The sequence below is a fragment of the Larus michahellis genome, chromosome Z (assembly GCF_964199755.1).
Source record: "Larus michahellis chromosome Z, bLarMic1.1, whole genome shotgun sequence".
NCBI classification, from domain to species: domain Eukaryota; kingdom Metazoa; phylum Chordata; class Aves; order Charadriiformes; family Laridae; genus Larus; species Larus michahellis.
In genome coordinates this window covers 64,190,494-64,262,582 of record NC_133930.1, presented here as the reverse complement: position 1 = coordinate 64,262,582, position 72,089 = coordinate 64,190,494, and the positions used below count along the sequence as shown (strand labels likewise).

Here is a 72,089-nt window from a genome sequence, read left to right as displayed (position 1 = left end):
GTGACATAACTCTTGATTGTGCTACATATGAGCCTCACACTCAGGTCCTACATAAGGGTCTAGCCTAGGTCTAACCAGATGAAAAGCATTCTCCTCTGTGTCATGTTGTTTGGTTTTAGGGCTTGTCATTGTCATCTATCACTAGAATAGAATTTTCCAGTTAAAACCCACTGCCCAAAATTTGCTGGTGGTTTCACAGTATCGGATGTCAGCAAAATGTCCCTGAAGACACCTAGAAGTCTTCTGACTGGGTGGAAGTCATCTTTGTATATTTTCTTAGACATGGAATTATCTCAGTAAAGATGGGGACTCTCTACCTGGATACATTTCTCTGTTGGAAAAAGTCCCAGCAGGCCCAGAGGTCATAGATCCAGTATGATTTTTCCCTCCTGAACCAGAAGAGGAAGGAAGGCGAGGGGAGCAGACAAAGTGAGATTTATTTCCCAGTGCAGTAACTGGTAGCTGCCTCCTGTTGTCTAACCCACATTTGGGCCCTCGACTAGAAAGAGACTGAACGCGCTGCTATTAACTCCCTGTCAGCCACCCTACTCTGCCAAAGGACACGAAGATCTAGATGCCACAATCTGATCCTCTGTCTGTAGACGTCAGAGGGCAGACTTCCAACGAGTGAATTAACACTCATCCAAGGTTTCAGGTGAGCAAAACTGTTCGAATAGCAATTTTGGCTGCGTGAAGCCCTGCAATTGCTCTTTTGAAAAAGGCATGCAGGACCTCATCTATAGGCACAGTTCCCTCAGGCTGTGCAAATCTGTCTGTGGAGTTTCAGGACTAGCATTTCTTGCTGGGGAGGAGAAAGAGACTGCTGCTTCCAGGGCAGAGACGGAGGTCTCCATCTCAGCTGCCCACATGGCTGCTTGCTTATGGTAGCCTAGCTCTTTGACCCTTTGCATGACTTGAGTTGCGAATCCAGTTGTTTCTTTTGCATGAGCAAATAAGGTGCAAATACGTGTCAGCTTGCATTGTTGTGTTGTATTCATTTCATCCATTGTTTCAGTGAAATTTGGCATATGCCCTTTCTGGAAATCAAATACACAGAAGCCTTTTGCAGCAGAGGGACAATGGGCTGGGAGAGCGAGATGCTGCCTGCCCAGGCTTGCATGGAGACCCTCCTTTCCCAGCTCGTCTGTTCTCCCCCACTCCCTATACTCACATGTTCAGGATTCACCATGTGATTAACTGCAACCTTCATACCAGTGGTTTTCACTAATACACAAAAGTATGCAATCAGGTCTGAATGCTGACAAAATGGTGTTATTAGGAGTGCAGGGTGGTGGTATGCCATGGAACAGCATTTCTCTTAGTAGCATTTCTCCCCCTCTGCTCCACTCCTGTGAGCCCCTACCTGGAGTACTGCATTCAGCTCTGGGGTCCCCAGCACAAGAAGGACATGAACCCGTTGGAGTGAGGCCAGAGAAGGCCACAAAGATGATGAAGGGCTGGACCGCCACTGCTATGAAGACAGGCTGAGAGAGTTGGGGGTTGTTCAGCCTGGGGAAGAGAAGGCTCTGGGAAGTTATTATTGTGCCCTTTGAATACTTAAAGGGGGCTTATAAGGAAGGTGCAAAGAAATGTTTTACTAGGGCCCGTAGTGACAGGACAAGGAGTGATGGTTTTAAACTGAGAGAAGGTAGACTTAGATTAGATATTAGGAAGAAATTCTTTACCGTGAGGGTGGTGAGACACTGGAACAGGTTGCCCAGAGAAGTTGTGGATGCCCCATCCCTGGAAGTGTTCAAGGCCAGGCTGGATGGGGCTTTGAGCAGCCTGGTCTAGTGAAGAATGTCCCTGGTCATGGCAGGGGGGTTGGACTAGATGATCTTTAGAGATCTCTTCCAACCCAAACCATTATGTGATTTGGTGACAAGAGCATGTGGATGAAGCTAATGGAAAAACCACACTCTCTTGCCCTCAGGGCAGCTTAATAAGGAAAAGTGTATTTTAATTCTTAGAACTCTCTGCATCATACTTGGGCAAGGCACTCACTTTGCACTATTTTTTTTCATGCAAATCTGAAGGTGTTTTCATTTTGTTGGTGTTAGTCCTTGTGGGAACACTGAGATCCTGTTGGTTGCGTCTCTGGCTGGTTCTGCTAATACAGTAGAGAAAGAAGGTCTCTGTTATCTTAATTTCTTCCCATTACAATGGTTTTAGATGTTCTTGAAATGATAAGTCTGTCTGAATTTTGACAGACAGTGTTCTGTGGTAGTTAAGGAGGTTCAGATTTAATTTGACAAAGATACTTAACTCCCTTCATGGACAGAAAGGCTAAATAATAAGATATTTCTATACTAGAAGTAAAGCCAGTTTGGGGTTAATTACTTGATGGTCTGCAATAACTGTACTGATTAGATCTTACTCCTCAGGAACATATTTTCATCATTTCTGTTTTTAAGGATACTTAGTTTTCCCTCAAGGAAAATTAGCTCAGTGAACCAGGGCATCTTTCTCAGGGAATGTCTTCAATTTCGCAGTGAACACTGAAAATAAAATGCTACACCATAACAGCACTGACCCAGGAGAAACTGGGAATGCGTATGATTCCATTTCTGAAAGCAAGTCAGATCCAGCAGCCATCACTCAATATTTTATTCCATCTATACTCAGGGTTGAGTGTTGCCTCCCTTTGGCATTTTCCCCTTCTTTCTGTAAATACTATGCTGAAAGGCCAAACTGCTACTAATGCCACAGAGGCAAATCCTCACAGTTACAGAGACACACATATCATACCAGGGTTCAAATACCAATTTAAGAAAAAAAAAGATTTTCCTGTAAAAAGTCCAGTATGGCATAACCAAATTCCACATTTTAGCTGTAACCTTCATGCTCCTAAGTCAAGAGTGAGATAAATTATCAGATTCTGTGTTGCGATATGATTTTGTCTCCCAATCTGATAGCAAATAAAGAGTACTGTACATCAAAGTACATTGTATAGTAAGGCTGCCACTGAATTGAATGAGGGCAAGCTGCCATGCTTTATTAATGTTGCTGCTGAAACTGAAATAGAAGTATAAAAGCCAGATTCTACCCTGTGTGCTCAGTCTACCCTGGCAAGCAACATGCCAGGAGGGTAGTTCAGCCTATGGGTTTTGCTTCTGGAAGAATATTTAAACTTCAGCACCTTCTTCTCCAGAGGAAATTGCAGTAGAATCATGAGGAGATAGCAGGATGGGAAGGCCTATTTTAGCTTTCCCACAGACAACGTTGTCCCTGGAGGTTGAAGACTGCAGATGACTTATGTGGCCGTTTTCTTCTGTATGTGTGTTTCACGTATTTTATTTAACACAATTAAGGAGGAATCAGAATTTGACTTCCAGGTAAGAACGCCGTGCATTCCAATTCTGGTGTGCAACATCTACTGCGCTGTAGCACAGCCTGGAAGTGTGTTTGTCACAGCCCCTGGCAGCCCTCAGACTTGGTATAGACAGCTATAGTCGCTGTGTTGCTTCCTATGTGTAAGATAAAGTTTGCCATGCAAATCCATAACATATTACAGTGACAGCTGTAGCTAAATAATGAGCAAAACCTGGTTTCTGCTTCCAATTACATTTGCACATCACTTCCTCTCTTTCCCAGGGTTTGTGAGGCTACAGCTGCAACAAGAGTCTGACCCCAAGATCTCCACTGTGGAAGATCTGCAGTGCTCTATGTTAGAGCAGAAATAGGTAATATTTCTGTTACTTCCTAGTTATAATTAGGAAGCATTTATACTAGGAAGCATCTATACTAAGAGGCATCTATACCAAACACTGTTTTACTACTTCAGCTGGCAAATGCATGGCATTTTATGTTTTTACAGTTTGCATGACCGACTTTCCAACTGAGAATTGTTTTTTCAAGTTAAGCACTACAGAGGCATTGATGAGCAACTGTAAAAAGTTTACAAAAATAAGATGTTAGTCTCCAAAAACTGCTTTAAATGCTTTGTGCATATGCTCAAGGTTATTAGTAAAAACATAGAGATGGGCCAAATCCTTGTCCCACTGAAATAAACTCCCATTACGCTCGTAAAAAGTGGTGCCGCCCCGTGACTTTTATCAGGACAACTTTATCAATATTTACGTGATAAAAATACACACCAGAGAAATTTTCAAGGCATGCAGAACTCCCTGCTTTCTTCCATTAGGCCACTTAGCCTAGCTGCCGTTTTAGTGATTCTTTCTAGATAGTGTTTAGCAAGATGAAAGCAGTAGTAAGTGCACCAAGAAGAATAAAAATAGCAAATGTACAACAGTATACCAGAAAAGCTACAAAGCCAGATCAGATGCTAGCTTGAAAATTCTTTGCAAATGTTACAAAACTTAAGTGAGGACCATGAAATGGAAAAATAGAAAACTGCGAAAATAGAAATCATCGCATTTTTATAGACAGAAAAGTTAAAGCAGGGTGCTTCCTGTTTTGTTTTGGATTTGTTGGTGGTTTTTTGTTTTTTCTTTTTTTTGGGGTTTTGTTTTTTTTTTTTTTTTTTGTAATGTTGCCTGGTAAGTTGTAAAGTTTTGAGAACATTTACTTTTTTGGCAATTACAACAGTGAATTGAGGAAAAAAGTTCTGTTTTGCTGTAGAACTTTGAAGCGTGTTTGATTTCCATGATTTTTAAGAAGAAATTATTAATAAGAGTTTTTTTTTCCTGTTATAATCTGTAAATTATTTGCCTGCTTATATCTTTTCAGCAAATGTCATGTCCTTTTTAAAGAGTGCAGTGATTGCAATTACATTTACCTTACTACGCAATCAAATGTATAGTACAGTGGTGGCTGTATTATGACTCATGAAGAACAGGAGCTATTTAAATCCACTTTTTTACATTATACAAAACGAAAAGAAATGTACTAATTGCTATTAAATCCAAACACTATCTAACACTCCTTTATCAGTCCAGTTCAGCATTACGTGCCCCTCATACTCTAATGCAAATGCTTAAATCTAGTATGAATCCAGTATGAATCCAGTACTTGCTGAGCGTAGAGGCATTGGTACCAGAGCGTAGGCACCACCACCTACAGGCAGCTCTCCTGCTTGTCTGGCAGCCCCATGAAAGGAGTAGCTGACAGTAGGCCAAAAGTCACCTTTGGACATCTGGACATCATTTCTGGCTACAAAAATAATAAACTTTCTGGAGCATTTGCATGTATAATAGACGTCATTCTTCCAGTACTTGAACTATGCCTCTTCGTCTTCTTTTTGCCAAAGAGTGGGAAGCACCCTGGTAGTTCAGTTTGCCTCAGAAATGGAAGTGCTGCTGAGCACTAAACAATGCGGCTTCATTCACACAAAAATCATATTCCATTAGTGAGTCGCATCCTTTATTAAACACAGATGGTAATTTTCCTAGGGGCAATACTAACACTGAGATTAAATCCTTACTCATATACAATCCCTTCTACATTATATTAATTATTGGCATTCATCGACAGTCTGGCTTCCTGACGGGGAATATTAAGCTCTTACAAGTAATGCTTCAGCTTAGGCACTTGACATCTCAGGAAGCTATTTTGTTCTCCCAAGAGTGTTTAAACAAAGGAAACTCAAGAAGGCTTAAGCAGAAGGTATCGTGCCAGTTCTCTGTAGTAGCTGCTGGGACTAAGTTGATAGGACCCTGCACACAGATGCCTAGCAACAGTACCCCCGTATATGCTACTGCTCTCATTAAGCTTGTCATTGGCTTAATTGCAACCCCTAAGCAAAATAACATTGGGTCCCAGAGAATTCAAGCATTTTCAAACAGCTACAGGTAATTAATTTGGCTGCATTAGAGTGACTTATACCAGGTGGACACTCTTATTTTAAGGCTTTGGTACAGCGTTAAGTAGATAAGACATTTTGCTAACACCAAGCCATTAGATTTATTAGTATTGTAAGATAAACAGATGGTCAATGCCCGCCCCACAGTGACACCTAGGCTGGCATAGTGCTGTTGCGATGTAAAAATAACAGGGATCTTTCGGGTAGGAAAGGTCAATATAATGCAATTATACACATCAGTAAAAATCATGCCATGTTACCCACTGTAGCGTAGTGACTTCAAGTGAAAAGGACTTGTTTTTCAAGACAGCAGATTTAGCAAGAGAGACTGTAGCGATACTTTTGAATTCAAAGCCAAGTTTCAATAGTTTTGAAACCTACCATTTCCTCGTATTTATGGAAAGAATGAACATGTTACAAGAATAACCCTTTTTGGAATGATAAAATGCTTCAACGTGAATGATGCTGAGCCAAGCACGTGGAAGGGTATAGCATAACTCTGCAGAAGTTAGGGTGGGATGCTGGCATACAACATACAAACACATGGTACGACCTTGTGAGCGTGAGTTTGGGATAGCTGTGAAAGGGGCAAATGGGTATGATGCGGTGTACCTAGGCAGCTAACTGGACACATGACCACCTAACGCTGTTTTTGTTAAAAATTGGCACTTTCAGTCTTTGCTCTCAACCTACCCAATGTTCTTCAGAAAGTGCACGCTGCATCTCCTTGTCCTGTACAGACAGTGTGGCAGGTAAGGAGGACTCAGTGGTGGGAGCCAGTGGCTAGTGTTTCCACCAGGAGAGAATTTCCTCATGGATTTGATAACAGTCTGTCTAGACAAGGTGGCATTGGGAACGGGCTGAATATGTATCTCTACCAACCCTACTTAACTGTCTTCTCTTCAAAGGGAGATGCTTGCATTTGGAACAGTTCTGGCAACCAGTCAGCCCCATAACACACAAGCAGTGTGTTGGCATCACAGGTAGCTGCAACACTCATCTCTGTCTTTTCCTGTGATGAGCCTCTTTGACAGCAGGTATCGTCCCTGAACTGACTCTCGACACCTCTGTATTTCTCTGTTGCCTAGTGCCAGCCGGATGGTCGATGCCTGCCATATATGCCACAAAAATTTTTCCCTTAGTAAAAAAAAAAAAAAGAAAACTTAACTATCAGTGATAGCACTTTTTATCCGTTGGTATACTTATTAATTGTGGTTGCAATACAGTTTATACGTTGGCCTGGTTTGATTGCTACCTTTAACTTACAATAAGGCCACAATTAGGGGTTAAATATTAAAAATATCCCTAGTTAACAGATAATGATTAAAAATCCATGTGTTTAGTCCCGCAGACACCTCTGCCTGGAAACTGTGCTTTGCTTCACAGAGTATGTCCAAGGGTGATACTAAGTGTTACACACAGCTCCTGGTGCCATACACCTCTCATGCTTTTTTGTATTCATCATAGGAATCCATGCATGGTATTTATCTATCATATGTGAGCAACAAAATTCTATCTTGTCCACCTAGGAGTATGAGGGTCATTAGCTAAGCAGTATGAATAATTAGGTGCTTTTTTGTTCAGCAAAAATTAATAACTGACTCCTCCCACTTATTTTTTATTGCTCTTCTCCCCTGCCTTCTCGCTGTTCTTGCCCCCTAATATGTTTGCTTAGTTTAGGTTGGAAATAAGCGTTATACAGGATTTGCTTGTGCCATGCACAGTGGGAACAGGAGAGGTGGAAGGACGCCTGCTTAGATGTTGGTTGGGGGAAGGCTTAGGTTGGTCAATGTCTGGATGTCAGCTGGACCTGCTCTAGTCTGTGTTTACTTACTGAAGAAAGGACAGTTCCAAAAAAATACACACTGACAGTTCAGCATCCCCAAGCATGCTGTAGCATGCTGTTTGAGACATTTTCTGTGAGGGGGAAGACCAGAAAATCAAGTCTGTGTCTCCCATATCCTAACTCACCGTCAGGCTGTGCCCTCTTTCACTGTGAATTGAATGCTGAAAATATGGGGTTTCTTTTGTTGCATAGAAAGTACTTGCTGAGATGGGCACATATTCGCAGAAGCCTCAGGGTGACTTAAGTGCCATATTTCGGTGAATAAACTCTGCTTGCGTGGACTGCACCCAGCTGAAGTTGTGCGGCGCTCTCAGTCTGTGCAGGCTCAGTTGCTCCGCTGCCTGTGAGGACACTGTCCCCTTCCACAGGAGCGTCCCATGATGGGGAGGTGGGCAGTGCTGGGGTGCTTCATTCTGGTTTCCCCAAGATCCAACCAGCAGATTTGAATCAGGACTGAGACCTTCCTCAGGCCTTTGCTAGGGGCTGACCTGGATGAATCCCAGACACATCGTGCTCCTCCACAGGAACTGTGAGACGGGCTTCTGCCCCAGAGAGACACCACTGCTCCCGGAGGAGCCCACAGATGGTGGTGTCCCTTACTCAGGTCAATTAGAAATTGGTTTAGCATTATTTCATGTGCATCTATAAATCTGTGTGTCCTGAGTGAGGAACACATTTTACCACTGCATCCCAGGAAAGGCGTTGCAGAATTAACAAGTCTCATGTAAAGTGTGGTGGCTTCTGAAATGCGTTTGCTCTTCTTTTACTCATTCCTTTTCTGTTCCCTCTCTTCTTTCTACCGCACCTTCTGCACACCTGGCTGTTAAAACCAGACACATGTAAGCGCAGATATGTTTAATGCTGTCTAGACAAGCACCCTATTAAGCTGGGCTGGGACAGCAGTTGCCATAGTGATGAACAAATAAAGTCTTGTAGCTGAAAACGAGGTAGTGGGAGATTAGTACTTTATTCACGATATAGTGGCGATGTCAGAGTAAATTTACAGTATGAGAAATGGCGACTCTGTGTTTACTATTAGCAGAAGAGCCATAAATAGAAAGTGATGCAGTTGGTTGAGGACTAGACCTTGCTATTTCACAATGAAGGTGAAAAACCTGACTTCTGAAATAACAGCCTCAAAACTGCTCCTGAATGCAAAGATGTCGACTAAGTTTGCAGTATTTCCGTTTCTGTTTGGTGTAAAGCATAACCTTGTATCATATGCTGCTTTTACTTTAACATTTGAAGTTTATGATGAAGTTTTAACTTAACAGGTGGTAGTTTTTCACTGTTAGAGGGGCCCATAAAGCCCTTTCCAGTTTTCACACCATTTTTGACTGAAACAGCAGTGCCAAGGAATTGCTGGGGCAGGCTCCAAGAGAAACCACGAGATTTTTCTCACTGTAACAAAGATTCAAGTGAAAAATCTTTCCCCTTTTCGCTCTATTGCATAACATGAAGACAAAAACACCTCTCATTGCTCATGGAAGAAGTTAAGCTACGGCGATCCGTTTGCGGGCTGCCAAGGGGCAGGGAAAGGCGCCCTGAAGCAGCAGCACATCCCGCCGGCTCCCCCTCCCCAGCCGCCCCTGTCGCGGTGGTGCCAGGGACACACACCGCTGCAGCCCCTCCATGGCTCACACCCCCCACCTCGCTCCACGCCTGGTGGCATGGGGTCCAGTATAAACCCTTCGTAGTTGTAAGGGAAGCCAAGCACGATGTGCACATGGCATGTTTCCTACGCAAATTGTTTTTATTTCCATCTGAAATTCCTGAAATATGCTTCACTGAAGAGAAAAATATTGCAACATAATTATGCTTGGAGGTAATAAAGCAAGGAAGCGGCATTTCAGATGATATTATGGCATGCTTATGAGTTCCTTTTCTCTTTATCCCTTTTGCATAATTTTTATATCAGACTGTTAGACGTAACTAAGCTGTATATTTTAATGCACATGTTAATGTACACAAGCCTGTAAGACACAGGGACAATATTTTTCTAATAGAACAAGTTGAAACAAATATTAAATCACCACATTTAGTCTCAGTCCCAAATTTTTCATCTATAGGGTGGAACTTTTCTCTGTTTCAGAGATGGGCAGATGTGGGCTCCCAGATTTCAGGAGCAAAAATACACATAGAAGCCCAGATGCCTTAAACTCCTCTAACTGAGGTGTATGCTTGACCACAGTGCTGCCTGTTTACTTCAAAGGGAGGTGAATAAGCTGACTGTTTCTGGAAGTTTCACTTCAAAAGGGGAATCATAGGGGTTATAAGTCCCCTGAAAATTCCAGGGAACAGACTGACAGTTACATAGATTGGCCTAGACCACTCAGTCATGATAATATTTGCAAATACTTTAGAACTAAAGGATTAAAAATTAGCTTAAGTAGTGAAGATGCGTGTTAGTACATATGGATAAAATACCAATGTCTTCCCAACCACAAATCTAGTTTTATTAATGTTTGGATGCTAACTGGTATGAAATGCCTACTATTAGAGACTACTCTTCCCACCCATTTCTCATGTTAGCTTTTGACTGGCATCAAAAGTTTGCTATTATTGGTGTACATTTAAGAAGGCTCGTAGGTAGAGTGAGATGTGTGGAAATTGCTATGGCTGATCGTAGCAAAGGCAGGGTTTTCTTCCCAGTATACCCTAAAACAGGTCCCTAAGGAGTACAACTTGTATCACTGAAAAAAACTTTTGGGACAGGATAACTGCGTCTGTAAAAACCTTTCTGTGGCCATGGCACAGTTGATGAGGTATGTATGCTTTCCTGGCTCCTTGCCAATGTAGTTACGTGGCTAAAACAACTTGCTGATGTGGCCCGTGCCTCGGAACTGGATACGTACAGAGAGAACTGAAACTTGTCACTCCTGCTCAGATACACTACTACAGGGTTGGGCAAACTTGGAAGTTAAGGACATTTTCCTCAGGAGTATGTTAAATATTGTCAGTGTTCCTACTGAACTATAAATACCCTGGTTAGTAACTTCATAATGTACGTGGGCATTTTGCTGTTACTGAGGATGTATCCATCCACTCTGCAAGAGCAAGCTTATTAAACACTGCAATATCTACCACCATTATTTCCAATAAATGCCACTGTTCAAGGATTAGCTCCATTGTTACAAATCGTAAACACTGGGGGGAGGACAAGAGGGGACATACAACACACACTTCCAGATTATGTATTTACAGTATATATCAAAACCTTATTTTCAAAGCCCTTGAGACTCTCTGATTTTCAAAGCTGTTCACAAGCTGATTTTGTGCAAAATGAGAAACAGCGTCTATGTAAAGGCCTCGGTTTTGACCTGTGCTTAGAATTTTCCAAACTCATAATAAAAATTGCTAGGTCCCTATGCATGCCCCTGATTTCGACATGTTACTAAATTCGAACAATTTTTGGCACAGTAGTAGTATTTTAGGTACACTTGGTTGGTGAATATATTTATATGAATATTTCTCAGTATATGAGCATTTACCAAAGTACTTCTGGTTTGTCAGTGACTTTGACTTACCTTCACTAGAATTTATAGTATTTTAAATACTATTTTTCTTTGGCTTCTAAGATTCATATTCTAATTTATTACAGCCTAAACTTTCTAAACTGATTTGAATCTTTTGTCAACAGAAGTGGAAATAGAAGCAATGCATTTTGATCAGCCTTTCATAATACAACTACAAAAGTTTCTACATAATTTCTACAAAGGTCCTACAAAGTCTTTTTTAAAAAACACTATTGGTAAAGGAATCATTGTTTTCCCCAGCCTATGCTATTTTCAGGTAGGTTTTGCATCTGCTTGGATAACCTATTTTGGAGATCAGTTTATTTTGCTCGCAGTTCTGTAAGAGAAAAGAAGAGCTCTCTCAGGTATGTAAAATGTAATGATTGCTGAAAGTCTCATCCCAAGTTATTGAAGTCAACAAGAATTCGGTCAGTTTAAATGAGTTTCAGACTAGGTCCAAGGTGAAACGTAAATGATTCACTAACTGAAGAGGTCCGCTGTTTTACTGAGTACTTTTAAGTGTACACCTGAGGAAGGAGCCGTGGTTCCTGTGTATTCCTACAGTACCAGCTGGTTTATCCCAGCACCAATAGTACTGCCAGAAATGGTATGCAATAAACTCTTAAGACAAGTTTTTCTGGGTTGTTTCATTTAGCACTGATCGGTTCTCAGAGGAGAGGAAAAGAAACAGTAATTTACTTCAGGGAAACACAAGTATAATATACACTTCCAAATATACAGGTGGCTTCATGTAAATCAATGATTATGGTAGAGACCTTGTATGCTTCCTAAAAACTCATGTGCCTTGTTTTACATAGAATGCTTTAGATATCTTTTCATTGACTTTTCTGGAAAAAGGCTATTCAATGTGTGATTTTTGCCCTTTACTCCAGTGCATAGCTGGAAATGTATTCAACCCTCTGTTCACCACCACCTCTTGGCCATTTGAGTCCAACCCTGACCCTCTTTCTTTTGGCATTCTGGAAAGGACAAATGAGAAAGAGAGTAGTGGAGAGACTGATACATTGTGAAAACTTCTCTTTCAGTTCCAGAAGCAAGGCAGGCCATGTAATAGCAGATGCCTCAGAAATAATACTCACCAGCTGTGGCATCCTTCCCGCTTTCTACAGGATGCTTTCCCACTCTTTCGTGCTTTTCTGTCCCACCCTTTAATATCTCTGTCAGCTGATAATAAGAAATAGAGAAAAAAATCAGTGTTCCAGTTTCTGAAACAGTTTAAGACAAGGAAGGAAGAGACAAATTGGGAGAAGGCGCAGAGGAAAATGGCAGAGAAACGAACCTCCAGGCTTATTGAGTCTAGCCATTCTCTGTGACAGGTGTCACAACACATAATCTCTCTTTCAGAAATGTATCAAATCCTGTATTAACTGTTGGTGATGCCCTTTACTCCCACCACTTCTGTGGAAGAGGTTGCTCCAGAAACTTGCGTTTGTTCCTGGAACATCTCTGGCTGCATCTTCTCCAGCTTGCTGTTTGCCACCCCATTGAGTGCCCGACCAGACCACCTGCGAGCAGCACTTCTCCACTGGGGTGAAAATGCTGTCCTTTGACTCAAATGGCCTCCTGTCTCCTGCTCTCTGTCTCTGCAACCTTAATCTCCAGTCTTGGCTCATTCTGAAGGTCAGCAGTGCCATTAGTATCTACTTACTCTTTGGAGTCACAACAGTGAGCTTTTCCAAAAACACATTTAATCTGTAGAAGCAACTCTGAAAATCGTCTTTCTCTTCCACCTGCTTAGAGGTGGCTCATGGTATCTGTTGTGGTTAACGATGGTTCTAGCACGATTCAAATTTTTATTTTTTATCTAGAGAAGCTCCAGGAAGATCAGTTATCTCTTCTGCCGTTAAAACTAGTGTCTGTCTCTTCTGCTGTGTGATGGGTTTGTTGTTGAACTCCGCAACCTTGGAACAATACAAATAACTGAAAGTCCTCAAATTGACTAAAAATGCTTCAGAAGCTTGCAGACAACATAGCCTTCAGATAACAAGAGTTATTATGAGCTCAGTAGTAAAATTTATGGCACATGCTGCAATATTGCTTGAAAAAATATTTTTTCATTTATCAGCTGATAGAAATGTGAGTTCTGCTGCTGCCACACTGGAATTGTGATTCTGACACTGTTGGTTTCCTTTGCCCGTTGTAAAATGTGTATGGTGTCTTAGGGCTGAGTAAACAACCAAATAAGAAGATGCAGCCAGCTCCTTCCCAGTGCTGCATAGGAAGAGGATGAGAGACAAGGGGCATGAGTTGAAATGAGTGGCCCAGGCTGGATTTAAGAAAAAACTTCTTCCCCCATGAGGACAGTCAAGCAGTGGCAGAGCCCGCCTGGAGCTTGCCCATCTGTCCTTGGAGGGTTTCAAGCCCGGCCCGGAGAAGGCCCTGTCTGACCTCAGTCACTGACCCTGCTTTGAGCAGGGGGATGGACTAGAGACCTCCTGAGGTCCCTTCCAGCCTGAATTATTTTGCAATTATATGATCTGAAATAAAAATAAACACAGAGTTCACACCAATTTTACAGCTTTGAGAGAATCTACCAGCAAACAGATCCCCTCTCCCTGCCAGGCAGGTAAGATTTAATTAGAGGTGCCTCACACTATGCCCTGACGGACATATTATGAAGGTGACAACCAGATATGAAGTAAAGCAGCTTGCATGGCATGATCATTCTGCTATGAACATACACACAGTCTGCTTGTGAATATTTCTCTTCTAGGAGACAAGTGCAAACACATCTCGATCATCATCCTGCAGGCAAGAAACACATAGGTAAGGAAAAGTTTCTGAAGGAATCAAAACTTGAAGAAATTTAGATATTGCAGAAATTCAGACTTGTGAATTATAACATGGAGGAAGAAATACAGGCCACTGTATCTAAGAAGTAGAGAAACACAGAAGTCCACTCCAGGCAAGAGGTGAGCTGCTGTGGTAAACACTATTTGAAGCCTTCAGTTCTTTTCAAACCTAATTAACAGCAAAATACATCACAGTCCAATGAGACAGAGCTGCAGAAGTGCACTAAGGTGACCATTTCTGGATAAGGCAGTCTCTTGGCTCATAAACAGAGTGAAGTATTTAAAGTCACCATGGTTACCTTCAAATTCAAGCTATAGTTATTATTCCAGTAAAATCCTGGGTCTGCAAACCACTCTGAGACAAGAATAATGAGCCCTTCATTAGTTGGGCAGATATACATCACTCTGCCTATCAGGTTGCATGACTTCCATTTTACATGGGGTGAATTTGAGCTGAGCAGCTTGCAGCTGAGCACCTGTCACTCTCAGGCAGCTGGAAAGAGAGACCTCGAGTTGTTTTGCTGGAGATGAGACTAAGGGCTTGATTGAAAGCCCCATTGAGTTCAGATGATGCTGAAGCAAGCTGCCAGATAAGAGTGTTGCCATAATGAAAGTACTGTAGGCAAAATCACCCAGTACTTTTCTCCCAGCCACATATTTAAATCCAGATTAAATGGGGAATGTGACGAGTTCATCTGTGACAGATCAGTCTGTACTTAATCAGTATGAACTGTGGTGTATTTTGCAAAAAACATGTTCTTGCGAGGTGTTGCCTTACACGGTTACAACCTGTAAGGAGAAATATCAGATGGAAAAGCTAAGAGTTCAGTTAGTTTGTTTAAAAATAAAAATATTAAGATATTCTTTACTATTTCTTTTTTCACACTTTGTTTTCATAGGTGCAGAATGTTTCAAATCAAAATAGATGGATTTTTTTTTTTTCAAATACCATTTTGCTGAGCAACTTTGAAAAATATTATCCAGAATTTTAGAGCAGTCCTGGAAAGAACTTGACTCTCAGAAAAAAGTAACTATACTGTTACTATTTTCAAGCTGACCTTAGAAAAATTGCTACTCACTTTTAACTTGGGATCTAAAGTAAGTAAATGATAATTTTAAAACTGTGATCAGTCTGAAGTCTGAATATTCCTTATAAATCTATGACTTCACGCTATTTTTCTTGGTCATTGTAAAGAAGTTTAAGAGAGAAACCATGGTTGTTAAACACACAAAATGAGATTTTAATCTATATAATCTATCTTTAAATTGCTGTTGTGTGGGAGTACAAAGTCTGAACTTCACCATTAGCCATTTCCAGGGCAACAGACTGTGATGATGTAAATTCAGGATTATGACTTCACCATAGGATCAAGCAGCAGAATCTGAACAGTGATGGAAAGCACTTATTTAAAAAACAAATATTGCAGTAAAAGTGAAAGAAAAACATACAATAGTATGTATTCTCTGTTTAAAGTTTGGGAACAATGCCTTTATTGGGATAATACAACATTTCATGATACATAGTGGGGTAAGAGAAGAGGGCAGTGAGACAGTCAGGATCCATTACAAAAGACAAGACAAAAGCAAAAGGCACATGGTTACGTGTCCCTCTGTACTGCTGATGGAGTGTCACGGCACTGACCTGAAGCGACTTTCTCAATTTGTCTGCATTGCTTTTTAGTCCACCATCTTACTATGTCAGGAAATGAGAATGCCTGTTGCTCCTGATTGCAAGGATTGAGTGAAATAATATCAATTATGAACTAAACTGATCCACCAGGTCTTTCACACACCGTTGTTAACCTTGTGTCAGATGATATTCTGGCTAGATTCAAGAAGAGTAATCTACTGAAGATCTCCATAACATACGGTTAAATACTAAACTTTGCTGCTTGGTTGATTTTTTCTTCCTTAGATCTCTTCACAATCCTGGCCTTTCAAATTTCCTCTTTTTCCCCCGGAGCACAAAATTTCCTCTAAAATGTGGCACTTTGGCCTTAAATTCAAACATGACCAACTGCAGATGAACAGTTAATTTCTCATTGGTGAAGCAAAAAGAGACTTGTACATTCTTATCAAACTGTACTGTTTTGCAGACCTATACCAAATCAAAGAGCCAGATGTCATGTGGATACATGGAGTCAGTATCTACACCATTTTTCAGGTGAGATAAAAAAGTATCCAATGAAATTAACATAGGACACTTTAATCATATAAAAGGTATTAAAACACTTCACGATATTCAGTAGCAGCTCTTCAATATCATCTTTGCATCCTGTCTTAGTGCAATATATCACAGAATCGCAGAAGGGGTATTTCCAAGAATGGAGACCCCACAAACTCCTTGGGCAACCTGTGCAGGTCTTGGTCACCCTCACAGTGAAAAAGTGTTTCCTGATGTTCAGGAGGAACCTCCTGTGTTTCAGTGTATGCCCATTGCCTGTGGTCCTGTCACTGGGCATCACTGAAAAGAGCCTGGCTCTGTCCTCTGTGCACCCTCCCTGCAGGTATTTATATACATCGATGAGTTTCCCACCGTGTCTTCTCCTCTCCAGGCTGAACAGTCCCAGCTCCCTCAGCCTTTCCTCGTGTGGGAGATGCTCCAGTCCCTTCATCATCTTGGTGGCCCTTTGCTGGACTCTCTCCAGTATGTCCATGTCTCTCTTGTACTGGGGAGCTCGGAACTGAACACAGCACTCCAAGTGCGGCCTCACCAGTGCTGAGTAGGGAAGGATCACCTCCCCTGACCTGCTGGCAACACTCCTCCTAATGCAGTCCAGGCCATTATTGGCCTTTGCTGAAAGGGCACGTTGCTGCCTCATGTTCAACTTGAACCCAAACCTTTTTCTTCCAAGCTGCTGGACAGCCCTAAGCCTGTACTGATGCCTGGGGTTGTTCCTCCCCCCAGGTGCACTTCTGCTTGTTGAACCGCATGAGGTTCTTGTCGGCTCATTTCTCCAGCCTGTCCACGTCCCTCTGGATGGCAGCATGACCCTCTGGTGTACCAGCCCCTCCTCCCAGTTTGGTGTGATCAGCAAACTGGCTGAGGGTGCACTCTGCCCCATCATGCAGGTCACTAATGAAAATGTTAAACAGTACAATATTACAGAACAATGTAATATCATGTGATACTATAAATGTGGGACTGAATGTAACCCTTCAAACCTCAGCTTTGCCTATTCACTTGAGCAGTCACCAGCCATTCTTTATCCCAGCAAAGGCATGGAGCCAAAATTCTTCAGATTCAATTCTATTGTGTCATGTTTTATCGGAATATCAGCTTGATCAATTTTAAATACTTTTAAAAGTATTTAATCAGTGAGCTCAGTTACCACATGGTTTCTTTGAAGAAAATAATGAAAGCGCACTGTTAGACAACACAAAGCAAAACATGGTACTATAAGGGACAGGGTCATTTCACAGTTACATCACTGACATTAGTAGAGCATGAGCACAGTGCCAGAACTACACCCTCAAAATAAACTGCATTACCAATACAATTACAGAGAAAAATGAAGAGCACGACTTTTTTTTAGAAATAAACATGTAAACATTTTTTCAATATGGTATTAACATCTTAGCCTTCATATTGTTTCTGTTACTTCTGCATTGAAGTGTCAATGAAGAGCACATCAGATAAAAGTCTTTCTCTTATTTGACAGCTGGAGTTCAGATTTTAAAACAGTAGGGGAACAAACAAAAATCAGCAAATAACAAAAAGATATGACAGGGTTCTCACTAAGTAGCTATCTCAGTATTAAGTTACAAAGTGGATTCTTCAAGATTATGTATGGCACTCCAACATTCCTAAAATCAATAAGTGGTTGGGCATGGAACCAGTTAGTGCCCTAGGGATAAAAGAAAAATGATACAAAGATTGGTTTAAAGGAGAGAAATATAATAGCAGCAAGAAGAACTGTTACGATCAACCATCTGAGCCTCTTTTATTACACAGGTTATAGGGCTTGACTGAATTAGTGCCACATTTACATTCATACCTAGACTCCTGGACTATAGCAACACGCACATCGCTGGTTTGGTTAGCCGCTCTGCCATAAGGGAGAGTGGCCTTACTGGTCGCAGGAGGAGAGATAAGCAGTGCTTCTTCCTCCACTCCTCCAGGCTTCCTTGCATTTTATCTCATCAACGTGACAGGACAGCCTAGTGGGAAGCTGCCTCCTCTTTCCTTCAGCACTTGCTGTGTCCTCGCAGGCATGGTGAATTTGGCAATCCCACCAACACCACCTTGGTCAGCTGTATGGCAAGTTCTTTCATTTCCAATAGGTGTTGCAACAGTAGCTGGTGAGCTTGTCTATGTAACCTAGGTCTGTCGGTAGCTGAGTCCTCGGAGGTGAGGTCTCTTACATCAACCCACACTAATATTTAAAAAGAATACCCTCCAGCTGCTTGGATGCCAGCACCTTCCTTGAGACTCTCCTGACTAAGGTTTAGACAGAGCAGTGACTGTCATCACAGTGGCTTAATCCTGTGCCTCTTTGTTAACTAGAGACATAACACTGGGGAATGATGAGGTGCAGCACCAATAACTCTGCTCGTCTGATGCTTCCCCTGCATCATGCACGACTCCTTGCAAACTTTAATAGCAGCTCTTCTAGTTCTAGATACAAAATCTCTGATCTATGTTAAGCAGTTAATCCACATCCTGAGTGAATCTCTGCTATGTTAAGCAGAAGAAAGGCCAACAGCCACATTGCCTTTCAGAACATACCCATTTATTTGTGCACAATTGCATTTTGATTGCTAGCAGTTAGCTGGGGTTGCGTCCAGGCCATGGGGATTTTGAATTTCTCTCACTCTTTAATCAAAACATTGTGAGCGCCAAGTCAAATGCCAAACAGAAGTCATTGCATCAACTTTATTTGCTTTATCAGCCAAACTGTAGTCTCAGTCAAACAACTATATCAAGTTCCCATATGTAAGATAACAGTTTACCTCTCTGTCAGTGTAAACAGACCTTGAAGTGAGCCTTAGTCACGTTTGCTTTAGAAATGCATAAAGTGCCCAGATGTTAATTAGAATCAGGATCTTAAATCCTTCATCAGGCACAACTGGGTCAAGATATGCACCAGTTTTCAAAAACAGAAAAAAACATAGTTTTTAATGAAGTGAAGAAAGATGGTACCTGTTCATTGGCTTTACAAATCAAGTCACTTTGTAGGTGTGTAAATTCAGACCCTCCCATTGTTCTCTCCACTGGTTACTTCACTTGAGAAAACTGCTTTTCAGTCTAATCAGCTGTTCCCATGTTGGCCTCTTAGCAGAGGCACTTGTCCTGCTCTGCACAGTCCTTCAAGGAGAAGCTGGTGGCAGCCATGCCCATCGCCTCTGGCAGTTCTCCACTGCTTCATGTCCCTGTGTGCTGCCTCTGCCCCCATCGGCGGCAGCACAGCAATCAAGAAAGAACCTTTGGACACCACAGGAAAATCCACGATGAAAAACCTCCACTGTTAATTGCCAGCTTGCGTTATCTATGGCTCTGCCTTTGTTTTTCAAAATAAGAACTATGATTAAAACTAGCCATTTACAAAACCACAGAACTGAAGGGAAGCACAGCTTCATGAATTCCACAGCTAGACTGAAAATTCTGCAGTAAACCTCTTAGTGGAGATGAGTAATTATTTTTCATGACAAGCCCAATGTTGACTACACCACCTTTTAAAAAACTCCCTTGTTCTTGTTTCTCATGAGCAGCCTCTGGACCAAGATGCATTTCCCCAAGAAAGGTTGGAAATTAATTTGACAAGATGTTTTTGAGATTTAAGACTGTGAAAGGAAGTATGTTTTTCATTTGGGAGAAAGTATAATATTTTTAAAGTTCTTTTTTTAAAGGGCTTATAGTTTTCAAATGTGTTTCTTATTAGTTCTTCATAAAAATAACACTCAGAATAACTTTAAAATTCTGGAACCCTTCATTACTGCTGTTTAAGAGAGTTCTGCTCTGAGAGTATACATCTTTGCAAATGATGCAAACTGCATAATGTGATCATAGAGTGTTCACAAAGACAGAACGATTGTCAGACATGCTATGTATGAATGACTGAGTGGGGCCAAAGGAGGAAATTTAACATTGTTAACATCCAATATGTAACATTGAATCTTTCCTACTGCTCGTCAAATATTATTCCACAGTTCTGAGGCCATTCTTTCGCATTTCCATCCGAAACTTTCTCATAAAGGTGTTTTGTTGTTGTTTTTTTTTTTTTTTAAGTTGGAAATTCCCCTCAGCTGTGTAATTTTTTTTCATAGTGGTAAATAATAAGCACTGAACACTCATCAGAGTTTAGATGTGCTTCTGGAATAGCTCCATATAATGGCAGAGTGCACTTGCCGAGTTAAAAAAAGACACCACCAAAAGGACGATCATGAGCAAAGCTCTTTTTGAGTAGTGCCAGATACAAACCAAGATAACTTCCACCAAAAGCCACTTGAAATGCATTATTGACTTATTAATAGCAAGTACCCTTTGCCATCTGCAGAGGTGACAACACTCTGGCTTGTAACGTGCAGCTGCCCCCAGCCCTCCATCTCCTGCACATCACTTAAATACCTCAGTTGCAGATGTTCAAGAGGAGGAAGTGCTAGTTTTAAGAGGAACTAACCACGATTAGCATTGATAAAAATATTAGGCAGTTAAAAATAAGCCAGTAGATTGAAGGAAGCAGCATATTGTATTTTTAGGGCTATATTATAAATTAAGAATGAAAGAGTGATCACAGTTTTTTTGGTATCGGATCAAAAGTTTACTTAACCCAGCACTGTCTCTGACAGTGGCAAAGCAGGCATGTAGGGAAGACAATATATGAACAAGAAAAGCATGTCTGATATTCTACACACAATATTTGGCAGATGCCAGGTGTGGTAATTACTCTCCGGGGCCAGAATTGGATTTTCATCAAGCAGGGTAAAATATGGCATAACTGAACTCATCTGTATATTGAGGAAGGATTTTGTCATTAGGATTTTTTGTTTGTTTGTTTGTTAAAAGTGGATGATTTCTTTTTTATGACATGCTGGGATTGCTGAATTCCAGGTTCCATCGAAGTGGTAAAACAGAAAGACTGAGTTCTGTGACACACACACACACACGTGTCTTCAAGGAAGCAGCTGTGTTCACCAATTTAAAAGGGATCTTTTAACTTTTTTTTCTAACTTTAATCTTTTACTGCCTGGTTCTTTGGTCACTATTATGAGAAATACCAGAAAAAAGAGAGAATTATTAGATGAAGGATAATGGACTGAAGCTGACTCTCTTCAAAATGAATGGGAGATGTGTTGCTGGTGAACAGAGTCGTGACTCTTTCATGCAGAGTAAAACAATATGGCTTTAAGTAAAGTTCCAGATATACCCTGCAGGCACTTGAAAGAGGAAAAAAGTAAATTATGATACAGTTTGTGATAGAAAGCATAGTGCAATGCTTTGAAAAAAATGAAAAAAGGAGAAATGTGAGGCAATCAAATTCTGACCATCTCTTTCTGTAGTAAGAAAGTTATAACTCATTATGGTTAAAGGAAAAATTTAATTTTTGGTTTTATGCCTGTGAAGCTAGCAAAAAAAAATGTAATTAATTCTATGCCCCTAAGTTCCACAGCTTCACATTTTGTTGATAAAAGTCTTGAAACACTCTAAAGGAAACGTTATGGCCTATAATACAGCATTAAGGGGTCCCTAAACTGCACAATTCTACTTATTCCCTAGGTACAGTTGGGTACATTGGCTGATTTTTTTCCCTTTATATATTCCCCAGACACAAATATATATATTTTTGTCTGACCAAAACTGTGTCTGACCCTTTTACGATTACTTTTACAGACCCTGTTTTCCAGGTCTGGGTGCAGAAACTTCAGGGATATTTAATTGTTTTCTAATATAATCACAATGCTGTTGCTGTAATACAGTGTGCCCAGATCATCGAAACTGTCAGCATGATTGGCAGTGGTGAACCTGAGTGTTTTTGTACTTAATCTGGAATGAAATTTCCTCGATTGAATGTATTTACATTCATTGTAGTGAGAAAAAACAACAAAAATCCAGACATTTGAAAATAAGCTGACAGAATTGATTCAAATCAAACTCCGATCTCTCAATCCTGCTTTTCAAGAACTGGTGAACTAGCAACAGTCGATCCTCTGTTCTTGCATTCCAGTCTAATTAAATTTAATCTTAAACTCAGCTTTATAGATAGGCTTAAATTGGGTTTAAACTCATCTAGTGTTTATTAAGGTAATCTTGTAGGTTCTCACTAAATTGCTGAGAATAATTGAATGCATGGCCCATAATAGAAAAACTGTAGCTTGCATTTTTAATTAAATGAATTCTCATGAATTTAAATTAAGTGTACTGCGATTATTTAATTGACTTGAGTAGCAAGGCTCATCTCTTGAACTATTACTTGGAACAGCATTTAACACATTGTCTTCTGTGCAACCACTAGTGTGAATAAATGCTACTTCAGAAGTGAGAGTTACAGAGTTCGGCTTCAACTCATGTCTCTTCAACAATGCAAGGATGATAACATTGCAAGTATATCTATCAGAGTGACATTCACAGAATGTTAAGAAAGGTCTCGTGTTGGTTTAAGCAAAGTACACATATGTACTGTTCAAACTGCTACCTGCTTGGGATGCGACTTCGCTGGCTACTTAACAACAACATATCCTGTGAGCTGCATTTTAACTTTTCTTATGAAGTTTGATAATGTCTAAGAATTTCTCCGCTGTCTCGCCTGTCTGCTCTCGATCTTTCTCTCCAGGGAGGACATCCTAATTCTTTATCCTAGTTGGCAGAACTAGCACTTCCCAGTAACTCTTAGTCAGAATTAGAGGTTTTGCCACTGTTTTCCACACTAAAGCACCTGAGTTTCTAATGAGTCAAAGTCAAGCTGTAAATTCTTTTGCAAGTTTCTGAATCTTGTTCAAGTAATTTATCATAATTTCCTTACTATAAAATGAGGCAATGAAGTACTGTGCTCCACAGAACTTCAGTTAGTGGTGTTTTTGTAACATTCAGATACTACAATGGCAATGTCACACAACAAAGCAAGCTATGTGTTTGAGAGTGACCACACAAAAGGATCTTCTTTTGAACTCAGGAGATTCCATGTTCCCTATGTGCAGATATTGGTTTGAATATTTTGGCAACCCAGCTGTACAACTGAAGGACTTACTGATTTTATAAGAAAACATAAGGTCAAGGTCAAGCCAAGTTCTAAATATTTATTCATGCAATTCTTGGTTAGTATGCAAAGTTTCTTCAAAATTTAATCCACTGGCCATGAATATGTCTTTTGATTTACCAAGGTTTAGTATTTTGGTACAAATATTTGTATGAATGGAGCTGATAACAAATAAACCAAAATGTCCCAGAATTAAAATGCTTGTGCTCTGAAAAGATAAATTAGATCAACCAACAGATTCTAGGTTTTGTTACAATTCACTAATTCAGATAATTGTCCATTTCTGCATTTTGTAACCATTTCGTCCATTTGCATTTCTGTATCTTTTTCTTCCCTTCTATAGCAGCTCTCTTTCCTGTTGCTTTTGGAGCTCTGCTCACTTCATGGTGTCTCAGGGGTGAAATTTGCTCCATTTTTACATTTTTTTCTCTCTGTAACCGCAAATCATTATCAAATCATACTGCTTTTTCCTCTACAACGTTCTCGAATTAATTCTCTGTCTGGTCTAACGGAAAAAACACTTTATCCCAGTCCACAGCAAAATCCCTGAGAATTTTAGTGGATCTAGAATTTCCCTTTAACTTTGATAGGCTTAACCTCAGCAGGGTACGTAACCATACACATGTAGGTAGCTTCATTGAACACAAGGGGACTAATCTAACTGTACAGGCCTGCCATGATTTTCTTTCCCTTAGTACATTTCTGAAGTATTTTGCATATGTTACATCTCCCTGTGAAGTGTTCAGCGTCAGTTATTATTGCAGAGGAACTGCAATAGGTGAGCCAATGATCCATTCTGGAAGTGTGAGGAACTTCAGTTTGTTAGAAGTGAACGTGTTCACATAGCAGCTGATGTGTAGTTCTTCCAGCAAAGCTGTCCTCTGTTGGAGCACCAGTAAAAAATCCTTAACATTTGGTTTATTTAATGATAAACTAATCTTACCTGGAAATCTTCCAGAAAACTTGGTTTCATCAGTTATTTATGCATAGCTCATTTTGTTTGGTAATAAAAATAAATGAAAACAAAAATCTCATAGATTTGGAGATAAGCAGGAAAAAGAAACCCTCTGAATCCAGCCCCCAGAAAACTAAAATGGATATAGAGACACAGTTTATGTCTCTTTAAAAAGTCAGTTAATGGATAGTCTTCCCCTCTAACTTCAATCTAGTTGCCACAGAAACAACATACATAATTTCTGATAGCTAGTTTATAATCTACAGTGCCCCCTTTATGACTATGAAAGTCTGTTGAAGTTTTTTTCTGCAGCAATGCAATTATGCACTTTCTTCCTTGAATTAATTTATTGATGAATAAGAACTTAAGAGCAGGAATAGCACAAGAGGCAGAAAAATCTGGAAGAAATGAAAGCTGTCATTATATGCTGCATCTTTATGCCTACATGGTGAGTTTCTTTTTAGTGTTATGTGGTGCTTTTAAGATATATTCATGGAAGTGCTGCAGTGGTGCAGATACCATTAATGGAAGCTGCATATTCACAAAAACTGCAAACAAGTATAACTGAATTTGGGGTTTTGGATAGTTTTACAATAGGTTGCATGCATGACCTGGCTCCAGCTGCCAAACCCCTAGCTTCACCCAGCATCTCACATGCCCTCCTCCCACCTTCTTATTTCAGGTACTCCAGGCAATCCACAACCAATTCATTACAAGAGCAGGCAGCTCTCTGCCTCTGTCAGGCTTGAATCCGACCCATTTCCAGGCCAGAGTCTTGCTAGTTTCACTTTGTGCACAATGTTGGAATTGGATGTCTGAAGGATGGAGGTGAAAAGATGAGTGGGAATTGTGGCCCATAGTGTAGGATACAGCTTCTCTGCTCCCTGTCAGAACTGGGAAGGACAACTTGGGAGTGATAGATGAGTGATAGAGTGAAGGATAGTCTGGTGACTATTTTATGCCTATTCATTGCAAGCTATGGTGTTTCCCATAGCTTGCTGGTTTATCAAGAGTAAATCTTTCTAACTTCTGCTGCTTTTACCTTCCCCTCAGCCGTAAGGGCCTCTTCTGCTCTGTCTGCTTTGCAAGTAAACCATTTTAGGCTATTTGTATAATCATAATGCTTTGTAGGTCAGGGCTTTATCAATCTTAGGGTTTATATGGCAGGCCAAAGAAAGAAATAAAGGGAAAAAGAATCAAAGAAAATAGTCACAGATGAAAGGCAGCAAAGGAACAAACTTTTCCTCCCCATCTACAGTTCACTGCAGAAGAAAATCAGACTGGTTTAGGTAACCGCAGGGTATAGAAATCAGGCTTCGGGTTAAACCTATTTTCCTGAGGACAGGAGGACAATTTACCTGAATGCCACATTTGTAATAATGAAGTTTTATATGAGTGATTAGAAACTAAAAGAGGGAAGGCTGGCACTGGACTCACAGTCAGGCTGAAGGTCCTAGCTGCAGGAGCAAAAAGATTTCCACTTCCTCACAACACAGCATTTTAGAAAGGGCAATATTTTTTCCCAATAGGCTGGTCACCTATCAGTGCTTCTCAGCATCCTAATGCTCTTTACCTTTTTAACAAAGACATGATCAAAAACTGTATTTCTTTTAATGTATTTCTTGACTAATAATTTCAGTAAAGCATTTTTCTTCTCCCATGCAGGCTTTTGGCCTCTTATTCCTAGTTTCCATCAGAGCTGCTAATGGAAGCTGGCTAAGGGAAAGGAAATTTAAGACACTGCAGCTGAACTAAACAGTGCAGACTTTGAGCAGATCCTAGCAACTTAGCTTGTCACAGGCAACAAACAGGAAGGACTTCCCAGATACAGTGAAGTACAAACAGCACAGCAAACCAGGTTGCTTACCTGGGCTTAGAAACCAAGTCACTGGGAAAAAAATGAAGGCTTTAAGGGCTCAGATGGATGTTTACACCCATCCACAACATTCCAAGAGGAGCTTTAGGCTGTGGGTAGTTTCTTACTACCCACATAGGGTGTGCGGAGGGAAGGGGTATATATGGAGAAAGGACTACAGCAGCTGGGCACACAGGGTTTTGAGGCAGCAGGGGAGGGAGAAAGACACCACAGCTTCAGCTGGGAGCTAACCTCTCTCCTCCCCACACCAATGTGCTTTCTACTAGCTTTAGCACGTTCAGTGCACTTCAGCATTTGTGACTCGTATCCCCTGCTCCCAACCCCTGGTAATGTGGTCAGCATAACTAAAGCCATTTCATAAGGCAAGCAGCCATTCTCTGTGACCAGGTGGTCACATATTCATTCCCTCCCCCTCATTATCAGGCTCTGAAGGTCCTGTGCACCAAGTTGACAAACGAAACAGATTTCTTCTTCCCCTCCCTGCTGGCCTGAAGGCTCCCGGGTGCCAGGGCGATTATTCCTTCCTTACCGGCCTTGAAGGCCCCAGGCAGCCGGCCAACCCGGTGGTGGTGATGACCCTATCACAGAACAGGGCAGCATAACAGCACCCACCACACGGTCTATAAAACCAACAAGTTACGAGTCCTAAGTGGGGAACTTGGACCGGAGCTGCTGCTGGACAGTTGTCGTGGTTTTGGACAGACTGGCCAATCATAACGACAGATGGCCCTCTCCCCCAACTCTCCTCAGAGCGGAGAGGAAGAGATAAGGAGATTTATGAGTTTAGAAAAAGAACTAACCTAATTTAATGAAAATAATAATAAATAAGAAAATAGTAAATAATAATAGAATAATAAAAATTAAACAAGAAAAAAAATTATACAATATATACAAAACCGTATCCAGCTCCCAGGATGACAATTACATCACCAGCAGACACAGGGAAAGTCCCAGACTGGAGTCAGCGGCGGACAGGAGCTGAATTACGGAACTAGAGTCAGGAATGCTCGGATCGGGATCAAAGGCAGACGAACTGAGGCTCTGAGACCTCCTCAGACGTTGGCCATTGAAGAAAGAGCGAGCCAGAGCAGCCTTGCCCCTTGATCCCTCAGCTTTTATACTAAGCGTGATGCACATGATGGAATACCCTGTTGGTCAGTTTTGGGTCACCTGCCCCGTTTGCTCCTCCCTGCAGGTGAGACCCCTCTACGCTTCTCCGCTTCTGAACCCCTAACGGGGCAAACAGCGAAGTGAGCTGACCTTGGTTGTTCTAGCAATAAGTATAAGCAAGAGCCTCTCTGCGTACCATCCCTTGCTATAATCGGGTCTTATCACTCTGAGAGTGAACAGTGTCTGAACAATATGCTGTTAATTTCAGACTTTAGTCAGTTAGAAGAGGCCCAGCTAAAAAGTAAAATTACAAATCAGAAAATTGGTTCTGTTTTACCTCAAACCAGGACAACAGTGAGACTCAGGACCCTCTGGTGGCCAGGGACGCCTCCACCGTCATCTACATCCTCCATGGATCGAGTTACTGACTCATATTCTTTCATATGATTTTCAAGTCTAGATTATGATTGTTATACTGATACAGCAAACCATGTATTAAGGTCTGGCTTGATCTGCAAAGGGTTCAAGTGATGAGAAGTCATAAGTTAGGATCTAGGTAATAAGAAATTATAAGTTATTCTGTATTATAAATTCTGTATTACGCTACTTATAGATTGTACTATATTGATCCTGCTCGTAGAAATCTTGTGCCATTCTAATAATCAATTCTGTGCTATACTAATCATAATATCCTATTAAGAATATAAAGCTTTAATTGTAACTATGATTTAGTGCCATAATCGTTCTGCCAAGGATCCCTAAAAGAACCCATCTGTCCCCTTAGTGTCAGGTGACAGCATTCTTAGGGGCTTCCCACCTCCTGCACAGTTATGTCTTTGGTATCTAGTTTCATTCCCCAGTGCCAAACCTCTACAGGTGGTGAATTTCTGACACTTCAGCAGCTAGGACACATACTCCTCAAGTCAGAAGATGCACTTTAAGCCAACGGGAACCCATTGCTTTTACCCGAGTGTGTGCGGTGAAGGGCTGCTACCCGCACTGGACCAGTATTTGTTATTCAGTAAAAGAATACTACTATCTCAAGAAAAAGTTTAAATGTACAACCTCTAACTTGCTTCAGTCCTAGCAGTTGGTAGGTGACAACCTGTGGAGGAGGCAGGCAGGAGAACTGACATGAGCAGTAGTAACTATGTATTTCTGAGGCTAATGATCTGATCCTAATGCATTGAAGTCAGAATTAGTTATAGCTTACCAGGGGTTTAAATATCAGGGGCTTTCATATTTCTCCCTTCCAGCTGCTGAATTCTCCTTAAACTGACAGGCTTGCAAAGCATTCCCAGAGATGTAGAAGCTGGCCAGGAAGGTGCAGACACATGCTAGCAAGCTGATTCCACTCAACAAATGGAAGTCCTATGTGGACCACATCAAAATGCAGTTTCATGGGGAGCTAAATAAAAAAGCTGCTCAAAACCTGGGCCTAACAGAGAAGGTCTAATCTATTAGCCTGCAGCATTGTATGATTTCATACCATGTTAATCACCCTTGCCTCGTTCATTTTAACCTTGAGGAAGGTACCTACACACGCTGCAGGGTAACAGGGCATCTGCTTCTTACCACTTGGTTCTCTATTTTTTGGCCATGTCACTGTACGGCATTTTAGGGAGAGACTGTGCAGCAGCGTACCGTCTACCGCCGCTCTTCATTAACGCGCCGTGCCTACACTGCTCCGTTTCCCCCTGGTGCCTTTGTAGCCCCAGCCTTTTGTTTGCGCGACGCAGCACTTCACTTGGCTGTTCCCATCCCTCCTCCTATGCCCCTGCGCCCACAACCGGGGCGGCTTCCGATAACGTATGAACTGACACGGCTCCTGCAGACCTCCTGGGACCCCTCCCTGACAGACCCGGCGTACATCGCCCGCGCCATGCCGCTGGGCTGCGCCTCTCCCCGTCCCGCAGGTACACGTGGGGCAGGCAGGCTACCCTTGCAGCGCTGGCGTGTGCCCGCACTGCGGGACGAGCCCCTGGTCCCTCCACGCGGTGTCACGGCCTCACGCCCCCCTCCACCCCCGGCGGTGCCTGAGCCGGGCCTGCCGCGGGTCCCGGCTGCACCTGCGGGGCCGCGGCCAGCGCCCGCTCTCCCCTCACGCCCTCCCGGGGCCGCCCCGCGCTCTCTCCCGCCTTTCGCCGCGCTCCTCAGCCCCAGCAGCACCGCGCCTCCCCGGCTGCCGCGGCGGACGGCCGACCTCCCCGCAGGCAGCCGGGGGGGAGAAGCGGAGAGCCCCGGGCGGACCCCCCCACGCCTGGCCCGGCCGCCGGGGTCCGGTCCCCGCCCGCCTGTGTCACGCCGCGGCGCCCCCTCCTCCCCGCCCACCATTTTCTTCCCCCTCCCAGACAGGCGCAGGCGAGGCGAGGCGGCGGGCGGCTGCCTCCCGTCTCCCTCCCCTTCTCCTCAGATGCCCTTTGCTGCCGCTGCAGGGTTATTACTACAGTATGTGGCTGCTGCCTTCCCCCCCCCCGCCCCGCTGGCCGCCCGCCGCCGCTGTGCAGCGCCTTGGCCCCGCTCCGCGCCTGGCCGCCGCCCGGCCCCGCGCCGCGCCGCTGCCAGGGGGGTGCGGGGACACCAACGGCCGCGCGCCAACGGCTAACGGTTAACTGCTTAACGGCTCCCACCCCCCCCCTCCCTTCCCTCAGCGCCTCAGGGGGCGCCGCCATGGGCCCCGGCGCGGCCCGGCGGAGCGCGGCCGGCCGGCGGCGGGGCGGTCGGTGCCCTGGCTCCCAGACAGCCCCGGAGAGGGGGGGAACGTGGGGCTGCGGATTATTGCAGACTAAGCAGTCTGGCGCTGCAGCAGCGGGCGGGGGGGCGGGGGGGGGGGGGGAAGGCGGGCTGGAGCGGGCGGGCAGGCGGGGGGAGTGTGTATGTGTAAGGAGGGGACGGGGGGGAGGTGATGGAGGAGGGGGGGGGTGTGTGGGGGAGAGCTGGCAGCTAGCCAGCTGCCATCAGAATTAGCTCATTGTTCAATATAACCAGCGCTGGCAACCAAAATCCAGCCTGAGAGAGAGGGAGCGAGAGAGAGACTTTCCCCCAGCCACCCCCACCCCTTTTTCTTTTTTCTCCAAGGCTGCACTTTGGAAGAGGTGCAGTCATTCTTCCCCACACCCCCTACCCTCTCTCCACTCCCCCAACTATAAATTCCCTTCTGTAGCATGCTGCCCTTTTTTAATCCACATTTGTGTTTCAGATCATGTAGAAAGGACAGAAAGTGAGCAGGGAGCGGGGGCTTTTGTCTGTAAGTATATGCAATTCCAATCCACAGAATTTTATTTTTTTTTTTAATTAATCCTCTCTCTTTCTCTCTCTCTCTCTCTCTCCCTCTCTCTCTCTCTTTGTTTCTTTTCATTTCCTTTTGTCCTTAGCTGGACTTTGCTGCAGCTGCCTTTCCCCCTCTCGGTGCACATTTCCAAACAGCCTTTCTTAAAGAAGATGAGAAAACGTGCAGTATATGTATTTAACTCTTTGTCTTTATGCTTTAAGGCTGGATTTCTAGGCTGGGGATTTTTCTGCACACATGCAAGGGGAGATGAGAAGTGTTTTTCTAAAACTGTTTCCTTTTTCTTGCTTTTGCACTCCACAAACACCAAAATGCATTTCTGAACCTAATGCACTTAGCTTTTTTAGCATGCATGCAGGGCTCTAGGATTGGTTTTTCATCTCTTTTCTTCTCTCTTGTAAAACGAATCTCCCTCTTCTCCGCCCTGACACTGGATTCCTCTCAGGCTGCTGGGGTTTATTTTTAGAAAGCAGTCATTCTTGCAACAGCCTTCTGCATTTTTGCATGTGCAGCAGTTAAATTTTGGGTGGTTCTTTTCAGAAAAAAACCCACAAAACCAACCATATTTTGGTGAACATTTAGTGATGTGCTTTCTTTCAAACGTTTCTGTGTACATTTATAGATATATGAGTTTGCAGTTTTAAATCCAATATGTATGTTTGTGTTTCTGTGTAAACATATGACTCATACCTAATTGCATTTCATACATGCACACTATAGGTAAGAAATCAATAGAAGAGAACTTTAATTTTTATCAGTGTATAAAAACTGATAAAAGAGGCATGCTACAAATTCAGTCAGTTAAGAGAGTGGTAATTTAAGGTACCATTTAAATGAGGTAGGACCTACTCTTTTTTTTTTTTCCTCTCCCTATTTAAAATAGGGGGGTGTGTGGAACAGAGAGAGAAAACTGGAGGTTATGTAATGCAGTGCCATTTCCAAAAATACCTATTCTCTGGGCCATTACATAGTGAAAGCCTGACACTGTTATACTTGTCTCTTGATTGCAAAAAAACACACTTTGTAGCATGCCTGGGAACAATGGTCCACCTTTACAGTAAGCATAGGATGACGGTTTTGTGTCCTCTTGACTGATTTTTTTGGTGTGCTCACCATTAACTATTGTGCTCTTCAGAGATGCACCAAGCTCTAAGAATAGCATAGGGTTCTGCAAATCCAGGTACCAGGGATTCCTTTGTCCTATATTTAAGCCTACGGACCACTGAAGTGCAGAGATGCATGATATATAAGTGCACATGTGGTTAGAATAATTTGCATGAGTTTAATCTTAACCACTGAAGCTTATAGTTGGCTCACCCACTGTTATGCTGGCAAAAAATACCTTTAAATATTGTGACAGTTGGAATTACTTTTTTTTTCATTTTTTATTTTTTGAAATTGTTTTCAGATTGTTCTCCTTGTGCTACTTGAGAGAAACTGCAATCCCAAGACTTAACAGAATCTAAAAATGGTAAGAATTAGTTGCTTTAGCAAAGAATCAATAATTTCTTGTATAAATACAAACCTTCTTTCCCCATCCCCAATACCCATTTATAGTTATGACCTTTATAAGACATACTTTTTGAGGCTGTGGGGACTTGCCGTACAATGACAGATGTACTCTGAATACCTCGTGTGTTGCATTCTTTGAATAAAAATCTGAAATCCCTCTTTGTGCAGTAAGGCTTATTTAATTGAAACGAGAATTGTTCAGGTTATTATGAAAAATACACATCATAACACATGTAGGAATACATGTAGACGAAACAACATCCAATAATTTCAGCCCAAAAAGAAGAAATAGGTCATTGCACTTACTATGTGAAGCAGATTTAATGTTAATCTGCCAGGGAAGTACATAAGATGCAAACTAAATTTTCTTATTATTTGGTAATTTTTTTCAGAAGGTTAGCCTTCCTTTGTGATACAAATCTGTTCTAGAAAAAATGGCTAGGCCTCAGCCTAACTGAAGTTACAGGCACTTATTTGGAATGTATTTATTGAACAATATTCAACAATGACCTGTTTCCTTCAGTGCTAATTGTGTTTATGTTCTTACTGATTAAAGCCCGTTTGTTATACTCTGAGATACTAGTGCTGACAAATATGTAATCTGAAGGACGAAACATTATACGTTCAAATACTCTCTAAATACGGTAATCTCTGAGAAGGATGGTCTCAGAATCAGCAGGAGAAATAAAATTGTTTTTTACAGAAAAAGTACATAAAGTAGCTATAATTAGTTTAGATGCTGTGTAGTCATATAGCATTCTTGATTGAAGATGCAGCTATCACTGAAGCATGTCTGAATGCATGTATTTTGGGTACTACATGATAATACCATGGTGAAAAATCTGTTTATTTGTATGGGACAATAGCTTGTCTGAAGTAGCATTGCATAGGGTGTACAGTAGCACAGAATATTTTCCAAAGTGTGAGCTTCTCAGGGACGTATTCTTACTAAGACTGGGTTAAATTAATTGCATTAATTATATTATCCTTGTCTGGTTCTTTGGGGTTGTTTTGATTTGGGAGGGAGGGATGATCAAAGGATGTTTAAAATAAGCAAATATGTAATCTTATAAGGGTTTTTTTCTTTTTGGCTCCTTGTTTTATATCATTCCTATCTGCAAAAATAAACTTGCAAATTCTGGAATTTTAGTCTATTCTGGAACCTACTTTCATCAAAGTGCTTTGCTTATCTGTGTATAAATGAATAGTTGGGGGTGGGGAATTAAAAGGGAAATGATTCACTTATACTGTGAATAGAAATCATGATAAAATACATTTTGTTCACACAACTGTGGAATATTGGATAAGGCAACTGTTTTCCTACCAACACCAAGGTGACAATCAGCCCACATTTTTAGATGGTATGCAGGCTGTTATGTGCAATATATGCCTATCTATGGAACAAAAGATTATTTTAAGTTTACTTAGGCATAAAATAGTCACTGATTTTTACCAGCAGATGGTTCTATAAATCTAGCAAGGTTCCTGTAGTAGTCAATGAAATCAGTTTTGTAAAGCCTGTCTCTGGACCAGAACATAAAATACAATTTAAAACTATCCAAATGCAGAAAATAAAATGTAGTCCCCCACCTGCTTAGTCCTATTGTTTGTTTTGCAGTGTAGCATAAATAAAAATTTAATTTGGCTGTTTTTGAAAAGTTTTTTATTTGTTATGAAAAGGCCCAATTGTGGGTTTTTTTGTGACTGTTGATCAGAATTTCAATGTAAGAAAGAATAGATTTTGCCCCAGTTTGCAAGTTTGCTTAAGATGTGATACTTGGCAGAATCTCTTCCTCTACCATCACCATTTTTTCCCCTTTTTTTCAGTTTTGGCACAGTAACAGCAAATATAATTTTTAGTCAGACAACTGACATACTTTCCTTGCAGTAGTGGATGCACTGGTCTTTGGCATATTTCTTGTATTTATTGCAAGTGTCTCCTTAGTCATTCTAATTTTCAGGAAAAATTGTTCTTTACATGTCAACACTTTCCACATTGAAATACCCAATTGTAAAAGTGCTTACTTTTTTTTGTAATACAACAGCATATGCAAAGGCTCTACTCTGCTCTCACTGGTCAGTAAAAATTTAGCTGTTACATTTTACCAGGCTGAACTGAATCCTAAAAAAGGGGGAAAATGGCTGCCTTATTCCTTTGCTAGGAAAGTTCATTATTTATTTAGTTAAGCTTACAGCAAAATTAAGAGTGACTAGAATAAACTTGTTGAGTGAGAATAAATGAATTCTTGGTTTAACTTCACTGTCTTACCTTCTTAGTTCTTAATGTTTTTATTCTTAAACTGCTTCCAAGTAAAAGCAAATAACTTAGCAGGTTAGTTTTCAATGCTGCTTCTCCTTTTTCTAGACTTAGAGTTAGGATTTCCTCATACCTTGTTAATTAGTCTTTCTTGGACCTTATAATAATATCCTCATCAATAATGTAAAGAGAAACAGAAAGGCAGAAGAGTACTTTCTATTCTTCTTATAATTTTAACTCATGGACATTTTCAGCCATCTTACTCAAGAGCACCTGCCATTTGAGGATCTGCCCTTACTTGTGTATATTTCCCTAAGTGACTGCCTAAAAGAAGAAAGAATCTTCTATATTTATGTGCAATGCATAAAATCCTGATTTTAATTGCTCTTTTTATTTGAAATGCTAGAATTTCTGTATACCACCTTCAAGGAAGGTGCTGTGTGTCATAAAATACACATTTAGATTTTAGTGCTAATTAAGGAAAAAAAAAGTCTCTAACTAAAAAGGAAAAAAAAAAGAATTGCTTTTAAAGTTTATTTGGCCTATGTAATCCAGTCATTGAAAGGATCTTGTCAAAAGAGTGAGAGTAAGGAAGTCTTAATTCCAGTTTTCTGTGACCTGAAAGAAGACTTTTAACAAAATCAGGAAAGGATTTTTTTAATGGTAAATGTTTGTTTTTAAAGAAAGAAAACCAAACAGGCATTTTAGACACTTGACAAAATGGTCTGTTTGTTTTCTTCTGAAGCACTCAGGTTTGTCTTTTTCTCCTGCTCACATTGCAGTTCATTTTTGGACTTCAAGTTCATCTGTAAGAGTTTGCAGTGCAGGTGCTAAGGAATTTAATAACACTAATAACAGTGTATATCAGTAAACAGATATGTCCTTAATCATTTAATTTTGACCTACCTGAAAATAAACAAAAGATATTCTAGAGCAGCTCATGAATTTACCACAATTAGAGGTCTTCTTAAGCACTAGTGGTGTGAAATGTCTAGGCTAGGTGTGTACAGTATATCTATGTCATCCCAAAGCGAAAAGGCCCTGGAAGGAGGTCATTTGGCCTCAACACTTGCTGTAGCATACCCTTGCCTGAACTGGATCAGTTTTGAGGTTATTCTGTCATTTGCATTCTCTGCATTTTGTAGTTACTTGAGGGGAAAAAAGAGAAAAATGGGATGATGACCTTTCAGAGACAAAAGAGTTGGGGAGAAGCTTTTCGTCAAGTCTGAGAGAAAGAAACGATAACCTGCATTTAGTTGAAGAGAAAAAAAAAGTCACCATCCCATTTCTTTTTCTGCAGTTCATAGAGAAATCTGTAAGATCACTTAAGTTTGGTAAAGATATTTAAGAGAAAACACTTATATTTAAGATTTCATCCAAGTTTAGGCATTACAAACCTTCGTCCAGTGAGTTATATGCAGATATCTTTACACATTCTGTAATTTTCTGTGTCTATAAAATATTTCACTGTAGTTGGAACAACTGTTCGTAACTTCGGGATTATCTGTGGAGAACAGAGCCTGGGATTGGTCTGGCAGAGGCAAACATCATTTTGAACCTTTTATATGCTCTGAAGAATAAGAAGAACAAGACGCTAGGATAAGACATTATGTCCAGCCTAACACTAGATACACTGTGGACAAATGCAGCTCCTGGTCTGGCATGAGAAAACTCATAATTCTTTATTGATTATTACCCAATCTGGAACTGGAACTTCTTTATGGTAGTTCAAAACTGCATAGGAGCTATAGGTCTAGATCAAATCCTCTTCTGTTCATGTGTAGCCATGGGCAGAATTTGGTCAAGAGAAGTATTTAAGAGGGACATTCGAATGCGTATGTTGTGCTTTTTTATTATGTTTATGTATTGTGCACAAAGAACACATTGGGTGCAGTTTGCTCAACACTACTTGATTCCTGAAAAGTTAGGGAGAATTAAAGACTCCAACTTACAAAATGATCATCAGAAATACAAACTCACTTTTTGCAATATTTCTGCCAAGTCAGCTGTTCAGCTGTGCAGCAAATAACACCTTTACTTGATTATGACTAGAAAAATTTGAAGTGGAGGTTAAAAAAAAGTAGGTTTTTGTCAAAAGCTGTAGATACTGTGGATATTTCTGTGATATAGTTCATATGCACATTAAAAGACAAAAGCTCTCTATATATGTGTTTCTACCCAGTCACAAACATGCATGCTCTGGGTGCTAAGATTTTTTAACTAAGCACTGGCATACTTTATCTGAACAGAACTGTGTTGACACATGGAATTGGAGGTTTATGTAATGCTTTGTCCAGGACAAAGCTTTACTCAACTTTTTTCGCAAAGGCTGAAATCTTGGAAAATCAGAAATAAGAGTTAATGTATGGCTTGAAATTCTGCAGTCATGACATTGATTTTTAAGTCTTGGTGTCTAAATCCCACACCAACAATCTTTTCTCTTTTTCTGTATCAGAATACTGCTGTCCCACCGCTGAGCTCTGACCCTTGTGTGTATGGCTAAAAAGAGGGAGAGGAACTACGTTTAATAGCCCTAGAACAACTTAATAAAACATAATTCAGTTAGTATCTTTGACTAGGACAGGATACTTTAATAAAAATATTTTTAAATATTTGTATTTTGTTTTTATTTCAAATATTTATTCACCTCATTAGACCATACTGGTTGAGGGTGCAATCTGGAAAGGTGCAAAGATGTTCTTTTCAAATGTTTAATGTAGAATGATACTATGAATCATTGTTTGAGTGTTATATGACTTTCAAATTAGACTGCTGGTCTGTCAAATTCGTGGTAGCACTAGTGAATGAATCCCTATGTAGAAGTTCCTGGGAGGATTCGTGATGTTTCCTTTGTAAATACTGCATATTTTTTTTTAGAAAAACACCCTCAGAGCAGGTAGCACTTTCTCATCCTGCAGGAAGAAATGTTTCTGGATTAATTTTGTTAACACTAACCTTATCGTCTCTCTACTAGGGTAGCATACCTGTGTGGGAATATAAGTTGAAAAAAGTTACAAGAAATTCGTGTGTTTTCACTGAAGGTGCTATAAGCCTTCCTTAGTATGTACATTATCGGAAAGAACTCCTGAATTCTTACGGCATTTAGAAGGCACACATTGGCATCATAATGCTTCTTAAAGTGATTAAGTTAGAGAGGAGCAAATCTTCCTTCTTTGATTTAACATGACTGTATCTGTGATAAATCTCCATTGTGAAAGAGTATGAGTTTAAATAACTCTATTCCTGCTGGCAGAAGAAAATCCTGTAGAAATATTGGTAAATGTCCTTACCCTGAATTTCTCAGCTAAGTAATTATATATGGCAATATGAGCAAAACCCAGAAACAATACTTGTCAGGAACAGTTCTTTTCCTGTACGTCTCCTCTTTAGATGAGTCCCAGAACTCATGGGTATTTTATTAATTTCAGCCTACAGAACATATATGATACAGTTTGTGTTTCTGTATTTGGAGTAGCAGTTAAGCTACATTAAATGATGCTAGATGCTGGTGACATGGTGACTACAGGTAAATGTACCATAATGCTTTACAGCACCTGTTACAATACCATCAGCTGTGGTCATTACATCTCTTTTAATGAGGTAAGTGCTGGCTGTACAATTTGCCTCTGTCTCCCATTTCCAAGAGTACCACTGGGGCTTTAAATACTTGCCTGAAATACGCTGGTTGGGCAAGAGGTTGGTGTCTCATGAGGGGAAAGGGTTTTGTGGCTGGGCTCTGCAGGAAAGCAGTCGGCAGAGGCAGTGAGTTTGCCGCCACTTGGAGAACAGCATCGCTTGTTGGATTTCTGGTCATCTTTCTGGTATGTGAGAAATTTAAATAAACAAACAAAACAGTTTTCATCCAAAGCAGTGTATGAAGTCTTCTGTAAGTTACAGTATTCAGACCATTAATTTAGAAAATTTATAGGGAATTAAAAAAATGAAACATGTCTTGGGTTTCAGCTTGGTGTATACATTTTGTATACCCCAAAACTGGAAGGTGGGAACTCAGAGAGCACACAGGAGAGCATTATTCTGGGCTGTCTCTGTTCTTATTCTTTCTTCAGGATTCCCCTACTGGCCACTGTTCTTGCTGGTCTTTCCCTTAAGATCAAAACTCAATGGAGCGAGAGGACTGGGCTAAATGGACTTTTGGTAATCCCGTGACCATGCTGCTTTTCTTTCTCCTCTGTTGCTCCAGTAATTTGTCAGTGTTAGGTATGAAACCACCTGAAGAACTTCACTGTGCAGCCTTTGGTCCTGAATTTTGCTTTCATGCTGCATGTTCATCTGATTTTGTAACAAGAAACTTGCTTCTACTCTTGTTCTGATGTTACCTTTAGGTGTAGATACAAATGGTTACTAACTAAAATTTTCATTACCTTATTGCATTTGAAGAGCAAATTACAAACTCATATGTCATTGACAGAAAACTCAAATACCATTTCAATTATCGGGCTTGTTACTGTTGTTTTTCTCTGTGTGCATGTTAAGTGAAATAACAAAAGCTACCACTAGTGCTAGCTTTGACCACTGGTCAAATAAAATGAAGTGGAAAAGGTGTTGGGTTGCACTGGGTTTTGAGTTTGGTTTTCTGGAGGGCTTATTTGGTTATTTCAGTTTCTGAAATGTTTTACAGTTTCAGAGTCCATGCATAGAAATTTACTGGTGGAATAAAGTAGTTTGCAGTCATTGCATTGGTTAATGGAACTTTCTGTATAATATACATTGGTTTCTTATTGTTGTTCTGGAATAATTGCATTTCTTTTCCTTTCAAGGAGTGTGATACTCTTGTAATGAGTATCTTTGTTAAATTCATTAATTCAGTCAGAAATTGGATGAACGTTTATGACAGTATTCACAATGTAGCACTTGATTTCTTTTACTCTTCATATGCGTGGTAAATATTAACAAAGCTTTGCAATGTTTTTTTGCATATTAATGAAGTAAAAAAGCAGCATGAGAGCACTTGTAACACACAAACTAGATTCATCCTGACTAGTGCAGGAAAGTGCAAATTAATCTCTCTGCCTAAAAATTGCATTACACTCAGGTGGTGTGGGGAGGATTCCTCTCCAGGAATCTTTTCTATATGTTTTCTAATGTTTTCTATAACTAACCTCCTTCAGTCATGTGTGCCAGAAGACAAAGTTTCTGTTGAGGGTTGTTACCTGCTAAAGAATTTGGCAGGAGTATGCTGACTATACACTCAAGCTAGATTAGGTTGTGTTTTCCCACTCCTCAACACCATACTCAGTCGGTTTTGGAGGCCAGTAGTCACGTAAGAGACCTCTTGGAAAAACATGCCCGCTCCAAGTGCTTACCGTCTACCAGCATCCTTTCCTGCAGTGAAGGTCTGCAGCAGTAGAGGCCATTAGTCTTAAAAGCATGGTTTAGAAAATTTTGTGCAGTCACTCAGATAATTTTCTTATATATGTCATGGGATTCTGCAAGTACACATATAAAAGATGCAAGGTATATAGTATGGATGAGGACAGGAGTGAATTCTTTGAAGAAGGCAATGCAGATGAGCTAAGGTAGGAGACTACATAGGAGCAGACACTTCAGCGTACCCTGGAGAATAGAAGCTGTAAGAACAATGAAAGGAACAGTGAATGAAGATGGCTTTATATGAGAAGTTTTGTACTTAAAATCCAGAAAAAACTCTTCCAAGGTCACTTCCTTATGTTGTGTAGGCAAGGAGCAGATGACATGCTATTCTGTGAAACTGACAGAAATTGAAGAAGTGATGAACAAGGACTGCAGAAAAACCCTAATGAATAAACTTGCTAATTCATGTTCAGCATGGAGAGGGGGATGCAAGGAAAAGCATACTTGTCTCATTTAGGCTTTTTCATCTCTATGTGGCTGTGAGTTTGAGTCATCAGATGGGGAGGAATAAAAAGCAGCAGTAATATCTTCCCCAAGAAAAGGCAGAACCAGCAAAGGATGCTGACGCACAGAAGTCAAAGGCAAGTTCAGGTGTGCAGTTGTCCTTCTATGTTCTGCTGATTTACTGTTCTGCTACCACGTATCAGTTCTTACTGTAATGGCAGGTAGAGGCTCACCACAAAGTTGGGCCAGCAGAAGTAATGATCATGTAATTCTTCATCAGTTCTCTCAAACCATTTATCTGTCTTTATCTGCTGTGTGGAAATAACCAGGTGAAATGATTGTAAATGATTTTTTTTATCTCCCTGCTGATTTTTGGATGTTCATGGCACTGATGTGGAAAGCAGGACTGATAAAAAAACCTGCTGCCCTGTCAGTGTACCGAAAATGTGCAGGCAGGTTATCGGGCATAACTGTCACTGCATCTTAAACAGAGGCTCAGACTTGTAATGTGGAGCCACACACAAAAAAAAGCGATCAAGTTTACAAAATTGGCAGGCCTCACACCTGCTAAACCACATGTTCACAGTATCTTTAAATAATTAAGCTTAGATAATTAATTTGGGCAAGTTGTGGTTTCTGGTGTTTCAATAGGGAAAGCTTCCTCACTGAGCCTGTTTCAGAGTCAGCCTGTCACGACAGCAGCGTCCCATTTGATCGTGAGTACAACTTCTTAAATATAACAAAGGTTCATCAAAACTTCACTGACTCTTTGAAATAAGGAGTAGTGATGAGCTCTCTTGATGTAGCTCTGTCATTGCCCGCTCCACAAGGTTCAGAAGACAAAGCTGATTGATAGCAGACTGCCACCCAACTAAACTCTTGAGAAGCACCAACCATTCAGCTGACAGTGCCTCTATCAAATCCTGTGCGCTAGGTTTGGAACACGGTGGGCATTAATATTATATGCTTTCATAATGTTCCCCTCACAGTGTTAAAAATAAACTGCTGCAGATGGGAGCATTAGTTTACCACTTGCACTGAAGCAAATGCATTGATCCTAGCACAAGATTTCCTTCCAGTTTTGTTTAAAATGAATTAGTTCTTTTAACAATGATTTATTTGGTGTTCAAGCAGTGGTGCAGTAAGATTTGCTGTTTATGCATCTGGATTGTAACGGTGGGCTGTTGGTTATGGAGAGAACTTTTTACTGCAGTGGGAGGCATTTGGCGGATTGAGAAGGCATGGTAGAATGTGCTGGGAAAACACACTACAGCTCAAACCAGCTGGTAACTAAGAAACTTTAAAAAAACCCTGCAAAGTTATAACTGTTTCAAGTTAGCAGGCAACTATGTTATAATATTTTTCAAAGGAAAGTGCATCAGGACTCAATTTGGAAAGAAAATCTGAAAGACACATTCAGTGATGCTGAGACTAGCTGCAAAAGAAGCAATCTACAACTTTTCCTCTAGGAGCCTTAATACCATTGATTGTGTCATTGCAACACAGAGCAATGGTGGTGAAAAATGCCTGAAATATAGGGATAAAGAGATATAGGTACAGAAGTGAGGAGCAGCATTCCTTTCTGGCTGCGTGGCCCATCCCCAGGAGAGCACGGCAAGAGGGTGGCCGCGCTCTGTTCCGGATTAGGCACTACAGACACACAGGGCCCTCACTGCCCACACCTGCACGAGCGCAGCTGTAGTGCTGCGGAGGGGAAGAGCATGCCCCTTTCTTTCCTCCTCTTCAACACACACCTTTACTGTTTTACTCCCCTGTTCCTCAGTACGTGGCCATCTGTGTCTGCGATTAGACTGCTAATCCATACAGTAAAGCTTTTCCTCTTTCTTTTCTTTTTGTTTTTTCCTCTCCTAGGTAGGCTAGTGCAGAATTACTAGAGATGTTCACCTTTTATTTGGAATTGGGAATTTCTAGAGTACTTGTAATTTCCTTCTTTTTTTTTTTTCCTTCATTTTTTCTCCCTACAGAATTGGTTTCTATGATAAAGAAGTTACCTGAAACTTCTCAAAAGGTGGTTTCCAATGTACTCATAGCAGTTAATCTTCTTCATTAAGCTTGTAGTTTGGAAATCCAGACTGCAGTGTAATTCAACTCCTGTAAGTCTTGAATGAGACTTGATAAACAAGAATTCAGTTGTAGTCCTCATAAAACAAAACAAAACAAAACAAACCCAAACAAACAAACCAACCAACCAAACAAAAAAACCCCAACCCAAACCAAATCAAAACAACCAGATAGGAAAAGTAAGTCCCAGGGCTTTTCTTGTTTCTTAACTATGAAAACCTTAAGAGGAGTGTGCTTATTTTACTAAGTTTAGTATGCCTTAAATCTGGGTGGTTTTTTTGTTCCTGATGGATGTGTCTGAATGTTTGAAAGATGCTCTTAGTGAGTAGGAATGAAGAGTGGGTAGTAAGAAATTAATTTTAGCATTTTTGTGTGATTGCTGCAGTAGATTTAGTCCATCTCTGTTAAAATTATTTTATGTATGTGTTTTAAAGCTGGGCAAAATTTGTGCTCCCCTACTATTGCTCTTAAAGAGGACATGGCTTAAAATGGAAGAATAGGCATTGAAGTTTTGAAATGCTGGTTAAACAGAGCCTTTGCAATAGCAAAAAAAAAGTTTCTCGGTTTGTTGGGCAGAGGAGAAAATAAGAGTCTATTCTAGAAATCCTTCTGGTTTTGGAAAAAAAAAAAAGAAGTACCAGTAAGTAGTTCTGGAGTCTGGATCCTGTAAAAGCTGATGAACACACCAGGCATTTATTTTCCTCCACGTTTACTTTTTCTGATTTTTAATCTTAATTTTTATTATTTGTATATTTTCAAGAGAGTGAAGGCTAAAGAATTGAAAACATATTCTTCATAGATTATAATTCCCTGTTTCAAGTTGGCCTCGATGTTTCGGCAGAATTGCTTCTTGTTGTAAAACAGTGTCTCAGACAGCACTTCCCAGATCAGTGGGTTTCTTTCCCCCTGACTTCTCAAAGTGGGAGTGAATGGTTTTGTGTATCACATGTTCTGCCAGGAAGGCAAGCTTCCAAGGGTAGTAATTCTGTTAGTCAGATGTTTAGAGGTGATCCACTCTGATAATTTATGGATGAAGTTTACTGGCTTGATTTTTTTCCTCATGATTATCAGATACTGAGGCTATCAATTTGAGTTAGCATACAACTTTTATGCATTGTATAGATTCGCAGTAACTTTGGTTTTTAGTCCATCCTAAAGTTCATTAATTCTGTTCTGAATCCTGATACTTCGGTAGGATTGGTAAACCAAGCCTGTGCTCACATAAGTCACACAGGAAGTACGAAGAAATGAAAATATGGTGTGTATCAATGGAAGCATTTATTTAGAAGTGTTTGCTTCATACTAACAGCTGTAATGTTGTAAGCCTTACATCCTACTCTGTAATGGTGCATTGCTTTGCACTTTTTCTCTCCATATAGCTCATCTTGCAACATAAATATCAGTTGTTTTGAGCTGCTGTAATTGACTAAAAGTTTTTGCTGTGTTTTTCTAATACCCTAGTTTTCAGTATATTTGAACATCTAAGTAGTTTCTGCATTTTACAAGCATGTAGCACAGCAAGAGGTCCTTTTTTTTTTTCTTTTTTTTTCCTCCTGTCAGATTGTAGTAAGTCCTGAGTGGACTTTTCTACACCAGCATGTTTTTTCCATTCCAGAATCTTCCTTGACTTAGCCAGGATCCAAACCATGATTCCCAGGCTTTTCAGCGTTGCTCACAAGGCAGATACTTAAAATCCTTTGGCTGCCCATTCAGGGCTTTGGTACAATTATAGCAGAATAGTTACTGCATGTGGAGTAGGTCCACATGATTATTATCTACCAATATTGGCCACGGTAGTTGTTTTTGAAGAGATACTAAGAAAATGGAACATTACTGATTTTTTTTTCTCCACAGAAAATTACTGTGAAAGATAGCTGGGGAGGTTGTGTAGGGTTTTTTCGTGGTGGTGGGTTTGGCTGTGTTTTGGTTTGGGGTTTTTTTTTTAACCCTGGAGCATAGTTGTGAGTATACTTTATGATTTATACCTTTTTCCTTCTGCTCCATTCCCAAAATCCACCCTCAGACTGCAGTCCCTCTATGTTCTTATGAATTTGAGGATCCTTTCTTTGTCATACAACTGCAGGTGCTTATTTTATTCCTATTAAATTATTAATAGGGATGACAAGGCCTATAGGCTAGACTGACTACATCTCAGACTCCATGGAAAATACAGAAGCTCATATTCATTATAATGAGTAATATTGTATTCTGATGCTTATTCCTTCCTCCTATTGGAAAATACACATTTTTGTATACTTTGCTGTTTTGGGCACGCATGTCCTGTGGTAGAGCTGAACTGTTATCACTGATTCCCACTACGAGTTTTCATACAAAGAACATGACTACCCAATAAAATCAAGGCAAATATTCTCAGGATGGGTAGTCAGTGATTATAAATAGCAACAGGAGAGCTCATCGATTACTTGGTGTCTTTCATTCAAGTGTCTCAAATATTCCATGTGAACAGTAACTGATGAATTAACAGAGTGCCCTGTCCTGTGTGTTAGTTATTCTATGCCAGCCATACCCAGAGCTTAGCTGGGTTGTCTGGGATCATATGGTAATCTAAAATACAAAATAAAATCCGATGCTTTAATTGGTAGAAAGCACACTGGAAAATCATGGGAGAGTGTAAGGCAGGCACTGCCTTAGGCTCTGTGTTTTAAATTTCCCTCCTCTGTTTCGTACTTTATAGTAGAGTTCAGGATTTTCTCTTGGAAAAATGATTCAAGTAATCTTATGAAAGTTTCTCCAAGCTACGTCTGGTCCAGTTGTGACATCTAATAGTCAACATGCGACTGCACAGAAGTGAACACATTCCTCAGGTTTGAATATAAATACAATATTAAGCAGCTAAGTAAAGCCAGTCCAATAGAAATTTAAGTAACAAGGCAAGTTTTGATTCCCAAAGTGAAAACAAGCTTGAATGTTGTGATTTATAATGTTCAGCGCAAAACATTGACAGTTTGACATTCAGTTATTGTGCGGAAAGAGCTCAATCACAAAAATCCAAAGGCCCAGGAGGCAGACCAAGCAGGAGAATACATTTAACATCTTCGGCATCGTATGCAATTTGTAGCTGACGACTTCAGTGTTTAATGAGAGCAAGATGAAGAAATGCTCTGATCTAAACCCTGAAGTTGAGAAACTGAAGCACAGGAGGTTTCCAGCTCAGATTCTCTGTAATTAAGGTTATTCACTCTAGCTTCCCGCTGTAGTCAATGGCCATCTTTGGATCTTACCCATTTTCCATAGTAAAATTTTCCAATAGCAGTCATAGTCCAGTACCCTAAACATTAAATCCTGCTGCCAGCTATTTTATCCTATGTCTTTTATAATGTGTTGGAATTCCTTCAATGTCTAAAATATAGGATGGTAATACAGAATTATAGCTGTGTCAATGATCTTAGAAAATAATAAGTTCTAGTTAACAGTTCATTGTAAAAGGATTATCAAAGGTGTGTTGCACTTGTCTCCTGCAGTTATCAGCAAAAGTAAATAATCTTCAACAAATAGTCTTTTGCCAGTCACTTCTGGCAGAAGAGAATGGGCATGTGGTCTCACAATATCGCCAGTAATTTCATTAGTATGGACATCCTCTTATAGAGAATTTCTTAAAGAGATTTAAAGAAAATCCTATGATTTTTTAAAAAAGCCTGTTGAATGCAGATTGCCATAAAAAGTGTAGTTGAAATACTCTATGGACAGATCTTGTTGTCATGGGTACTCAAAAATATGTATGGAGCATAAAATGCAGCTAGATCTCTGGGCCAAGCTGACATTAGACTCATTTTTAGTAACGCGGTCTGTCACATGAACACCATTTGATTGCATTCAATGAATCTGTCTTTGTTAGTAAGAAATTGTATATATTTTTGTCACTACAGGTTTATCAACCAAGGTTAACGATTTGGGTAAGCCAGAAAATCTTTCCAACCAGCCAAGGGGATGGGGGATTTCCAAAGGTAAAGTTATTTGTGTAATTTCTTTCATCTATTAGTTTACTAACATGAAAGTTTTTTTGAAAAAAAACCACCCTAACCACTGAAAGTTGAATGGATTTTATTTTATGACTGCTTCAAGAGAGTAGCCAGCTCTCATGATTTCATCACGAGTCTCATGGTATTCTGTTTTTCTTAAAGCCTTGGCTCCTTGAGCCAGGCAGTTAACTGGGAATTTCAGCTTTCATTTTAAAAAGATGTTTTTAGCCTTCAGGCTTGCAGAAAACATGGACTCTTGCTGGCTACATACCAGAAAGAAAACATACTAATTTTCAAGAGCTCATATTTCTTAAGCCTGTCTCATGATTTTACAAGCTTGACATCTGAGTTTTGAATACTTGATTTTGGCAATTCTCTCTTAGCAATGCAGATAAGAAAGTCCATGATAATGCAGGAGGAGGAAGGAGGTGGTACGGTTTCTCTTTTTCTGTTAAGTTTTCTGCTTGTGCTTTACCTGGCTTGAGTAACAACCATACAAAGCACGGTAGTTTTCATCTGAGTTTGACAAGAAGTACCCCACCATAAATGCAGAAGATGTGGCTTGTCAGACAAGATTCATAAGATTTTGCTCTGTTAACATTGCTGGTTTGATAAATGTGAAACTGGATATGAAATTTGAGTAGGTAAATAAAACAGTTACTCAGAACCACAGAATGTACATGTTTTATTTTCCTATTCCCTTTCATTACTGACTCAAAATCTGGCAGAAAAAAAATGTATATAGGCAGGTAAGTAAAGGAGAGAGCACATGGATAATTGTTTTGATTAAATTTCAATTGTTATCTACACTCCAGCTCCTTGTTAGCAAAACTCTGCTATTCCATCTGGATAACACTATGTCTATAGTTTCGCCACTTTTTCTTTATAAAGGAGCTTCTAAAATTTATAGCTGGGCTATTTGCAGTCTGCTATTTCCAGACTCATGTGCCAGCATGCCAATCTTTAAATTAACGTATATGGCAGTACTGCCATTCTTAACATTTGAAGTATTTCAAAAGTTCAGCAGAGTAGGCTGATAGCAATGCCAGTTTACGGCGAATATGCTATATATGGTCATACTTATATTAAATGAATTTGCCAATTTTACGCATCAGCTGTATGTTAACTAGATGATTTTTATTCAAAATTTTAAGTTTGCAGCTTTTAGTAAGTTGTCATTCATCATTATACAAAGTCGCTCCTGAAACACAGGAATGAAAATGTGAACTATGTGCAGCATAGTTAGTAACAATGCTGCATTATCTTGGATTTATGAATAGCCGTGCTTTTATGCTGTATGTAGCTTAAAAAAGATTATCAAAAGGGGTAATTGTTTCTCAACTGGGCAAAAATATTATACTTTTTTCCTTTAAAGTGATTGGGTTCCTGCTTTTTAAATATGATACATTTTTTCTAGCCTTTATGTAATTCTTCAAAAGACACTTGGCATGTGCTTACAAAGACCAGTTTTTAGAACTAGCTCCAAATTTTATTTCACAATTGATCTTCAAAAGGAACTTGAATATTAGCTGCACACAATCTAGCTTCCAGCAGAGTATCAGCCTTAACAGAAACAGTGTGTCTTTGGAATCTAATTTTTTTCATCCATCTTATAAAATTAATCAGGGTAAATTGCTGAAGATGACTGCAGAAAGTGCTCAGTCCTTCAGCTCAACAGTTTTATATGCTCAGTACTAAACAGTTTGAACTACTGAAAGAATAAAGTAAAAATAATATATTTTTTGAAACTCTTACTTCAGATAGAAGTGCTTTTTCTTTTTTCTTTTTTCCTGCAACAAACAAATATAAAAGGATACATTTCTTAAAGACAATTTATTTCTAGACCTAGAAGGGTCATATGGGACTTTTTATCTTATGATTGTATGGCAGGATTTCAGGACTGAGATTGTTTTCACAGCTGAAAAGGAACTGCCCAACACAATGCTTTTGGAAATTTGCCCAGACCTTTGGTCTGTGTGGTGTGCCTGTTTGCATGTGTAAGTTTCTAGTTTTCTTCTCATATCCTGTAATGATACACAAGTAGCAAATTTAGTCAACAGAAAAGCAAAAATATTATCACGAGGATGGAATTTTCTAGAGTCCTGTGAGGAAACATGTTTGTGCAGTCACTAAAATTTAAACGTTATTTTTTCATTCTGAAATTGTCTCTTGCAAAATCCCCAGTTTGGCTGTAGGGAAGGCAAGGTATGTTTCTGCTCCTATTTCTTCCCCTGGCTTGCAGAGCCCTTCTGCATGTGTACTGGAAGTCTACTCAGTTTCTCCATTTCTGATGCCCAGAATGGAGAAGGACTTTACTCTGTTTTCAGCCTGAAAAATGCTCCTGGCTGCATGCAGTGCAGAACCCCGGGGGGAGTTCATCTACCTGAAAGCAGAATTTATCCTGTAAACTGTGATAAAGACAGTGGGAGAGCCATGGGCTGACTTCATTCCCAGCACAAGTAAATGTAGCAAATAGGGACATTCCAGTGAAAATTACAGCTTTGCAGAGCCAGGAAAGGAAAGCTGCTGAAAATTGCACTTTCTCAGTAGATGTGAGACCACTGTGTGTTTAATTGTTAATTCAGAAATTCACAACTCTCACATTAGAAAAATTGAACTTGGAGAAGATAACTTCAATTTCTTAAACAAACTAAAGGCAATCTGCTTGTACAACAAACATGTCCCAAGCAATAAAAGCAGTAAAACACCTTCTGAGTTCTGATCTCCTACACACAAAATGCACAGATATTTTCCGTAACTTTACAATATATTACTAGCTAAACAAATTCTTTTTGTTTAGGATCCCACAGTGGCATAGCATCAGCAAAGTACTTTAAGCACGTGCTTAGCCTTTGGGCTTCCTTCTGACGCTTAAACTGAAACATATATTTAAATCCTTTGCTGAATAGGCATAGAATTTAGCCAGTGAATGGTTAAGTATGGCTAACGAAAACCTACCTGAGGCAGCTGGCTAATACAGCACACCATCTCCTGGCTTGTCCAGAGACAAGTAACACACTACAGTGTCTTTAGAGTGCTTTGTTCAATGAAGTACTGTAGGAAAGTCACTTGTTAGTGTGTGCTAGCTGCTTAAGCTGTAAGGTGTTTAAAAGTTGAGAGGTCTAAGCTGTAAAAGGTTCTCTTAATAATAAGATGACCTTTCATGACTAAGACGCATTTTTATGTTGAAGGACAAGTGGAGCCATAAAAGAGAGCTTGGGGGTTAAAAAAGGCAAGGAAACAAATTAATTTATCAGTAGGTAATACCATTAACGTTAGATTTTTGATTACCCAAGCTGGTACTGAGTTGTATTTTCAAGGGAGCTCGGTGCGATCTGTCGATTCGTGGCCATGAATTTTGCATTCATGACACTGAGACACTGTGTCTGCCTGCTGTGCTTCACGTGTGCAAAACAGGTAGTTCCTCATTTTCAGCCATGTTTATATACCAGAACTACTGCACACACAGCACCTGCAGGTGCAGTGTTAGACCCGAGCTGTCCCACCTGTTATGAAGGGCACAGAAATGTCTTGGTTTGTCAGGAGTGAGAAAAGTAATTTTGTGGAATAGTGTAAGGATGTACAACCAATGGTGAGCTGCAGAAAGGGTTGTTGCTCCATAGCTTCTTCTCCTGTAACTTTGCTGGGATAATTGGGGTCTCCCCAGTTGCAACGAATGTCCAGATTACCCAGCTGAAGCGTTTTCTCAGGTGCTGCAAGGCTTGCCTGGTTTTTAAACAATCCTTTTCTCTCCGTGGCATTAGTGTTTGTAGTTGATTCAGCCATCCTTGGTAGACGTTTACTTCTGAACTAAAGCTAGGGAACTATGGAAACCTTAGGAAAGGAAAAGGGAGGACCCCGACGAACAGACGAAGCACAGCTAATACTGTTTTTTCCTCTCCGCAGGGAAGTCTCCCCATCTCGAAGGAAGTAAACCGCAAGAAGAAAAGTGAGGTGGAAGGGGCATGCCTCGTTCCAGTAAATGGCTATGGACACCATTTCACCAAAATCAATTACCTCTACTGTTTTTAATCATAATTTCTCCATTTGTATTACATATGGTGTATGGGTTTGATGAGGTCGTGGTGTCATATATTGGGAATTGTTTCTGTGTAAATCATCAAGTGTAAGAAGAAACTATGGGACTCTGAGCCTTGCTTTAGAGAATAACAGGGGACAAACGTGTACCATAAAAAATAGTTTTTAACATTCTGACTCAAGCGAAAGCTCTCAGAATTTCACACTGTGAATCCATGTTTACAAACATTACAGGTGGGCCCTCAGGCCTGGTTCTACCACAGCAATGTCTTCCACTACTCAAACTCCACTGCTCACACGCAACCGGTAAACTGCTCTCTCCATTTCCACCATCCCAAACTGCTTCTTGCAGAGGCTGAGAGTCCCCCTTTTTTTTCATTTAGATGTAACAAGACTAGTAGTTTATTTTCATCGATTGTCTGTATATCTCTATATTTTATCCATGTACTCTTTTGATGTATAGAAGTAGTATGAAACTCATGGTTTCCTTGTGGTAAGTGATCGTGATGCTGCCACGGGATTTGAGACACTGATGAATGGTGCTATTTTGGACTTTAAATATGCTCCTTGGCAAGGTAGCTCTGATGGAGTTATTTTTTATTTCCATGTTCTGAGAAGGTGTTGGTACTTTGTTTTTCTGAATGTTGTTCTTTAGACTGGACTGACTTGTTTACTTGTGTCTTCAGTGTGGCTTTCTTATTCAGTGCTGTAGGTGAGTAACTACTTATAGTGTACACGTGAGGAACTGATTCCCTATCAGGGTCCACTCACAAACATGCAGTTATAGTGGGAGCAATCACAAAACTGTAATTTACGTAAAATCTCCTTTCTGACTCCTATCCACCTAACGGAGGAAGACGAGCAATAATTTTCCGCCAACCTCTCAAAATTTCTTCTGAGTTTTGTCTTTTTTTTTTTTTTAAAAAAAAAGCCTTTTTGAAGATGGGACAAGTTTTAATGTCCTCTTCAAATCCATATAATAGGGGATATAATAAGGAAAACACAGGAAATTTCTGGGAGGAGAAGTCCTAAAGGGGAAGAGTACATTTCCACGGTACCGTCGACATGTGGACTTTACATTTTTGTTCTTGCTCCCAGACTCCTATCAATACAAGACAACACAAAACACGAAACTAAACAGTATCATCTACTCATGGAGTGTTGTTGTGTTAGACACAGTCTGAAAGCCCACCTTAATTTTTTATATAACTGTCTTTTAGCTCTTCCTTTTACAGGGCAGGCCTTGTTCTGAACTGTTTTAGCTTCTGACTGTTAAATACCAATGCATGCACTGCACTTCCTAGATTTCTTTCCTTTCCCTACCTTCTGTATCCCTTTTCTTGTACATTTTATTTTCGAATAGATTAGATGCGTCTACTGTGCTGTATATATAGCAAGAAGTAATATTCAGCAGTTGTGGCATTTATGTATAGTTGCAGTTGTGTACTGCTGAAAATGCAGGCTTTTGTAACAATGTGATCTTTAATAATGCACTACAAGTACCCAATGTATTTTAGCTATTTTAGTAGGATTTGTTCAATAAATATGCAAGCTCTAAGGGTAGCCGTGATGTCTCTGTTTCCTTATTGCCATAAGGCGAGGGCTCCTTTTCTGTTTGTTTGCACCTGTTCTTTACGTGACTTCTGAAGGGTTTTTTTTGGGAATATCTGGTGAAGTAAAAGGTGATTCCTTTTGTTGTCTGCTAAACAATAGCTATTAAGATAACCTAAATGCCAGACCTGGATCTGGGAAATGATAGCTGACGGACAATGGTAGTCGTGTACTTCACTTTCAAGACTGCTAGGTGCCTGGGTCAGACGTGACACTTGATGCCATTTTTAGTAATCCCAGGAGGAGGCTGGGGCTGTGCATGGCAAATACAATATATTTCATTTTCCACTTCTGATAAACTGAATTAAAAGGCTGTTTTCCTAGCGTGTGTAATATAGTTTAAAAGAATATTGATACAGTCCTCTCTTTAAAAACTCTTTTATTGGGGGAAAAAGTAATATCTGCCTTTGTAAGTTTTAGAACATACATTGTTTTCATTTTAGCATAGAGAACAGATAGAGCATCATTGTTTAAAAAAAAACACAAGCAGTGATCTACCGATTAATACCAGATGTAGGTCTGCCCCTGATTTTTTCCAGTCATGAGACCAAATAAGTGCAATTACGAATGCCCTGACTGTCTATCCCTCTGAGTGAATTTACACGGGGCTTGAGTTTGGTTGATGTATCACAGAAAACTGACCATGCACACACAGCACCTGATCCAAACGGCCACCAATCTCACCGTAGGAAACACAACAGACAGCAGTGTGTTTGGGCTTAGAGCTAAATCCCTGGTTAGAAAGCAGTTTTATCTATCTGTAGGATAGGTATATACATATGGACATTGTACATATAGACATCTCTATATACATGTAAATGATGAGAAGCAGTCAATAGAATTGGAGCAATGATTAATTGATCTTATTTTTTTAACCTGTGGTCCACTGGCTTTGGGAAGTAAGCGAACCATTTCCGAAAGAGACACAAAATGTGATTAAAAGGCCTTTGAATCCCAGTCCTGGGATGATGATTGCTTGACCTTCAGCATTGGCTTTTAATCTTCACAGCAACATGCCACATTTCAGTAAAAACTGGATCTGTGGCATGTATAAAATAAGAGTAAAAAATAAGGATCTGTGGATTAGGGTCTTTGATCAAACGACAACAACTGAAAAGTCATTCTTGAATACCACAAATAACAGGTATTTTTGTTAATAATAAACACAAAGGATTCCTTACTGTATAAAACTGCTTTTAATATGCTAACATTCTAGAAACTGAAAATTGCCAAAGATGATTTCATGTACATTATCATTAGTAGAGTCTTCCTAAATAGGCAAAGGTGACATACACATTTGCATCAGCAGTAGTGGCTGTGGCATGTATGTAGCATGAACTTCATAAGATTTAAAAAAAAAAGAAAAAAGCTGCAGAGTGACCATACTCAACAAACCCAATGGTATGGTCATTTTAAGGAATGCCCCAAGCATTTCATACATGTCTTTCCTATAAAGCTCCATGAATCATCATTATGAGACATGTTTTGAGAGAAGTATACAGTTTGACCGAGACATTAGCTGCACGCATCACACATTTGCTGCTGTGCGGTGTACATAACCATGCTCCCTCGTGCACGTGAGGAGCTGGGGTGAGCAGTGTGCTTTGCACCCCTACATCAGGGCTTGGGGCTGGGGAGCCGGGGGAGGAGGCTGGGAATCTCTCCTGGCACAACCAAGCGTCGCTACATGGAGAGCAAAGGCGAAAGAAAGTCAGCTGTTCTCATTGCTTTTAGTTTTGCCCGTGCCACAAAGAGACCTTAAGCTGGATGTGAGAATTGGCAGTGTAAAAGCTGGAGAGGTGGTGGTGGGGCGAGTGTGGGGAACGGAGCAGGTCGGGGCTCCTCAGGTTGTCAGGGCGGCTTCCTGCAGCTGGAGAGTTGATTAAAAAAATTGGGAAAAAAAAGCAGTGTATGTGTCTGTCAGCAGCTGATGCAGTGCAGCATGATAAGCTGCCTTTTTAACCCCCTCTTTAAATAATTATTTGTGTAATAGACAGGCTAGTGAGAGTATTTTTAAAGCATTATGGTCAAGTAGATTGATCCAGGGAACGTTGGTTCTATCTGCAAACCTTTCAATAATGTATTGTGGAGGATGTGGCGAACCAATCTTTGTGCCTCAGCAAATCAAACAAGAAAAAAACCCAAAGACTAATTCTGCAAAATAAGAATAATAATAATGAATACCTGTTTTTGACAAAGCATTTTAGGCTATGCAGATAAAATCATTAATTAGGAACTAGCTATTACTACCTCCTAGCATCACATTTTAAATTAAAAGTAGGGCATAAAAGCACGTGTTATCAGTTAAATTCCAGTACTAAAAACCCTGCATTGCTAATTGCCAAGATGAAGAAAACATTAACCTTACACCTTGAAATTTACACTGCCAACAACACCCTCAGGAGGTGGGTTAAAAAAAGTTATTCATATTCATAAGTTTATTCAGTGGAAGTTAGCTAAATTCTCTCTGCATGCATATAAAACCTATGCAAAAGGATAGTAAGAGTTTTAAATCAATATTACTTTAAAGCCAGACTACAATTAAATAGACTCCAATTAAATTTCCACTACTAAAGCTGTACTACCGTATTACAAAAGAAAAAAAATAATCAATATTGCAGATACGAAGTTCAAACTCAAAAAAGCAAATTTAAATAGCATGGAAAAGAGCCCAGATCTGTCTCAACAGCGTCATGTTCCTGTTAATAAAGAAAAAAAAAAAAAAAGCAAACACGATACTGGAATAACCTGGAGTATGAACCAGCAAGCCAAGTGAGGTAATAGTTTAGCACTGCTCAGCATTGGCAAGGCTACAGCTGGAATAAGACATCCGACTTGGGCACCCCTGCTCAGAGATGATGGGTGCCCAGTGGCCACAGTCCAAGGGAATGCAGCGAGTGACAGCAGAGAACGTGTCTGACGGGGCTGACCGAAAGAAATGGGTTGGTTTAGGCCGAAGTGAAGCTAACAAACTGCCCTTTGTGGGGGGCAGAGCAGTGGGGTAGTCTTCAGTGTCGTAAAAGAGGTTGAGGTAATACCTAGACATTTGGAAAAGACTTTCAGAGGTAGAAGGGTAGGAATGTGCCGAGGGAGAGGCTGTGGGATGTTCATCTTCTGAGATCTTTCAGAACAGGTTGGCAAATATCCGTTATTATTTGTATTACCCGTAACTCAAAGCCAGCTGATCCTATCATGAAGTAATGATAGACTAGAATCAGGATTTTCTGCCTTCTTATGGCTTCTTAAAATCTTCCCTGGCAAACACAGCGTGGCCCCACACGTTTCCAAAACCATCCACACGAGACTGGCATTCCCCCCTCCCTTTTTACTCATGCTGCAGGCTCATTCTAAGGAGGCCATGAACTATGTGGTAAGGCATGAGCCCCCTTCTTGTGGTCCCTCACATCCCTCTTTTCTAAGATTCACTTGAGTTCGGGTGAAGTAAAAGACAGAAATACAGGAACTTACATGGTCTGTGCTGCTACAGCCATGAAAACATGGGTAACACACACTAGTTGGGAGACAGGAAAGACCAGGAGCAAAAAAAGAAACACGGAGAGAATATAGCACGCAATTAAGGGGAAACAGGAAACCTGGAAGAAGTTGTGACTGTTTGCGCTAGAGCTCAAGAGATGCAACCTTTGCAGAGACAAAACATGAGGATTACACTTCAATTTGCAATAGACACTTTCCTTTTAAGATGCAGAGCTCTGAAATACCGTGTTGAAAACACGCAGGAAGAGAACTTGACTTTGGAGGACAGCTGTTGATGGAGTTTTCTCCCCACATTTTGTGAGTGGGGGGGCAGCAGGAGAGGGGGCAGGCTGGCAGCCCCACCGGGAATAGACGCAGCAGGGGATGAGACTCTTGTCCAGCGGTGTGGGGAGCAGGGGCATGCCCGGATGCCTCAGCTGTGCCCGCTTAGCCCAGCTTGGGCCTCAAGACCCTGGCACTGCCTCTGCCCGCGGACGGGCCTGGCAACATGCACACAACGGCCACCACTGGGTCTCTCGTCCTAGGGTGAGTGTGGGAACACGGCGAAACAGAGCAGACATGCTGCAGTTTGCATCCTCCTGAAAAAAAAGCCCAATATTTGGGCAATATTTGCCTACCTATGCTGCCGAATAAAGGAGAAAATACACCCTGCATTTATAGCTTAATTGCTATGTAAACATAACCTAAAATCCTCAGGTAACCCTGATGATCCCGACTGCCTACATCTATTCATCTGAACTGTTTTGCAAGTGCATCCAGCGCTCTGAGCTACCATCTGCCTGTCAGGGTATGGCCAGAGCTCAAAGTGCTGTGTAAGCTGGTGTAAATTATCTCAGGAAGCAGTGTAACTGCAAAATCAGCACTGCTTAAAAAAAAAAAGTCAGGAGGATGCTCACGCTCTTTGTGCATTCATTTCTACCTTAATCTTTCTGATATTGCCTGAGTGTGTTAGCTTGATCTTATTTGTCAATTTGTAACATAAATTACCCTTCAGAGGAGCTTAACTCTCTATTCCTGCTCTGAAGGCTCCAATTTGGTGTTTTAAGTAGTGGGTTTAAAGACTTCACCCTGTATATCACTTGGTGTGTGCTGCTTTTCAAAGCTCTCAACTCCTTGTGACTCACCTAATATTTTCCAGCTGCTGATTCCAGAGGAAGAGATGTGACCCAACAGCTGATGTTTTATACAAAGAAAGAGTGTCCTGTTTGCACAGCACTGTTTCGGATTCATATTGCACGTGTCTGAAGTTAAACGCAGAAATCTGTTCAGACAGATGATTGTATTATTGGGAAATTTGCTTTATGTAACTTAGAACAGATCCTGAAAGTTTCAAGAAGTCACGGCAGTAGGGACTTCTTTCTTCCAAGACATTTCCTCAAGATGAGCATCCAGAGAGGGTTTCTCACGCATTTTTTCATGTATTCTCAGGTGGGTTTTTCAGCCTTGAGTCTTTAGTTCATCTCATCAGATTCCCATTAACAAATAGAAGAACCAGAAAGCTCTTTGTCCCATGATTTCTCCTTTCAGTACCTCATCTTTCCAAAAGCTGCATTTCTTAGCTGTAAACTTCAGTGTGCTTTATACTCCTATTAAAATTCTCTGTACCCATCCGCTCAAGACTTACCAACAGACTGACCATCCAACTTTCTGCAATAAAACTACTGGAGAGCAAGTCCTAGAGGCTGCTAAGTTTAGGACGAGACTGCTGCAGGTTTATGGCTATATCTAGATTTACTTTCCCACCGGTTATGGACTTGGTCGCGCTGCTGTCTGTACTGACAGCCAGAGTTAAGTGCGTTTGCAGGCTGTCAAAGCAGCCTTGTCCCTGGAGGTTTCATTTCCCTGTGAGTCATTTTGGCTTGGTCACTTTTTCCTCACCACCATTTGCTCAGAGGTGTGTTTCTGCCCATGAGTCAGTAGCACAACAGTAGAGCCCTGCCTGGTGAAGTCCCCTGGGATGCTCAGGAGCCGTAATGTTTCCGGCACAGACTTCAAAACCACCTGTAGCCTCTAAAAAATTCGCAGTCCACTCACTTTCTTTTCAAGCCCAACAAATCCTTGGTGTTTCTTCAGTGGCCCACTCGAGCTGGCAGCGCTGTTCACAGGAAGGTTGTGTGAGGACAGGGCTGTCTGGGTCAAAAACACCCTCCAAAAAAAAGAAAGTGTGGGGGGGGAGGGTATAAAAAGGATGCCTGAACATTGCATTTGTAAATAAACAGCAGTAAGCTAACCATAGCAGCAGGAAACATTTCTGTCAGATTCTGGAAAGCTAACCATGGCAGGAAACAGTTACATAAAGTGCAAAATTGCTACTATTTAAAAGTGCACTTTGATCGACAAAGTGAGAAAAGATGTATTTCATGCTTTTCACTCTGAAATACATCAATTTGAGAAATTTGAGAAAGTTCTTTTCAGTGGGGAGCCCTGAGTTAGCAGGCTTGCAATTTGCTATAAGTGGTAAAGTTCAGAGCATTGCCAGATCACACATGAGAGCAGAGGAAACAACAGGGCACTCTTCCCCAGGTTTCATTTGCTCTTTGTCCTTTTACTGAAGGATCTGGCATCTAAAGTCAGAAAGGAGGAGCTGGGCACCTCAAGCCCAGGGCTACACCTCTCCTTTTCTTCAGTTCCCTCTGCCCAAAGGGTCACAAAGAAGTAAGTCTTAGCGTCAGAAGCCCATGCGTAGCAGCTGTGTGAGTCAAATAACCCACCCACCTCCCCCCAGGTACATTTGATAATCCAGGACAAAACAGCACACGATGTCCTGAGGTTGCAGAGAAGCTTTCTGAAGGGAAATGAGAGGAGTGAGGTTAGCCCAGTTCCTGATAGGAAGATGGGCAAAGATCTGGAAGGCGGGGAACGACTCCCTGTGATAAAAAAGAGGGATCTTAATCAAATCCTTTTCTATGATTAATGGTATCTATCCTAATTTCCGAGAAACTAGGTAGAAGGAGAATCCAAGAACACTGAGTGCCTAAAATACATGCCAAAACACCGGGGATGTTGAAACAGTAAGCCAACCGTCTGATCTCACACAACTGTAACTCCTGAGCTATTCCACTGTCGTTACTAGGCTGGACAAACAAGATCAAAACCAGGCTCACGGGCTTGACAGAAATCTTTTGATGCACTTGTGAAGCAGACATTTCAGCAGAGTGACTGAAACCGCGTAGTTCAGGTCTCACCATCTCAGGACGGTGTCACTGACGGGGTTTTACAGACACGCAGGCTTTGAGCTTCCCTCGGCTGGGCTCTGCCCTTCTCCCTCCCTTGGGATACTGGAAGGTGAACCTCAAGTTTTCTCTGCTTTCTGGAGTGCTTGACTGCTACTGACCAGATGTTAAAGCTCTTCATGCATTTTAAGTGAGGCCACCACTCTAATGGTTAATGGTTTTCCTTTCAAGGTGACTCTGCTGTGATGTTCCCTCTCCAGAGACTGCACCACTCTGTTGTGGAAGAACGGCATGAGGCACAGCTTCTGCTGGGACACTCTGGGACCTGCAAGTCTAAACCACACTTAATCAGCTATTGGGTACTTTTTGAGCAGGGAATAATTTTGGACTGACTTAGGGATTATGGCCCAGGGAAAGGTGTCATAACACAGGTTGCCTGAAAACTCATTTTTCCCCAACTGCTTTAACAGGCTTTGCACTGCTCTAATGTGCTTGAGAAGTGAAGACAACCTGGGACTGGCATCAAGAACGTGTCTTTGTTCTACTGGGCCACAAGGAAGGCACGAAGGGGACACAACTCTCTTCCCATGTAGTGATTCTTGCCTGGGCCCTGCTGCAAAGTCAATACCTTTTTATTTTAAACTCCCGCCTATTGCATTTGTAAACATTAATCTCAGAAACGTGAACAGCAATTGAAGTTATGCATCATGATGAAAGTAGACAACATCTTGCTTGTGGATAGTGCAATAACATTACGTCCAGTGGCGGGTAAGGTTTGTTCCTACTTCTGACAATCATGCAAACCTTTTTTTCTGTTTCATACCAGGACACATGAACCCTTTTCAGAAAGCTGAGCTTCCTCGTATCTCTCAGAATTACACGTGAAGCACCAGACCTGCTCCCGCACACCCTATGACCACATCATCCCCATACGCATAAACTCTCTCTTGAGACGATACAGTGCCATTTTTACGACTGATAACTGACGATATGATATTACCTGTGTCCCTTTTTTTCCCCTTTGGAGAAGAACAGACTATTTTGTGGTTGACCTTAAAGTCTTAAACCCCAGAAAACACTAAGAAATATGTTAGATTAGGAATATAATGTAAAACTGAGAAGAACATTCCCCAGAGGCCTCACAGCCATAAAGAACTACTGGGGATAGGCAGAGACGTTCATTTCAGAACATATAATTTCAATACTCTAACTCATATAATAAGAGCATTCAAACACTTCTGACACCACAATGAACAAACTATCTACAGACAGAGTGGTAGGTATATCTGAGGCAAAACAGGCATTTAAAATACAAGATGTTACTACATTTTATGTAGACAATTTCTAGCACTAATATTCTTAAAGCAAACGACCAGAGGCAGGATGGTGAACATCACCCTGTCCTGCACTTCGGGACACCCGCTCTGGGGCAATGCAGACGGTGGGCCAGAGTTTTGCTGGATTATAAATAACCAGATTTGGCCTGGCTCTCTTGTGGATTATGCAAGTTCAGTGTGGAAGGGGAAAGCGGATTAAGGGCTTCATGTTGCCTATTTCTGAGCCAGGAGTTTGCTTTTACAATACAGGGAGGCAGCAAAGGAGCAGGACATGAACGACTGTCGTCCCCCTGGGAGCGGGCAGAAAAGTGGACGGCACGAGACACCTCCCAGTTTCCTATGCACCACAAGCAATTCCTGTGCGATGGAACAGATCCTTTTTGACAATTTGGGGTCACAGAGGGCACAAATTAGCATGCTGTACCCTCAGTGTGCCAGTGTGTCAAGGTAAGTCAAGGCCACAACTGGTGCCTTTTATTTGCGCCTGGGAGAAGGGTGACTTCTGAAATGACTCTGGGTCGCAATCAGCTTCTCGCTGACAGTATTTTGGAGGCGTGTATTTCTGGCTAGTTGGGACTGCACTATTCACTTTTCATCTGGCAGGCTTCAACTTGTACTACCCCCACAGTACACCATTTCCACGCCAAGCGTGTGCCACAAACTGATTTTCTGATTTCATTCCTATTTCCAGAATGATATGTGGACGCTACTGTAAGGAAAGCAAGCAAAAAGGAAGCAGTATGTCAGAGAAACTACTTTATCCAATGCACTCAGAACTCCCTTACCTTCTACTAGTTGCTAAAAATATCTTTTTTTTTTTCCAATGAAACAAAAGTGCGTGTGTTGCTGTCTTGGACCATGGCATTCTGCAGGAGCATGCAACTCGCATTGCCAATCTGAACAGTCATGTATGTCCACTGCCATGCTATTTTCTTGATTTATTGCCCTATTCCCCAGCACTCACAAGAATAAGTAGAGAGACAACCTGATAGCAAATGAGCTGTGCCTCCCAGCTTGACATCTGACCCACGGAAGCGCGCTCTGAGCATTCACAAAAATTATTGGCTCTAATATAAGCAAGAAAAGTTGTAAAACCAGAGTTAAAATCCCTGAGGGATAATGTTAATGGCCGCACCAGAAGAGCCTATTCCACAGCACTAGCACGCCTGTGCCACTCACTGCAGAAGAGCCAGGAGGATGCACGGTGGCTGCCGTCCGTCTAGCAACAGTTTCAGATGCTTAAGTCCTTCAAGCCACAGCTCCTGATACACCAGGGGAAAAAGTTGTTTTTGAGAATGCGGCTTAAACTTTTCTGTGCCCCCCTTTTCACAGATGTAAGCGGAGATAATACTGATAATTGGGTGAGAGGCTGCAGAGTTCTCTGAGGACAAGTTAAAAGTGTGCATTAAAAATAGCGAAAAGGCCAGAGCCTGACACTAACAAAACATGGGAAGGCAGTCAGGTTCACTGATTTTTTATGCAAACTGAAGCAAGTCACTCTGTGTCAGATCTAAACCACAAAAATATCAAAAAAGAAGAAGAAAAAAGAAACCGCCTACAGGTTCCATGTTCGAGCGCACTTTTGGGCACTCCGCATGTGCAACCCCACCTCACCCTGCCTCCCCCTGCTTCATGGCCTATTTTTGTTACACCTCCTCTATCAAACTCTACCTTCACCCTTCAGAGCAGTGCTTGCAGGGACACCTTACTGGCTGTGAAAGACTAAATGTGTGGTGATCTGATTCATCGAAGTACGAAAGATGCGTGCAAGAGTTGCTGTTATTTCTTTCTATACATTATTACTACAATGATTCAAAAGACTGAGTACTGACACTTACGATCTCTACAATTATGAAGTATTTGCTATAGCTAACAGCAATTGTCTCATCACACAGGTTTTCCCTGAATTATATTCCTCTATTCTAGCGGTAACCTTTTCTAGGCTTATCAATAGCTCTTCCTCCTCCCTATATGCTCAGCTCTGACTTATTTATCAGGAACAACTATATGTTTGTTGTATCCATATTGGGTTTTGTTACTTTTTGAGTCTACTCTTAATGTAAGCTATTCCCTGACCACCTAAAGAGTTTAAGTTATTCACGGCTTTCCAAGACATCATTGCAAAAATCCTAATACAGCTTTTAACAACAATATTTACTATTGGTCATCAAAACTCAGAGTAAATACACTGCCTAAAGTATTTCTATGCCTTTGTTATTCTCCCTGGGTCAGTTGCTTGACAAGGGCATAAGAGTCTCTTCCTGTTGCTGGCCCTGAGGTATGGGATTTGGCCGTTACTTTATCCTATGTCTAGTAATCTATTCCTTAAAATCATTTGGTAGGCTGATCTTCCTCTAGAGTCAGTAACGCCTTGCAACACAAGTTTCCAAATCCTGCTCTACACTGTGGGATATTGTGCAGAGGTCTTTACTTTAAGCTGTGCATGCTAAGAGAAGTTTGCTTTAGCCAACTAGATTAACTAATAAGCAAAAGCTTTAAGAAAAAATACTGACAGTTTGAAATGAAAGGATCTACTGATATCATACAAACATATTTTAACAATCAGCAAGGATTCATTGAGAAAAAAATCGCATCCAACCAATCTCATTTCCTCTACAATAAGGTAAAAGGCTTGTGAATAAACAATAGGAGCCATAAATCTTGCCTTTCATTATGTTTTTGACATCAGCTGATGTCATCTTCTTATAAGTAAAGTAGGCAAAGAGATCCGGATGAAAAACTGTTGGGTGGGAGCAAAATTGGAGAACCACACCAGGAAAGTGCTCAGACATTTACTATAAAAACACAGGCATAGATTAAGTCCTTGTCTTTGTGTAAATCAACATTTTCAGCAACTAGAATGTTGAACTAGGAAGCAACCCTATTGAACTTCAGTCACTGAGCTAAAGGTACAGGCAGTGGCACTGGTGAACACCATGAACACTTACAATTACTGTGACAAATCGTTCTTTTTTCTTTTTTGGCAGGTGTTGTCATCCAGTGCTTAGAGAGATAATTAAATTTTGGGGTAGTACTTCTGTAGAAGAGGATCTGGGTCTCACAGCGGCTCTGAAGCCAGCAGGAGTTAAACTGCTGCTATTGCTATAAAAGCAAATACTGTACTGAAATATATAAACAGAGATATAACCTACAGGGCTCATACAGGACTTGTTCCCCTCCAGCCAGCATTTGCAAAACCTCAGCCGAACCGCTGTATCCAGTTTTGGGCAAGGCACTTCCTTCAAGATGGGGAGAAGATGGAGGGAGTCCAGCAGAGAGCAGTGAGCATAGCCAGAGGTCTAGCAAATGCGCTCAGCGAGGAAAGACTGCAAGAAATAGGGCTGTTTAATTTAACGTGAGGGGAACGTGACAACACTCCTGAAGTATACAAAAGGCAGCTGCAAAGAGGCTGGGGAAAAATCTTGTTTACTGGTCCATGACAGTTAGGGCAGGAAACGAAGAGCCTAAATCCTGGTGGGGGCTTTAGGTTTAATGCTAGGAAGTGTTTTCTAACAGCTCGTCCACTGCTACATGACATAATGGAAAATCTCAATACACTCAAGAAAAATTGCACAAATTTTTCCCACCAGTGTGACAGCCATGCAGGTAGTTCATACTGCTGCAGAAGGCTGAACCTCTTGGGAGACCTTCCCAGACTAGTAATTACCAACAACCATTTGCATTTCATGTACAGCAAAAAAAAAAAAAACCCAAAAAGGAACAAAAGATGAAAGATAGGGGCAAGATTTGAGACCCTGAGGTTGCTCAGGCCTCCGTTCCACTTTGCAATAATTTAAAAAAATACTTAGTGAGAAACATATAATGGCTGAAGAATTAATGATCTAAAACTTTTGATTTTAATATAACGTGGTTCCAGCTGCTCTGTCTCCTGGGATCTTCATGTTTACCCCAACACCCCTGCACCTTTCTGGTCTCGGTGGCCAGAAAAGGAGGATGCTGCTCAGCTCAGCTAAGAACGCCATCCAGAAAGGGAAGCACAGTCTGCACACCTTTCTTCCATGTGCACTTTTGCATCCTTCACTTGGGCAGCCCAGCTCTGATGGGGTCAGGCTATTAGAAACCAGCTTGCCCCAGTCAGTGAGCCACTTCTTCCATGGTCGCTCTGGGCAGAAGAAACATCAGAGCTCGGGCTCAGGAGGACAGCAGCAAATGCCTGCCCTGGTGCAGCGGCTCCACCCCCGATGCAAAGTGGCAAATGCCTGTCCCAGGTGCTCGGCAGGGAGGGCACTTGCTGGCCACAACACGAGTATGGCCAAGGGGGAGATGTTCAAGACTGCTCTGGAGGTGGTGATGATGCTCATCTGGACACTAGCAGCAGCATCCTGCCCTGCCAAAGGTGCCACCTCTGCGCCCCGCTTCCACTTGCCCCTCACTTTTTATTAGCTAAAAAAAGGTTTTTTGCAGACTGGCTGGTGGCCACAGCAGCAGCTACAAGCAGTAGCTGGACTTAGTGGGACTAGTGAGGTGCTCCGCTGAGCTGGGTTTCTCTAGCACCAGCCTCACTAACCTGTTGGCAATGGGTAGAGAAGCTGTGGGTCTTGACCCCTCTTATGTATGTGTACTTTACTGTCACTGCCCAGGCATAAATGCAAGATTCCTAAGAAGAGGTGCTTAACACATCTTAACTGAGTTTTCGTGTCAAATGGGAAATTTTAGTTATTTTAATAATACCTGAAAGAACAAGATTTGATAGGTGTGTGGCTTTTTTTCCTTATAACAATCTCTCTCTACCCAAATGGAAAAGAAATAACAGGAATACAATACTGTGTTAATAAACCGAAGGCTTCAATGCTTTATACTGCAAATCTTTTCTTTCTCTTTCTATTTAAAACACTTAGTGTATTTTAAAGTGCATTGGTTTCCATGGCTATAAGCAGACTAGTATGCAAAACTCTGAACCATGGCTGTTTGCTTGTCACACTCTGATGGGGCTGGGCTAAAACTACTAGTTTCGTGGCTGCATGTAGCCTAATAACAGCATCAGAAGAAGCAGTTGCAGCCTGTAGTTTCTGGACCGCTGACCCTGTGATTTAATTGAAGTTAAGATGCATTAAGGGTAGCAAATGTGAGGGGGAAGACAAACAGTGAGTGAAACACAACTGACATGATCAAACCTGCTAAATCCAGTTGCCATTATTTCCACAACCTACAGTATTTATGTTGTTTCAACGATGACTTTTTCACTTTAGCTCACCGCCTTAAGAAAACAATTAATTAAAAAGAAGTTTGGTTTCTTTTAAGGCACCTACTCGGATAATAAGCCAGTTTTTCCCCTCAACTCACCCGACTGATGAGCTGCCAAGAAGCGCAGGCAGTTCCCCACCTTCCCCCTTCAGCCAGGACCAGCTGCCGTTTTCTGCACGTGCAAGGGAGATGAGCACAGACCAAACCGCAGCTCGCCCCGCGGCTTACCTGCTCCAGGTCTCCTCTGCTCCACCCTGCCAGCCACCCCGGCTCCCAGGGGCTTACAGAGGTGCCTAGTGAAAGCCATGCGTCAATTTTTTCCTGCAATTACTTCTACCGCATGCAACCATGGAAGAGCTCACAACAGGGACACAGGTATGGGTTAGGAGCTTATGACCATGGCGGATGGACCACTGGGTAGACCTGTCTACTGTGAGGCTGCTGAGGGGCCCCAAACACTGTTCCCAAAGACAACTTTTGTGGCCGTACCAGCTGCCAAAATCTTGTACCTGTTCAAGTTATAAACAATAAAACGCAAGACACATGCAATCCTTTCAGTTGGGGCTGGAGCTCTTATCTACTTGACTATTTATTACAAATAACCTTCACCTTTCCAAATTCCACCAGGCAGTACAGGCTACTATATGGACATAAACCACTTGACATGCTGGCTATAGCTGCCTTCCCTTTGAAGAAGAGACATGGGAGCACATGTGTACCTGCATGCCTCCTCCTGACTCACGCAACATGACACTTAACACGCTAAGGACAGTTTCTCCGAGAGCAGCTGGTGGCATTCAAGCTGCCTTATGCTTTGTCAAGGCACATGTAGCCACCAGGATAATTGTCTGTCCAAAAGTAAACTTTACTTTCATGTTAGCATTCAGATCACATCTCAGAAGCATTTGCGTAACATCTGCATTCTACCCATTAACTCTGGCACATCAGCTACTTAATATCATATTGTCATGAGGATTATAGTAACTCATATACATTTAAAAGACAATAATATATTACGCATTTCACTGAATACATAAGTGTAAATCTGTTTCTGGGAACCACTAATCCTGAAGATTGCTCTTCCAGTATCTTTAGGGGGTCAGTCAGTACCAAATGATGGATAGATATGAAATTGTACATTCAGTCCTGAAATGAAATAAAAAATGTTCTTTAACAACAACTGCAACAACAAAAAGTTCTTTTTTTGCAGACTTTCCACAAGGAAAATTCGACACGAAGAATTATTTGTGTTTTCTATACTACATGAAAGCAGTTTATGTCAATTACTTAGCTTTTCCTCATTTTGTGAATTTTTAAGCGCTTAGAGTACTTTGTATGGTTTTCCTCATTTTAGAGCCAACCCAGCTACTACTGAACTTCATTAAAGAAAGCTTTGTAAGCATTCGTCTTCAGTGGTGAAGCCAAGAACTTAGGAAGGTTTACAGAACTGACTTTCATGCAGATAAGAGGACCACCATCAAACTGTGTCTCTTAACTTCGCTTTATGAGTTCAGCTTCTTTTGCTATTTGGGATAAAAGGGAAGACCTTCCCACCAGCCTGCTTTTCGCACGGCTATCAAATGCATCTGCATCTAGTCACTCCAAGAGACAGCGCACTCAATTAATTAGCCTCAGATCTGATTTAGTGCCTATGCATTAGCATCAAACTAAACTTACTGGATTCTGCTGCAACGTGAATGAATTGCTAAAATGCAATTCATAATTATGAAGGGAATTCTCCAAATTCTCATACGGCTCATCTTTATGAATGCTACAATAGCTTTTAGGTATTTTATCCCAACAGTCTGAAATATAAAATGAGGTTATAGCAGAAGATTTCCATCCAGTATTTCCTTTGCAATATATAGTAATCATTATATTGTTTTTTAGTACAATTCTTTGAGTTAAATCTGAACTGACAAGACCTGAATGGATGTCTGACTTTCACCTGCAGCTTTGATCACTTTATACAATGATGTAGCCAACAGCTGTTTAGAATCCCTGAACTCTGCGTTTTCCCAGGAATTGTACCTAAATTACAGCAAAGGACAAAACAATTTTTATTTCCATTTCTACAGTCAAGAGATTATGTGCCTCCCCACCCCTTTGTTTAATGATGGTGTGGTTACAGAGGACAGTAAAGATTGAGAGTTTGCAACAGAGAGAAAATGAGCACGGTATGGAGGAAGCAGACCTGTCTTGAAATTCTAGCAGGATTTTCTTGAACCTTGGCATGCTACTCTTCATAGGAATATAATTAGCCTGGTGTTTCTAGGTATTTCAGACTAACTATGCAATCGTGCAGCTAGATGTCAAAGGCAAAGTTCAATTATAACGAATGTTATTCACTGCATATTGGTTCTTGCTCCCTAGTTACATTCGTGGGAGTAGAAGTCATTGTTTCTCTGGAAATCCTTTATGAAAGCATACTGGTTTCAGGGCTACATCTGTGGCAGCTGGTGAGGAAAAATAAGAGATGAAAGAGAAGTAACTTCTACTCTGGGATATTACATGAAATTATTCCTTAAAGATATTGTTCAGATGGAATACTTACACTTCTAAAAGTAGCTAATAAATATGAGCATCACTGAGTCAGCACTATGAAAAGCGGGGACTAAGCATGATTTCTGAAAGCGATAATACTGCTGATCTAGCTTCACAGGAGCACTGCTGTGGTGTATGTTTATCTCATGCAAAGAAAATCCTGGATCCTAAAGGTCACCATTACAAAGAGACCATCATCAGCCCCTCAGGTTTTGACAGAGGATACTTTCAGTATCAGTCTGGCATGAAGATACTGACAGCAAAACTGGACATTCTGAATGAAATAAAAATCTTAAAACTGGTGACTTCAGCTCAACTCAGAGGGCTTTTTCTCTTTAGTGTTCAGCCAGGAAATCATTTGTGTTTCACTCAGAGAGTCTCTCCATTTTCAGCAAGCTGACCCTTTTTAGAACCTTTTCAGTTAACATTTGTGAATTTATAAGGAAATGTATAATTTCTAACTAAAATGTCAATGCCATTTAAAAACACAAAGTGAAACTGCTAGTAAAGCAGCCATTAATTCTGAGATGCATGTAAATGAAAAGCCCCAACATCTGTGTTTCCCACCAATGTTTTTTGTTGTTTTCTGTTTGGTTTTGGTTTTAATCTAAAGCCACTGCCAAATTTGACCCTGTTCTGCAAATCATTTTGTGTCTGTTGAGAACTCAGGAGGAGTAGGAAAGAGGGAAATTCATCCAGTCCTGCAATGATCTGTTTCTCAAAACTTGCCTCTGGGGAACTTTTGAACCAAGGCCATAACATACGGCATGTGTGACAATTTATCAGATTTTGTCATTCACTGGGCCTGCCCTGCATACTTCACAAAACAACCATTTTCCCAGAAGCTGATCTGCACCAAAGTAAATTTTTTTTCGTTTTTATCTGAGTATCTGTGCTACACCTTTCCTTCACATTCATGCTCATTCACATCTTCTCTGCATTACTGTTAGCAATGACAATTTTAAGAAGATGGGGGAGACCACCTCCAGCTGAGTAGCATATATGCGGTCATACTTTCCGAATAGATTAGAGACACAGGTTTACAGTCTGCTAATGACATAATTTGGATTTAATGTAACAACCTGTGCTTTTGTCCACGAACTTTAGGCAGTTTATTGACTGCCTCTCCAGATTGAGTCAAGAGAATTTGGACTTCTACTGTGGGTAAACATAATGTGAAATTATTGGGACAACCTCAGAACTGCAGTACTGTGATTCTGTTGCATTGTGATGATGTAGGAGAGCAGTTACTGTACAAGCACAGAGTACTTCTTAAAAACCATAAACCGGACCATATCAAAAAGTTATTTTTTTCCAGAATACTCAAAAACACAAGCTGGTAATTTTCTAATTATTATCTCTCAGTTTCCAATCCAAATCACAGCACTTCTCTAAGGTAAAATTTCAATTAATTGTGAGAAATTAATTTGCCAAAACCCAAGAATATCACGGCATTGTATGGACTGCTTCTCCTCCACCCACAAATCTTCTAAATCCATGCTGAACAAAAATAGAGCATTAGACAAACCCTAACCTTAAAAGAGAAAATAAAACAGAAATACTAATACATACCCTAGTACTTTTCTTCCTTATTTTAATTGGTTCTTTTTCTCTACAGCAGGACCATTACTCTCTGAATCAGATACTTTCTAACAAGTCAATTAATTATAATTTACAGGGCTGAAACTGCACTCTTCTGTGTAATGTACAAATGCATGGGGCAGGAAGCAACAAGCAAGGAACAAATCCAAAAGTCAGGTAAGGCAAAAATAAAAGTGCAGGTAAAGGGAGGTGTTTGTCTTCCATCAAATGTTCTAGTGGGACAGTGCGCAGCCCTCTGTTGCCTTAACTTTGCTGGGACTATTTATGTGCATAAAAGCATTTATGCATTCATTTTTTGACGGCCTGGGATTTTTAAGAGTAGATCAAAGAATCTGGGGGAGAGCGTGGAGAGGAGGTTTGAAATTCTCATATTCATTCAACTGAGTTGTTGCATCTGAGTGTATTTTGACTCAGCGCTTGCTGTATCAATTACTTCGTTGTGTGGGCAGGTTGGAGCGGAAAACGGGCACATAAAAACACACACACACGTGTGTGTGTACACACACATGCACACACTCACAGTGCTCTGTACAGTTCAAATTTACTTTATCCAGTGACAATATAAAGACACTTTACACAGGCAAAATGTGCTGAATAGTAAGCCTTTTGGCAGTGGTGTCTTTAGCAGATGACCACAGGAGTGGAGCAATTCCTCTTTTTCTTTTCTCCCTTTGTTCCCATTTTCTAGGGGTTGTGACCATCTTTGACACCTCCCTGTTTTCTCCTGTGTTTTTACCATATATGGGATTTTTACATGTGGGATACATATTCCTTGTTCTTTGTCGTGCCCTATAACCAGTTTCCCCAGCTCTCCAGGCTGCACTCCTTTAGTGACCAGTCGTTTGTGCTTCCACCCTTGGCCTCCTGTTGTCTGGAGGCCTGTTGGCCTCCTTGTGCCTGTGTCCTCAGGGCCTCTACTATCATCTTCTGTCACCGTTGGTTTGCACTCTTGAGGGCCCCTCCTCAGGATGGTCTCAAAGCTACATTATCAGAGATGCCATCTCAAGCCCCAAAATTCCAGCAGTGTGGCTATATTTGAGGGATTTTAAAGATCATTCTAGACTAGGTATTTCCCAAATGTAAATACAAATGCGTAGCAAGTACAGGGACCCATATGCAATACTGCCCTTCACTGTCTCCAGTAGAGTTTCTTTTGTGTCAGGAAGCATGCCTCCATCTCATCAGTAGTCTTTAGACAGACCTCCATGAGAAGCAGGACACAAGCTTCTTATGCAATAATAAATACTGTAAAACCCAGAACAAACTCTGCCTGACCTTCAACCACTTTCCAAGAAATAGTTTAAGTATTTTCCAAAAAGGCAACAGTTATGTAGGAAGTTGTCCAGCTTGGCAACTGTGTGAGAAAGAGATGCCAAAAGTCCAATCTCATTTGCCAGCCTCAAGAGTATAGTGCCTACCTGCAACTTTCCATTCAGTAAATCAGAGATAAGTACTAAGCCACTTTTCACATCATGAGAACAATGCATCTATGTAAGCACACATCAGTCCCGCTAGTTCACTGTATTTATTTTGTTTACGATGTTAAACCATATGACATTTTGGTCTGACTTGAAATTCTATTTCAAATGGTAAAAATTCCACTACCAGCACCCATTAACATAACCTGACATGAAAGCTAAACAAAAGTCAGAGGTTTTGAGAAATGGTGCTGGAAGAATTGCTCCAGCTTTTGCCAGACATCTAAAAAGTTAGCTTAGCCACAGTGAGGAAGAGATTTTTATTTTTTTCCCTACACTTCTTTATCAAATCTTCATGAGTTGTGCTGGGAAAAGAAAACTAGATGACTTCAAAAATATGTCTTTTGAGGCCTATCAACCCCACTTGCTCTCTTGATCCTCCAGAGCAAGTATGCATGACTAATTCCAAATCGTATTTGTTTTCAGGTCTTCTTACCTACAGAGTCATGCAATCTGATTTAGAGGCAGCTGCATTCCAAGCACTCTGCAAGCAGAGGACTCCAATGCTTCAGGGTATTCTGGTTGATAATATTTTTGCAATGCCAAAATATCACAGACCGTTATGCAATCATATATACTTCATCTAAAAATAGGACAGCAAGTTTTGCTATCAGGAAGAAAGATTTTTTTCCCCACCTCTAAAAACAAACTAATCACAATATGTTTAAGATGACTACAAGTGGTTTAAAGCACATGAAACTCATTTTTTTAAATGTTCATTTGAAAATTAGGCATGTTTCCACAATAAGTTCTTAATCAGCCCTTGAAAAACTCCCTTGAATAGATCAGAAAATTATTGGTTGCTTGTTATGGAGCAATTCAATTGTACTACAAACTTGATGCACAACTGGCTGATTTTGAGTTTGACAAACTACCAGACCAAAAAGAACAAGGGCTGAGTACTGAAATGCTCCAAGCATCCTGGCCACAGTCCCAGCAAAGCACTTACTCACGTGCTCCATTTAAAACAACCAGTTCCACTGCAGACTGTTCACTTGCAGAAAGCCAGGTAGTACAGCTGTGCTGTGTTTGCACGGGAAATGTCCTATCTATGGAAAAACTTGCTTGAAGTAGCTTTCTATGTAAACAGACCTTAGGTCAAAGAGAAAATATTTTAAAAGGGAGAAAAGCAATGCTGCTACTTGCAGTTTTATTACCCAGTAAGTTAGTAAACAGAAATGTGCATCTAGGTCTACCACATTTTCAATGTCTTTGCATGCATGATTTTTTTTGCTTGGGAGCTACGTCTAGGAGCAATAGTGGATTTTGGTCTTCTGGCTGGGCAATCAGAGTGTCTGGTTGGAGCATAAGCTGCAGATGCCCAGAAAACCTGGGCAAATCCTTGCTTCCACAGGCAGATTAAACCAGCGCATCATAAAGCACTGCACTTCTACCAAATGGACACTGCCCAAAGTGCCACACAGACAAGCTGTGGCGCAGCAAACCTGCCACATTTGGGCATGCCGAGTTTCTGAACAGCAAATGCATGCAGGCTTCAGCTGAGAAATCAGGGAGCTAAAGCAGCCATGAATGCGTAGATGGGACACGGTGCTGCCGGGCTTTTAATTATGTAATTTCTAT

The 72,089-nt window shown here is 40.9% G+C and overlaps 1 protein-coding gene across 3 annotated transcripts; it reads left to right on the top strand.

Annotated features, from left to right (window-relative positions):
* The first annotated feature begins 29,501 nt into the window (after positions 1–29,501).
* NREP (neuronal regeneration related protein) lies at positions 29,502–51,625 on the top strand. Of its 3 annotated transcripts, none has more exons than XM_074570603.1 (5): positions 29,502–29,518; positions 30,270–30,317; positions 31,768–31,830; positions 45,933–46,010; positions 49,932–51,625. In XM_074570603.1, exons 3-5 carry the CDS (start codon positions 31,828–31,830, stop codon positions 50,055–50,057), a joined length of 207 nt encoding a protein of 68 aa, XP_074426704.1. In that variant the 5' UTR covers positions 29,502–29,518; positions 30,270–30,317; positions 31,768–31,827; the 3' UTR covers positions 50,058–51,625. The 3 variants fall into 3 exon arrangements, with proteins under 3 accessions (XP_074426704.1, XP_074426703.1, XP_074426701.1); XM_074570602.1 differs by lacking the exon at positions 29,502–29,518 and adding an exon at positions 29,659–29,677; XM_074570600.1 differs by lacking the exon at positions 29,502–29,518 and adding an exon at positions 29,983–30,165.
* Positions 51,626–72,089: the final 20,464 nt, after the last annotated feature.

Excerpts from the sequence above, each read along its gene's own strand:
- NREP (XM_074570603.1), top strand. Across the intron at positions 46,011-49,931 it reads GGGATGGGGGATTTCCAAAG|GGAAGTCTCCCCATCTCGAA; the intron begins GTAAAGTTATTT and ends TCCTCTCCGCAG.